At 33.5% G+C, this 67,513-nt stretch overlaps 2 protein-coding genes across 2 annotated transcripts; one reads left to right on the top strand and one right to left on the bottom strand.

The window, feature by feature from the left end:
- Nucleotides 1-20,363: 20,363 nt before the first annotated feature.
- Nucleotides 20,364-21,329, bottom strand: LOC102663910 (protein MAIN-LIKE 2-like). The gene is made up of 2 exons (XM_006579167.1): nucleotides 21,009-21,329; nucleotides 20,364-20,930 (listed from the first exon to the last, which is right to left on the bottom strand). The coding sequence occupies exons 1-2, from the start codon at nucleotides 21,327-21,329 to the stop codon at nucleotides 20,364-20,366; spliced, it is 888 nt and encodes a 295-aa protein (XP_006579230.1).
- Nucleotides 21,330-30,590: 9,261 nt separating this feature from the next.
- Nucleotides 30,591-58,150, top strand: LOC100804342 (probable ADP-ribosylation factor GTPase-activating protein AGD11). The gene is made up of 11 exons (XM_041014617.1): nucleotides 30,591-30,734; nucleotides 30,873-30,930; nucleotides 31,087-31,211; nucleotides 32,326-32,412; nucleotides 52,053-52,137; nucleotides 52,598-52,673; nucleotides 55,591-55,754; nucleotides 55,855-56,092; nucleotides 56,499-56,615; nucleotides 56,715-56,810; nucleotides 57,644-58,150. The coding sequence occupies exons 3-11, from the start codon at nucleotides 31,160-31,162 to the stop codon at nucleotides 57,926-57,928; spliced, it is 1,200 nt and encodes a 399-aa protein (XP_040870551.1). The 5' UTR covers nucleotides 30,591-30,734; nucleotides 30,873-30,930; nucleotides 31,087-31,159; the 3' UTR covers nucleotides 57,929-58,150.
- The last annotated feature ends 9,363 nt before the right edge of the window (nucleotides 58,151-67,513 follow it).

A 67,513-nucleotide genomic window follows, 5' to 3' on the forward strand; every position in this document is an offset into this window, starting at 1 on the left:
GTTAAAAGAATCTCATATTGATTGCTATAAGTTTTGGCCTCAAAGTTTGTTTTTAAATTGTTTTCACTAAAGATTGATCAGTTCAAAATAAGTTTATTTGAACTGGTAATCTATTACCAAATTATGTAATCGATTAGCAGAGACAGAATGCACATGGCTTTTTGAAATTTTGAAATTTGAATTTTTGAATCCTGTAATCGATTACCAAATTTTCAGTAATCGATTACCAACAACGAGACTTCAGAAAATCCTTTGAAAAGTCACGACTCTTCAAAATATAACTGTGTAACCGATTACTAGAATGCTGTAATCGATTACAGTAGAAAAATTTCAAAAAATATTTTGAAAAGACACATCTCTTTAAATTGTTTTTGAACAGCCACCAAAGAGCCTATATATATGTGTATCTTTACTTCAAAAACATTAAGAGATTTTTCAAAAACAGAACCAAATTGTCAAATTCTCTCAAAACTACAATTTGGCCAGGCACTTGCAAATCAATTGAGAGTTCTTCTAAGATCTTCAATTTGTATTATCTACTCTAAAGGAAAGAAATCTTTTTGTACATCTCATAAACACAATTGTTATCAAGAGATTGTTCGTCTCTTGGCTTGTGAGGATTTTCAACACAAGGGTAAGGGATCCCAAGGTGTGTTCAAAGATTGTAATGAATTTACAAGGATAGTGAAAAATCTCAAGTGGGTTGCTTGAGGATTGGACGTAGGCATAGGAAGTGGTCAAACCAGTATAAACCGAGTTTGCAATTCTTTCTTCCCTTATCTCATTTATTTATTGCAATTGATTTTGTCTTGCACCTTTAAAGAACATTGATTAATTTAATTGTTGCTTTTTCTTCTACATTTAGAATCTATCACAAATCTTTTAAAAAAAAGGATTAAAACTTGTTAATCAAAAAATTCTTTAAAACTTAATTCACCCCCCCCCCCCTCTTAAGTTATTGAGGCCACTTGTTCAACAAGTGGTATTAGAGCAGGATTCTTGTCTAAAGTTTAAAAACTTCAAGAATAGTTATGGCCTCATCAAACTTTCTATTTCCCGAGGAAAACTCCATTAATTGGCCTTCTATTTTTAATGGTGAGGGTTATCACTATTGGAAAACCCATATACAGATTTTCATAGAAGTCATAGATTTAAATATATGGGAAGCCATTGAAATTTTTCCTTTTATTCCTACGATGATAGTAGGAAATGCAACTATTGAAAAACCTAGAGAACAATGACAATGGGATGAAGATGAAAGAATAAGGGTTTAATATAATTTAAAGGCCAAGAATATAATTACTTTTGCATTAGGCATGAATGAGTATTTTAGAGTCTCAAATTGTAGAAATGCAAAAGAAATATGGGATACATTACAAGTAACACATGAAGGCACAACTGATGTGAAAAGATCTAGAATAAACACCCTTACACATGAATATGAACTTTTTAGAATGAATCAAAATGAGACCATAAAATATATGAAAAAGAGATTTACACATATAGTTAATAATCTTGCACCACTTGGAAAAATATTTCCTAATGAAGATCTCATTAACAAAGTGTTGAGGTGTTTAAGCAGGCAATGACAACCAAAAGTAACTACAATTGCATAATCAAAAGATCTCACCAACATGTCTCTTGTTACTATCTTTGGGAAACTTCAAGAACATGAAATAGAACTTATGAGACTCAACCAACATGAAGAAAATGAAAAAAAAAGAAAGGAATTGAACTCAAAGCCTCATCTTATATTCATGAAGAAAGTGACAAAGAGGAATTGAATGAACATAACAATATAGAAGAAGATGATGATTTCAGCCTCTTTGTAAAAATATTCAATAAAGTTCTAAGGAACAAAGGAAATTGAAGAATATCAAACTTTAATCCAAAGAGAAAAGAAGAAGATTCCTCATCAGTTCCAAAATGCTATGAATGGAATCAACCAGGGCACCTAAGAGTTGATTGTCCAATCTTCAAAAGAAGAATGGAAAAATATGACAAGAAAACCTTCAAAGATAAGAAAGGAAAGAAAGCATATATCACTTGGGAAGATAATGACATGGATTCATCAAGTGATTCAGAAAAGGAAGTCGTAAATCTAAGTCTCATGGCCAAAAGTTATTTTGATGATGCCAAAGACTCAAGTCAAGAATCAAGATTCAAGCAAGTTTCAAGAATCAAAGAGTCATTCAAACAAGAATCAAGATTCAAGTGAAGATTCAAGAGAAGACTCAAGATATGCAAGAACCTCAAGAAAAACATCAAGATAAGTATAAAAAGAATTTTCCAAAGAAAAGATTGAATAGCACAATTTATCCAAAAGAATTTTTCAAAGAAAAATCTTTTACTAGAGTTTTTACTCTCTGGTAGTCGATTACCATAAGGCAGTAATCGATTATCAGAAGCCCAAAATAGTTTTATAACTGTTTTACAAAGTAGTAATCGATTACCATGGGCATGAAATCGATTACCAATGTTTTTGAACATTGAATTTCAAAATTTCAAGAGTCACAACTTGTGATAAAACATTTTCAAACTTGTGTAATCGATTACACAACATTTGAAATCGATTACCAGTATTTCTAAAAGTTGGTTTTCAAATCTAAACATGAAGAGTCACAACTGTTGATGTGTAATCGATTACACTATAATGGTAATCGATTACAGTAACTGGTTTTGAAAAATAAATTGCCAAGAGTCAAAATTTTTAAAGTGACTGATTTTTGAAGAATTTGCCAAGAGTCACAACTTTTAAAGTGACTAGATTTGAAGAGAGTCACAACTTTTAAAGTGACTAGTTTTGAAGAAATTGCCAAGAGTCACAACTTTTAACATGGTTCTTCAAGAGCCATCAAATGGCTATAAATATGTGACCATGACACGAATTTCAAATAGATTTCTCATCTTCTTTCTAAGAGTTTTTGTTCAACACTTGCTTTGTCAAAAAAAGTTCATTGGGCAACAACTTGTGCTATTCTATTTTCTTCCTCTCCTCCATTCTTACAAAAATCTTTTCAAGAGACCTACTCTTGGTGACTGTTTTCAAGAGAAGGTCTTCTTGGTTACAAACACTGAACACAAGGGACCAACATTCCTTGGGTTCATTGCAAGAAGCAGGATTTGCTTCTTGGTTGATCACTGGACACAAAAGACCAATGTCTTTTGGTTTCATTGCAGGAAGTGGGTATAACTTCTTGGTTGTTATCATTGGAGACAAGGGACCAACGTTCCTTGGGGTTCATTGCTAGAAGTGGGAATAACTTCTTGGTTGTAATCACTGAACACAAAGGAGGGAAGTCCTTTGTGGTTCATTTCTTGTAAAGGATTTTACAAGGATAGCGGAAATCTCAAGCGGGTTGCTTGGGGATTGGACATAGGCACGGGTTGTGGCTGAACCAGTATAAATTCGGTTTTGCACTCTCTCTTTCCTTAATCTCTTTTACTTTCTATTGTGTTTATATTTCTTTAAGTTTACTTCTCCTTATTTGTTATTCGAGTAACTTACAATTAAAGAAATAGTTGAATCTAGGGAATATCTAAGAAAGAGAAATTTTCAATTAGGAATAGTCAACGAAATCTTAATTCAACCCCCTTCTTCTTAAAATATCTGAGGCCACTTGTCCAACAGAAAACCTTCAAAGATAAGAAAGGAAAGAAAACATATATCACTTGAGAAGATAATGACATGGATTCATCAAGTGATTCAGAAAACGAAGTCGTAAATATAAGTCTCATGGCCAAAAATTATGAAAGCAAAGAAGAGGTAACATCTTCTAACTATGACTTATCTATCTCTTTTGATGAACTTCAAGATGCATTCAATGACTTGCATAAAGAATCTGTCAAAGTTGCCAAATTACTTTCATTTTCTAAGAAAACTATTTCAAATTTAGAAAAGGAAGTTTTTAAATTTAATGTAGAATTAGAAAAGCTTAAATCTGAAGTTAAAACATTAAAATCAATAGATACAAACCAATCCTCCACTAAATGTTTAATACAAGAAAGCAATGAAGCATCTCATTCATGTAAATGTTGTAACAAATTTAAAGAAGAAATTATAGATTTAAAAAATGCTCTTGCCAAATTTACTCTTGGTAAAAATAATTTAGATATTATACTAGGAAAACAAAATGTGTTTTTGATACAGTTGGATTGAGGTATAAACCTGAAAAACAACAAAAGATGTATAAAAATTTCTTTGCATCTACTCAAATGACTAGTTCTCCTTTCTTGACATGCTTTTACTATGGTAAGAAAGGTCATAGTGCATCAACATGTTATTTTAGAAAAAAATAGTAGTAGCATTGGAAGAATGATATGGGTTCCAAAAGAGTCTTTAGTAAAAACTAACATTCAAGGACCCAAGAAAATTTGGGTACCTAAATAAAAAAATATGATTATATGAATGAAGGATTCGTTGAAGAAAAGTTGGTACATTGATAGCGGTTGCTCTAAACACATGACGGGAGATGCATCAAAGTTTACTCATATTTCTCCCAAGAATAGTGGACATGTGACTTATGGAGACAACAACAAAGGTAAAATTCTTGGAGTTGGAAAAATAGGTACGAATCCCTCTACCTCCATAGTTTTTGGTGTCATTTGATTCTCATAATTGCTTTATTGAAAGTAAACATGACAATAAAATAAAGCATGTAGGACATAGAATTAATAATGTATACATGATAAATCTAGATAAAACCCCAAATCATGCTCAATGCTTTCTAAGCAAGGAGGATGAATCATGGTTGTGGCATAGGAGAATTGCTCATATAAATATGGAACATTTAAATAAATTAATTTCAAAATATTTAGTAATTGGATTGCCAAAACTAAAATTTGAAAAGGATAGATTATGTGATGCATGTTAAAAGGGAAAACAAGTAAGACTCTCTTTCAAATCAAAGAATATTGTTTCTACCACTCAACTCTTATAGCTTTTGCACATGGATCTCTTTGGTCATTCTAGAACTATGAGTTTTGGTGGAAATTATTATGCTCTTGTGATAGTAGTGTTGGACCTTGTGGCCTCAATAATCTTAAGAGGGATAGGCTTAGAATGCAGAAGAAGCAACAACAATCAATTTAATAATGTTCTATAAACATGCAAGGCAAAATTGATTGCAATAACATAAATGAGATAAGGGAAGAGAGAATGCAAACACATTTTTATACTGGTTCGGCCACTTCCCGTGCCTACATCCAGTACTCAAGCAACCCACTTGAGATTTCCACTATCTTTGTAAAATCCATTACAAAGTCTGAACCACACAGGGACAACCCATCCCTTGTGTTCAGGAATCCTTTACAACAAGAGACTCACAGTCTCTTAACCAATCTCATTGAATAAGAAGAATGGAAGAAGAATTCTCTCTTCAAGAGAAGAATATTACAATGAAGATCATGTAAGAATCCTTATAGATTTTGCAAGTGTTTGGTCAAGGATTTCTTTTGAGAGAGCATTTGACAATGAAGTTCTTTTGGAATCTCTCTCATTGTCTTTTGAGAAGATAAGACATTTTTGCCAAGCAAAACTCTCTCTTCAATTTCGTCCCAAGTCACACACATATATAGGCCTTTGATGGCCATTCAAAATCCAAATGATAAGATGTGATTGTTGGCGATATTCCTTGAAAATCCTCTCTGGTAATCGATTACAGAATTAGTGTAATCAATTATACATTTGTTTTTCTTGAACAGCTGTGACCCTTCATTTAAAATTTGAATTCCCAACGTTCAGAGTCTTTGGTAATCGATTACATATGATGTGTAATCGATTACACACTTTCAAACCATTGGTAATCGATTACATGTATTGGTAATCGATTACATGTGCCTTGAATGACTTGAAACCTTTCATTGTGAGGCAAGGCTTGATCTTGAAGAAATCTTGAATCAAGGCTTTGTTTGTTGAAACAATCTTGTATTAATCTTGAAGCAAAATGAGCCTTGTTTGATTCTTCTTTTGACATCATCAAAATCATGTATACATACATTCACATTCTCCCCCTTTTTGATGATGACAAACATGTGATTTCTTCTCAAAACAATCAAAGCTTGCATGATTTACATTCTCCCCCTTTCTCAAGCAAATTCTTAATTCTTCTTGACATCATCAAAATCTTCATGATTTACATTCTCCCCCTTTTTGATGATGACAAACACCTGTAGGTTAGGAGCAACAACAAAGAAAAAATATCTATTTGCATATAGTTTACTCCCCCTTGGTTTTGCAATGATTGCTTATATGAGACAGTTGAAGATTTCGTATTTTTCATATGTAAACAAATTGTCTCATAAAGAATAGATAATTTTTCTTACTATTTTATCTTTTATCTTTCTCTCCCCCTTTTTCAACATCAAAAACAAATCATGAATAGAGAGGAGAAAGATGTTACCACTTGTTGATTACATACATATATTTTATCTTTTATCTTGTTGATTGCAATGTATGAGAATCAAGTGATACCAAAAGGCATTAAAACAATCATTCAATATTAATCAAGCAAAAACAAGTACAATAGCACATCAATCAAACACAATCAAATACAATCAATCATCAAACATTTCAAATCAAATTAATTAAATTTACAATCAACTAACTATGCACAATAATTTCTATTAAAAAAATATTCAAATTTTAAATTACAAATTTCAATTTTCAAATTTCAAATTTCAAATTTCAAATTTTTAAATTTTAAATTTTCAAATTTTTAAAAAATTCCAACTTCCAACTTCCAACTTCAACTTCCAGAAACTTTCATTTCCAACTTCCAACTTTCAATAACTTCAACTTCCAACTTCCATTTTTAACTTTCAACTTCCAATAACTTCTACTTCCAACTTCCAAATTTTAATTTCAAATTTCAATTTTCAATTTTCAATTTTCATATTTAACTTTTCAAATTTCAATTTTCAAATTCAAATTTCAAATTTCAATTTCAAAATTTCCTTTTCTAAATTTGAAATAGTTTTCTTAAAATATCAAATTAATTTGAAAAGTTTAATAGATTCTTTAAAAACAATCAAAAAACTCAATCAAGAACAAACATCAAAGACAATCATCAAATATACAATCAAAAGCAATCAACAAAACACAATAAAAAACAATTATCAAAGACAATCAAAACTCAATCAAAAACAGTCAACAACCACAATTAATCAATTATAAAATACAATCAATCAATTAAACTAACAAACATTGAATATCAATCAAGCAAAAACAAACACATCAATCAAAGAACACAATCAATCAATCATCAAGGACAATCTAAACTCAAGTAGAAAACAAGCATCAAAAGTAATCAATCAAAGACAAGTGACCTGTTGGTATCATTTGATATCACTTGTTGGACTTGTTGATCAAGTGACCTTTGTTGTCTCCATAAATCACATATTCACTTTTCTTGGGGAGAGATGTGGTCTTTGTTTGTTGTCTTCATAAATCACATATCCACTTATCTTGGGGAGAAATATGAATAAACTGTGATGCATGCCATGTGTTTGGAGAAATTGCTATCAATGTATCAACTTTGCTCTTCTCCGTTTTCATAGTCTTTCATCATGATACACAGACTTGTGATTTTATTCTCTAAATCACTTGAAGAATTTATGACATTATCTTCCTAAGTGATGTATCCTTTCTTTTCTTTCATCTCTTCGAAATTCCTCTTGTCAGATTTTTCATTCTTCTTTTGAAGACAGGACAATTGAATCTCATGTGCCCAGATTGATCGCATTCAGCATTTTGGGGCTAAGGAGAAATCTTCTTCTTTCTTCTTTCATCATCATTTCATTCTTCTCTAGTTTTTTTTATATATAGTTGCATTTCTCTCTACCATTGTAGGAGTAAAGGAATCAAATTCAATGGCTTCCCATATCTTTAAATCTATGGCTTCCATAAAGATCTGCATTTGGGTTTTCCAATAATGATAACCCTCACCATTGAACATAAGAGCCTATTGATAGAATTTCCCTCAGGAAATGGAAATTTGGATGAGGCCATATCTATTCTTGAAGTTTTTAAACTTTATACAAGAATCCTGCTCTGATACCACTTGTTGTTCTAAAAAAACTCTAAGCAAATTCGTGTTCTAAGTCACATATATATAGACCATTGGTGGCCATGTAAAAGCCTTTTGAGAAGTTGTGACTCTTAGAAATATTTTTCTGAAAATCTTGTCTGGTAATCGATTACAGGATTTGTGTAATCGATTACAGCTTTCAAAATTTGAATTAAAACGTTCATTAACTGCTGGTAATCGATTACACAGTCTAAAATTTGAATTCAAATATTTAGTAGCTGTTGTAAAGCATTTTTGGTCACTGGTAATCGATTACATCCTCTGGTAATCGATTACCAGAGAGTAAATCTCTTGAAAAACACTTTTTAACTTAAATTATTTGGCCAAACCTTTTGCTAAATCAATTAGGAATTCCCTTCCTAAAATACTAGTGATCATCTTGATGTTGTGGCTTGTATTCTTGAATCTTTGTCTTGAATTTAAACTTGAAAAGCCCATTTGCATCATTTGCATCAAATCATCATGATCATCATCAAAAAACCAAAGGCATTTGCTTCTACAATCTTCCCCTTTTTGATGATGACAATATAAGTCCTGAAATCAAGATTCAAGCAAGCAATGTATATATATAAAATTTGCGTTTACTCCCCCTATGTTTTGGAATTGATGATCACTTGATTTCTAAGCTTTTTCTAAGCCTTTCTACACCCCATTTTTCTCCCCCTTTGGCAACATCAAAAAGCCAAAGAAAGTGGGAATCAAACCAGATATAAAATGAAGTGGAAACATATTAATATGAAAGTATAAGGCATAACCAATCAAACTCACAAATAAGACATAACCAAACCAAAATCCAGACAATTTAAAATCCAAAACCACATAGTATCAAAGCACAAAAGTCTGAACTACAAGATAAATAAAGTACTGAACATAATAATCTAAGTAGCATAGCCAGAATACACGGCTTATAAGAGACATAAAATTAGAAACTAAATTCTAAGAAGGTGGAGGTGGTGGTGGAAGATCGAAACTCTGACGAATGTAACCCACATCCTCTTCAAGCTGTGTGAGGCGAATATCCATGCCGGCAAAACGTGTATCCAATGAGTCGAAACGTTTACCAACATAAGAATGAAGACCTCGTAATTTGGTAAGGACTTCATTCATGAGTGTTGAATCATCTCTCTGAGGAGGAGGTGAAGGAGTACGCTCATCTTGAGGAGGGAGTGCGTCTTTCTTCAACCATTGACCATTCCGATCCTTACGATAACCAAAGGAAGTCACTGCACTAGCACCAATTGCAAAGGAACGCTTGACTTGAACAAATGGTTCATCATCAAGCGGAATTTGAAAATGACGCAGAAACAAAGTTATCAACTGTGGGTAAGGTAGAGGTGCATTGGCTTGTAATGCCTTAAGCATTCGGTACCGAACCAAATGGGCCCAGTCGATCTGACGACCAGTGAGAAAAGCCCACATCAGAATCAATTCCTCCTCGGAGGCTTGTGCTAAATTTGAAGATCGGGGAAGCAAAATTCTAACAATTATATAGTGCATGATGCGATTATCAAATGTGAATGACCCGGCCAGCAATCTACCGGTCATTTCAGCCTGGTCATTGCAGACCATACTGCGAGCATCATGACTAGAATAATCAAATTTCCAGTCATCAATAATGGTGCCCTCAAAAGGTGCACCTTGACTGGGTAAATGAGTTAAAGAAAAGAACAATGACTGATCAATAACCATAGGAATACCATGCACCTCAGAGGTAATGTCATCCTGAATTTTTGAATTGTAGTAGAAGACCTTTACAAGTTTAGGATAATGTGGCAATTTTAATGACGCGAAATCAACAAGGCCAGAATTTTGAAACACTTGATAGCAATCAAACGTTTCATCATTACAGAACTCTACGTCTAGGTACTTAGGGTCTAAGATGATCCTAGAAGAAAATTGAGAAAGGTACCGTAGACGCTGATCATCGGAAGAAAACAATGTGGATGATCTTGGAGATGACAAAGATGGATGAATAGGTGTTGTGGGTGCTCCGGATGGTCCGTGGCGGCGATGGGCAGCAACAGCGGCGGTGGAGGATGATCCCTTTCTCTTCTTCGATGGTTCTGCCATTTGATGAGGTTTCAGTGGATTTCAATCGGTGGAAGTGAAAGAGGAGTGAAAAAGAGGAAGATTGGGCTTTACGGGACGTGATTTGGTGAAGATTTGAGTGAGATACGAAGGTTGGAAGATTTAGGTATGGAAGACGCGTGAGGGAAAGCCTTGGCTGTGCAGCAACTCTGATTTCATGAGTATTTATAGACGAGGACGAGTTGTAATCGATTACAAGACTTGGTAATCGATTACAGGAGTAATAAGTCTTTTGGTAATCGATTACAGGCTGCCTGTTCTTGTGTAATCGATTACACTGGATGGTAATCGATTACCAGAGCATAAACTAGGCTAGTTTCTTAAAAAAAATACCTATGTCTATGCTAAACACATCTAATATGTTTAATCATCACTACTAATGCACTTAATTCAATCATTCAACTATAAAACACACAGGAATACATAAATTCTATCATAATAACAAGAATTTAAACAAAAACAATCAAAGTAACATATAAACAATCAATCATAAGAGTAAATTTATCAATCAATCCTTATTTTTCTAAATCACTAACATCTAAGAGGCCTAATTCTCTTCTAATAGAGAAAAATGTTTCTTTGGGAAGAGGTTTTGTGAAAATATCAGCAAGTTGATTCTTAGTATCAACAAACTCTAATACACAATCTCCCTTTAGAACATGATCTCTAAGAAAATGGTGCCTAATTTCTATATGTTTGGTTCTAGAGTGTTGAACTGGATTCTTGGAGAGATTAATTGCACTTGTATTATCACATCTAATAGGTATATGGTCAAGAAGAATTCCATAATCAGAAAGTTGTTGCTTCATCCATAAGATTTGTGCACAACAACTGCCGGTAGAAATATATTCCGCTTCTGCAGTGGATAAAGCAACACTATTTGTTTCTTACTGTGCCAAGAAACTAGAGCAGATCCAATGAATTGACAAGTTCCACTAGTGCTCTTTCTATCTGTTTTAGAACCGGCAAAGTCTGAATCAGAATATCCAATTAATGTGCATGTGGAATTTCTAGGATACCATAAACCTATGTTTGTAGTGCCTACCAAATATCTAATGATCCTTTTAACAGCACTAAGATGTGATTGTTTAGGATTTGATTGAAATCTAGCACACATACACACACTAAACATTATATCAGGCCTGCTAGCAGATAAATAAAGAAGTGATCCGATCATACCTCGATATTCCTTAACATCTATTGACTGACCGGTTTCATCTTTATCTAGATAGCAAGCAGTGCTCATTGGTGTAGCCATGTGCTTAGCATTTTCCATGTCGAATTTGTGGATTAACTCTTTGCAATACTTGGATTGATTGACAAAGATACCATCCTTAGTTTGTTTAATTTGCAATCCAAGAAAGAAGTTAAGTTCTCCCATCATTGACATTTCAAACTCACTTTGCATGTCATGGAGAATTCCTAGCACAAAAATTCGTTAGTGGATCCAAAAATAATGTCATCAACATAAATTTGAACTAATAAAATATCATGTGATTTTCTCTTTATAAAAAGAGTAGTATCCACTTTTCCTCTAGAAAAGTCTTTTCTAAAAGGAACTTACTTAAACGCTCGTACCAAGCCCTAGGGGCTTGTTTCAAGCCATATAAATCCTTTTTCAATTTATAAACATGATTTGGCTTATCTAATATTTCAAAACCTGGTGGTTGTTCAACATATACTTCTTCTTGAATTAAGCCATTCAGAAAAGCACTTTTAACATCCATTTGATAAAGCTTAAAGTTCATTATGGATGCATATGCTAAGAGCATTCTAATGGCTTCTAATCTAGCAACTGGAGCATATGTTTCCTCATAATCTATACCTTCTTCTTGATTATATCCTTTTGCAACTAATCTAGCCTTATTTCTAATGATTATTCCATGTTCATCTAACTTATTTCTAAACACCCATTTTGTTCCTATGATGGGATAATTTTTAGGTTTCTCTACAAGTTCCCACACATTGTTTCTTTCAAATTGATTCAATTCTTCTTACATGGCAATGATCCAGTTATCATCTACTATGGCTTCTTTTATATTTTTAGGTTCAATCATAGATACAAAAGCCATATTATTGCATAAATCTTTAAGAGATTATCTAGTTGTTACCCCTTTTGAGATATCACCAATAATGTTGTCAAGGGGATGATCTTTTGGAAGTTCATCATTGGATTTGACTTCTTCTGGAGGATCTTCATTGTTTCCTTTACCATTTCCTTTAGAATCTTGTCCATGATTATGCATTTGTTCTAAAGAATCTGCAATATCATCTAGCATATTCTTTCTTGACAAGATAGCATTAGATTTATCAAAGGTAACATGAATGGATTCCTCAATATCCATAGTTCTTTTATTATATATCCTATATGCTTTGCTTTGTAATGAATATCCAAGAAAGATGCCTTCATCAGATTTTGATGAATATCCAAGAAAGATGCCTTCATCAGATTTTATTATATATCCTATATGCTTTGCTTTGTAATGAATATCTTAAGAAGGGGGGGGGGGGGTTGAATTAAGATATTACAAACTATTTCCCCAATTGAATCTGAGTTTGCACTTTCTCTTCCCTTAAACTCCTTTATTTATTATTGTTTCATATTTATATTCAAATTGTTCTATTTGAATCAATATTTAAGAAGTTCATTATTAAGGGAATTTGTAACTTGAATAGAAAGTGAAATAGAATTTTAATTGGGGAAATAGTTTGTAATATCTTAATTCAACCCCCCCCTTCTTAAGATATCTGAGGCCACTTGTCTAACAAGTAGATGATTATTCAAGATTCACATGGACTCTATTTCTTGCTCACAAAAGAGATGCATTTCATGCTTTTAAGAAACTTGCCAAAATCATTCAAAATAAGAAAAATCTCAACATTGCATCCATTAGAAGTGATCATGGAGGGGGGTTTGAGAATAAAGATTTTGAATTATTTTGTGATGAAAATGGTATATAATTTTTCTGCGCCTAGAACCCCTCAACAAAATGGAGTAGTTGAGAGGAAAAATAGATCATTAGAAGAATTAGCCAGAACCATGTTTAATGATACAAATTTCCTAAATATTTTTGGGCTGAGGCTGTTAATATTGCATGCTATGTAATGAATAGAGCATTAATTAGACCTATTTTAAAGAAAACACCATATGAACTATACAAAGGAAGAAAGCCAAATATTTCCCATCTTCATATTTTTGGATGTAAATGCTTTTTGTTAAATAATGGGAAAGACAACTTGGGCAAGTTTGATGCAAAATCAGATGAAGGTATATTTCTTGGCTATTCTTTGAATAGTAAAGCTTTTAGAATATATAATAAAAGAACTACGATTATTGAAGAATCAATTCATGTTTCTTTTGATGAGACTAACTCTAAGAGGCCAAGAAAGGAAATAATTGATGATATTACAGATACTTTAGAAGATATGCATATTCATGAAAAAGTTCACAAAGGCAAAGAAGATGGAAATAACAGAGACTCTCAATCCAAAGAAAATCAAATAAATGTGGATCTTCCAAAGGAGTGGAGAACTTCAAGGTATCATCCTCTTGATAATATCATAGGAGACACTCAAAAGGGGTAACAACTCGACACTCTCTTAAAGATGCATGCAATAAGATGGCTTTGATCTCTTTAATTGAACCTAAAAACATAAATGAAGCCATAATTGATGAACATTGGATTATTGTTATGCAAGAGGAATTAAATCAATTTAAAATAAATCAAGTTTAGGAATTAGTTGATAGACCTAATGATCATCCAATTATTGGAACTAAATGGGCATTTAGAAATAAATTGGATGAACATGGAATAGTTATTAGGAATAAGGCTAGATTAGTGGCTAAAGGATACAACCAAGAAGAAGAAATAAATTATGAAGAAACTTATGCTCCAGTAGCTAGACTAGAAGCCATTAGAATGTTACTAGCTTTTGAATCAATAATGGATTTCTAACTTTATCAAATGGATGTTAAAAGTGCATTTTTAAATGGATTTATTCAAGAAGAAGTGTATGTTGACCAACCTCCTGGATTTGAAAATTCACATTTGCCCAATCATGTTTTTAAATTGAAAAAGGCTCTATATGGCTTAAAGCAAGCCCCTACGGCTTGGTATGAACGATTGAGCAAATTTCTTTTAGAAAAGGGCTTTACAAGAGGAAAGGTTGATATCACACTTTTCATTAAAAGGAAAAATGCATGATATTCTCTTAGTTCAAATTTGTGTAGATGATATAATCTTTGGTTCTACTAATGATTCCTTGTGCAAAGAATTCTCTAAAGATATGCAAAGTGAATTTGAAATGTCCATGACGGGTGAGTTGAATTTCTTTCTTGGATTGCAAATAAAACAAACCAAAAATGGAATCTTTATTAGTCAAACAAAATATTGCAAAGAATTAGTTAACAAGTTTGGGATGGAAAATGTTAAACAAATGGTCACCTATATGAGCACTGCTTGCTATTTGGATAAAGATGAAGCTGGTAAATCAATAGATATAAAGAAATATAAAGATATGATCATATCTCTTATTTATTTATCAGCAAGTAGACCAGATATTATGTTTAGTGTTTGCATGTGTGCTAGATATCAAGCCAGTCCCAAAGAATCTCACCTAAGTGTCGTTAAAAGAAGAATGAGATATTTGTTTGGCACTATAAATTTAGGATTATGGTATCCTAATAATTCTTCTTATAACTTAGTAGGATACTCTGATTCTGATTTTGCTGGATGCAAAACCGATAGAAAAAGCACTAGTGGGACTTGTCACTTTATTGGTTCTACATTAGTACCATGGCATAGAAATAAGCAAAATAGTGTTGCCTTATCAACTGCAAAAGCGGAATATATTTCTTCTGGAAGTTGTTGTGCATAGATCCTTTGGATGAAACAACAATTCTCTAATTATGGCTTAATACTTGATCATATTCCTATCCGTTGTGACAATACGAGTGCAATCAACCTATCTAAAAATCCTATTCTGCACTCTAGAACAAAACATATTAAAATAAGGCATCACTTCCTTAGATATCATGTTCAAAAGGGGGATTGTGTATTTGAGTTTATGGACACAAAGAATCAATTGGCTGATATCCTTACAAAACCTCTGCCCAATAAAAGTTTCTTTAGTATTAGAAGAGAATTAGGACTTATTGACCAATATGACTTAGATTCCTAATCCATTTAATTGCCTATGATCTGTGTTCTTTTGAGTATTTAATATTTTTTAGGGCCTATAATCGATTACCAACACCTGTAATCAATTACCATAGAACAAAGGTGGTGTAATCGATTACCAAAGGCTGTAATCGATTACCAGAAGCAGTTAGGCTATTACTTAGCACGATTGTAATCAATTACAAAGGGCCATAATTGATTACCAGTCATCCCTGACTGTAAATACAACTTCTCTCTCTCTCTCTCTCTCTAAGTGCAGAACCTTAAATCTCTCTCTCTCTTTAACAACACCACACCTCCTCAAATCTTCCAAACCTCATAACTTTCTCATTTCTTCACCAAACCGCATCTAACAAAGTGCAAAATTCATCTTTTTCAATTCTCTACAAAACCCACCGATCAAAATCTTCAAAAAATTTACAAAATGACAAAATCATCAAAGAAACGCAAGGGTTCATCTTCTTCCACCATCACTACAGGCCAACCTCATCGTGGTGCTTCCGGTGACTCTCCAACACCAACCAATACTTCCATTTCCTCACCACGCTCACTCACTCTGTTTTCTTTCGATGACCAATGTCAAAGGTATTACTCCTTCTTTTTCAATCGTTTCATTCTTGATCCCAAATTCCTTGATTTTAATTTCTTTGGGGAGAAACCTTTGACTGTTATCAAGTTTTTTAAAACTCTGAATTAGTAGATTTTATGACTCTGAATTGCCTTATTATCCGAAATTAGTTCGAGTCTTTTATAACAATTTGGAAATTTGTTATGGATTCATATTCTCTAAGGTACACAAAATACCCATTGTTGTTGATCAATCCTTGTTCTATTCTCTCACCAAATTGAGTAGTCAAGGTGTACCTTTTGAGGGCATCTTAGTTGATGATTGGAAATCCATTTATTCTAGTCATGATGCTCAAAAAATGGTCTATGTTGAACATCTGATATGATTGGTCATTTACTTGTTGGTTCTTTTACCTTTGAATATCGTATCTTGCATTATATTATGTGTCAAGTATTGCTTCCTCGTTCCACAAATCTTGCCAAGCCTCTGAGGACGATATGATTCTGTTATAGGCCCTACAAACTGGTCGTCAAATTGACTGGGCCCATCTTGTTCGCTACCATATGCATAAGGCATTACGGGAAAATGCACCTCTCCCTTATCCCCACCTTGTTACTTGGATTCTGCAGCACTTCAACATTCCTCTTGCTAATGAACCTTTTGTTAAGGTTAAACGTTCCTTTACCATTTCGGCCACTGCAGTTGTGTCCTTTGGGTATAGGAAGGATCTAAATAGGGTTCATAAATAGGATCTCCCGCCTAATGCTCCCGACGAACGCACTCCATCTCCACCACCAAGGGATCCCTCCTCTTTATTGTTGCATGATGTTCTTAGCAAGCTTCGATATCTTCGTGCCTTTGTCGGCAACCGGTTTGATTCCATGGATTCGCGCATCACGTGATTTGAGGATGATATGAGCTTTATTCGTTGTTGCTTTGATCCTTCGACCGATCCTTAGATTTCTTTCATTATCATAATGTTTAGGACTTTATGACTTGTTATTAAGTTCCTTAGCACTTTAGACTTACTGCCTTTGGTTATTTGTTTAGAACTTGGTACTTTTCAATTTATGTTATGTTGTCTTTAGATTACTATTGTTCTGTTTGAATGATTCTCTGCACAGTATGGTCCTGCTATATCAATTGTTGCCTTTAAATGTGAATGATTTTTATGCTCCTACCTTGTTTTTGATATTGACAAAGAGAGAGAGATAGGTAAAGGGATTTTTCTTGGAATTATTTGGAAATTTATTCTGCACATAATTGGAAATATATATCCAATCTTTAATTTTTTTCAACTATGCAATTACTAAAAAATTAAGGGGGAGTGAACGACACAAATGGATACTTTCTTTACTCTTTCACTATAGATGGTTGTCATCATCAAAAAGAGGGAGAATGTAAATGTATGTATACAGGTTTTGATGATGCCAAAGTATTTCACTTGATAAGCTCCAATTGATTCAAGGTCAAGCAAACAAGATCAAGAAAAGATAAGGCCTTAGTCAATTTGTTAAAAGAATCTCATTTTGATTGCTATAAGTTTTGGTCTCAAAGTTTGTTTTTAAACTGTTTTCACTAATGATTTCAGAAAATATTTTGAAAAGACACATTTCTTCAAATTGTTTTTGAATAGCCACCAAAGGGCCTATATATATGTGTATCTTTACTTTGAAAACATTAAGAGATTTTTCAAAAACAGAACCTAACTGTCAAATTCTCTCAAAACTACAATTTGGACAAACACATACAAATCAATTGAGAATTATTCTAAGATCTTCAATTTGTATTATCTACTCTAAAGGGGAGAAATCTTTTTGTACATCTCATAAACACAACTGTTATCAAGAAACTGTTTGTCTTTTGGCTTATAAGGATTTTGAACACAAGGGTGAGGGATCCCAAGGTGTGTTCAAAGGTTGTAATGAATTTACAAGGATAGTGAAAAATCTCAAGTGGGTTGGTTGAGGACTAGACGAAGGCACAGGAAGTGGTCGAACCAGTATAAACCCAATTTGCAATTCTCTCTTCCCTTATCTCATTTATTTATTGCAATTGATTTTGTCTTGCACGTTTAAAGAACATTGATTAATTTAATTGTTGCTTCTTCTTCTACATTATAAATCTATCACAAATCTTTTAAAAAAAGGGATTAAAACTTGTTAATCGAAAAATTCTTTAAAACTTAATTCACCCCCTCTTAAGTTATTAAGGCCACTTGTTCAATAATTAAGACCACCGCTACAACCTCTACGGTGGTTTGTGGGCAAGTAGAGGTTGTAGCGGTGGTTGGATTGGCCATTAACAGCGGAGGTAAGGTGCATTAAACTTATGAATTGATAATCCATAAGTTATATACAATTTACTGATTGATAATCCGCAAGTTGTATATAACTTATGGATTGGTAATCCGTAAGAACCTTACAGATTGCCAATCCGTATGGTACTTACGGATTGCCAATCTGTAAGTTCCTTTTAATTTGTTTACAATTTTTATAAATTTGTTTTATTGTTTAATTAAATAAAATTAGAATTGTTAATTAAAAAACTTTGAAATAGATATAGTTTGAATATTCATTTGAAAGTTGTAGTTTGTATAGTTTGAAAGTGATATGAATGGTAAAATAATTTATACTTTTAATTTAATTTAGTCATTTAAACATAAATTTGTTTTTTTTGTCCTTTCAAATTTAATGTATTAATTTATTAAATGCAATAAAAAAATGCAAAAATTGTGTGATAGTATAATTATGTTGTGGTAAGGGGTTTTTTGTTTGTCATTGAAATTTTTGAATGTTTTGTTTAGATAGACGAAGATCAGTGGATGTATGACATTATAATGTCTGAAGAAGTTGATATGAATGAACAAAATGAAGACGAAGCGGGTGTGAATGAAGAACATGTTGATTATTGTGATGCGTTCAATACTTTTCAAGTATTAATATGATTTTTGTTATTAATGTAAGTAAATGAATGTCCCTTAAAGACTAAACTTGTATGGACTGCATTGTAGGTGTTTGCTACCCTTGATGATGTTCTACATTGGGCTCGATCTATTGCGTATTAAATTGGTTTTGTGGTAGTGATTTTGAGGTGAGACACAAATAATGGTATTAGATGAAGGACCTCATTTGTTTTAATTGGTTGTGAAAGGAGTGGTCAATATATGGCCAAGAAGAAATATTTGGTAAGAACAATTATTGACAATAAAAAATGTGGGTGTCCATTTAAGCTGCGTGCGAAACTAGTGGTGAGAGGTGAAGATGGATGGTGAAGTTAATGTGTAGGAGTGAGAATCATGAATTGGCCATTAGTTGGACATCCATAAGCTGGTCGACTGACTAAGGATGAGAAGATCAGTGTTGCTGATATGACAAAGTCAATGATGAAACTAAGAAATATTCTTCTAACATTGAAGGAACACAATGCCAATAGTTATACAACAATCAAGCAAATTTACAATGCAAGAAATGCTTGTTGTTCTTCCATAAGAGACAGTAATACTGAAATGCAACAACTAATGAAACTTCATGAACAGGATCAGTATATTCATTGGCATAGATTGAAGGATGAAGATGTTGTACATGACATATTTTAGAGTCATCCTGATCAGTCAAATTAACCAATGCCTATAATTTGGTATTTTTAATAGATAGTATATACAAAACAAACAAGTACAGGCTGTTGTTACTTGATATTATTGGTGTAACATCAATAGGGATGATATTCTCTGTTGCTTTTTCCTATTTGGATGGAGAATATCTAAATAATTTTGTTTGGGCTTTACAACGGTTTTGAGGTCTTTTCCTCAGACGTGATGCACCCCCTGAAGTTATTGTTGTTGATAGAAATCTAACATTGATGAATGCAGTGAAAACTATATTTCCTGAGGCTACCAATTCGTTGTGTCAGTTTCACATTGATAAGAATGTCAAGGCAAAGTGTAAAACCCTGGTTAGTAAAAAAAATGCAAGGGATCATGCCATGAAGGCTTGGGGGAGTTTGGTGGATTGTCCTTCTAAGCAAGAGTTTTCTGAGTGCCTTAAGAAGTTTGAAATTATTTGCTGACCATGGTCAATGTTTGTTGACTATGTCAACCAAACATGGTTGATACCCAAACTATCGCACAACCCTCTCTGTTTGGTGTATGATGATAGATGGACCCCAATAGATGTGTCCGGAAAATAAAGAGATCCGCTCAAACTCTCTGAATGCACAGTGGTCACCATAGGGAATCCAACACACAGTATCAAACATCATACACTGCACATATTTTAAAAACAATCAAAACAATACTCAATATAAACTAAAGAACTAAAAATAAATTAAAACAAAATTTTAAATTACCTATAAAAGTGTGATATATCCTGCAAGTTGCTTGATGCTGCTCTTTGACGCATCATTCAAATTGTCATACATATGGACCAATGCAGCAGCTCCTTATGCGTAGCTTCCACTTTGCATTAGGTCACGAAATGCATCCAAGAACACCACATGCACGTGTGTGGCACTCTTGTTAGCAAATAGTGTGCAACCTAGTAGATGCAACAAATATGTTGGAGCTGCCATAGTCCACTTTGCCACGTCACATTTGCTCCGATATATGTCTCGTAGCCAGGATAGACGAACATATGCCCCATGGCATTGTATCGTCTCTGCTCTTGCCTCTTCAGAACTCACTTCAAGCAATTCAACTAAGAGGAACACGACATCGTTCACATGAAGAACCTCAAAGCTATTGAAGGTGCCTGTAATAGTCAGATGTAGCAACGATGCCATATCATCCAGGGTGATACTCACCCCTCCTACCAGCAAATGGAAACTACTAGTTTCCTTATGCCACCTCTCTGCAAAAGTAGACACAAGTCCCCGATCACCATTGTCCAGCGAACATGCGATCAGAGGACTTAATCCTGTGACAACCACTAAGCTTTCAATCTTAGGAGCTGACCTGCCAAATTTTTCTACCTTCCTTCCATGGGAGAACAACTTCAACTCAAAACGTTCCTAAAAATAAAAAATAAATAATTTGAACAATAATAACAAATACTTATGAAAATATTATTAATATTAAAATATAACTACCTCTTCATTCCAAACTATCACAGTCACATGATGAACATAGTCCATCAAAACTGATGTGTTGTGAGGCCTGTCTGGAAAACCCTCCACATCACTAACTACATCAGCAGCAGGTGCCTCTTGAGGTTGTTCATGGACCTCCTTAGTAGCATGATCCACATGCTTAACATCCTCAGCAATAGGCGTAACTTCCCATTGCCTACGTGCAGATGTTGTGGGCCTTCGTCGCTGAGGGCCTTCATCAGCATCATGGCTTACTTCTCTACTTAAAGCTCTTCCTATAACCCTACCTAAAGCCCGACCCAAACCTCTAGCTCTAATCATAATCTTCACATTAAAAGGTTGATTAACAATTAATGACATCATTCAAATAATAATCTGCACATTAAAAGCATGATTAAATTTTTTTTAGACTGCACATCAGTGATTGATGTACACTTAAATATACGATAAAAATCCTACAACAATTTCTTAAATTTCCAATGAATAATTATTTTTTTACACTACCAAATATTATTTATATAAATATTTATTACTATTATTGTCAAAAAAATTATATAACTACATCAATAAAAAAAAAATTGTCATTTACATATATAGATTTTCTTGTTACACTAATTTGTACAATACATACTTATAAAAATTAACAATCAATCATATTTAAATATTTTACGAATAAATATTTAAAATTTCAAATATAATTTAATTTCTTAAAGAAAAAAGATTAATTACTTTTTTTGGAATTAATTAATTATTAAAAAAAACTTAAATAAAAAAATAAAAATAATTAAATAAATACATATTAAAAAATCTAATAATTTGTTTTTATAAAATAAATTTTATAACATCTGAATTGTTAAATTATTTTTAAAAAATAAGTTATTTTATTATTAATTAATTATTTTTAAAAAAAATATACGGATTGGAAATCCATGGCAATCTGTATAAGTCATACTGATTGTTAATCCGTATGGCTTATACGAATTTCCAACAACCAAAAACCACCAACAACGCCACAGATCGATAGAGAGGGAAAGGAGACTTACAACGAAGAGGCAAAAGACGATGATGATTGAGCTTGTGGTCAATGGCGGCACGAGCGACGGCGGCACAGAGACAAAAACAGACCAAGAACGAAGAAGAAGAAGCATGTACGAACGATGTGAAAATAAAACGAGGGGGAAGCGTTTTTAAAAATTAAGTGAAAGACATTTTTGCCACTTCACAATTTTTTTGGGTGTACTAGCATTTCTCCTGGTGCCCAAAGCAATTGTCATTAAAGAGATGCCAACCCATTATATGTCTCAGAAGGAAATGAACACACCCATGACCCAAGGGAATTGCTTTGTGCACCTAGCTTTTCTCTTGCACAGGCAGTAATTTTTTGAAATTCCATAAATATCCCTGATCGAGGTCGTACCCTAATCAAATAAACATTAAAAATGCAGTATCTAGGAAGTGATCCTAGGTCGTCTCCCAACGAGCAATTATCAACCAAACATTCATAACATATAGTAATAAAACAGTAATGAATTGGGGGGATTGATGTTTTTGTAATTTAAACAGCGAGCAAATTTTAATTAGAAAATAATAGAATTAAAACATGTTATTTCCCCTTGATTCACAAGTAAGTCTCTTATCCTAGGTTACGAGAATTTATCCTTGATCAGTTCAACCACTTAATCCAACCTTAAATTAAATTACTAAGCGAAAATTAACATAAGGCTGTCATTATGTGATTAAGCAACACATACACCAATTAATCATGAACGAAACTAATCATTAAGCATGAACGTAAATTAAGCACAGAGACAATTAATCAAACACTAAGCATGCATGGATTAATATCAACAAATACAGAGTAATTGGTGAAGAGGAAAAACTAAGCAAAATTCAATAGTAATAATAAAACCTCAAAGAGAGTTGTGCTTGATCCTCAAGAGAAAACAACGCTGGAGACTTAGCCTTCCATTAATCAGTAGAAAACGAAATTGCAGATTGAAGCAGAAAATAAAATTTTATTGCTACGTGAATAGTAAAAACTGGAATTGCAAAACTTAAAATTATTCTTTCTCCCAAACGAAAAAGGACTCCTAAAACTAAAATCTTGGTGTTGTTATATAGGTTCTCAGCCCCAAAGCTCACCAATCTGTTTTAAGTCCAAGCCCATAAATAAAATAAAATCTGGACAAGATAAGATAAGATTTGATAAAATAAAATCTAGATGAGATAAGATAAGATAAGATTGGATGAACTAATATCTAGATGAGATAAAATCTGGATAAGATAAGATTTGATAGAATAAAATTGTCTGCTCTCTTCAAGTCCAAGCCCAATTCTGGATTCAAGCCCAATTGCTTATAATTCTCCTGAAATTAAATTAAAAACACAAAATTAGTCCATTAGGCCCAAATGATAAAACTGCATAATTAATTTGACAATTAAGACTAATTAGTAATTAAAATGGTGACAAAAGGGTTAAGAAATAGGAGAAAATAATGATACATCAACCCCCTACTAACTTCTTCTTCCTTTTGACTTCTTCACGCACCATTCATTCTATTGCTTTCTTCTTTGCATTCATTCATTATCGCGAGAGGTGTTCCTTTGTTGTTGTGTCCATTTTGGTCGAGGAGCATTGGTTACGGTGGTTTGTTAGCAAGTGGTGGTTGTTGTAACGACCCACCTCGTCGCTACGATATCACCACTCTAAATCGCGATTATTTCAAATTTTAAATGAAAACTCCGTTAATTTTCTTATAAAAAAATGAAAGTAATTTTTGTCTCAACATACAGACACCAAACAACACACATTACTTAAGTGGATACATATATATTAGTATAGTAACTCAATACACATCATTCACATAATGGAAATTAAACTTGTTCATACATATAATTCAAATCTGTGATTTACATCTTTAATTCAACAAAAGAATCATGGAACCAACTATGGAGGAGTTGATTAACAAAACACAACTCTCTCCCAAAATAATCCCAACGTCATCACGTCGGCTCGGTGGTTCCTCAACAAAATCTCACTTCCTGCACCCTAGTGCTGTCATTTTGCTCCCACGAACAAGGTTCGCGATCATCACATGTATCAACCACACGATATAAAATTGCAAGGGTGAGTTCATTATAAAAAGAACCAATGCTAAATCCAAATAATCACAATTAGCAAGAAAACATAGGCAAACATCATTAGCTTACACAACATTCATTATTCAACACCCACATTCAACAATTATTCATCATCCATCCATGGATCCAATCAATATTGCTCAAAATGATGCATGCACCTGACCTCAACTCTCAGATGCAATGTGGTACGTACCATCAACCAAGGAAATAGCCTAAGCGTGTCCACACGACACCTCACTTAGGGAAACTATGCAGTAATTGTCAAGGCTACCCAGTCGTGCATCGTAACTCCCCCCCCCCCCCCGGTGATCAGCTTGGGCCACAAGGGAGTTCCCTACCAGGTGACGCACCCCCTAGTACAAAGTACATACTTCCATAGTTTATACTATTTCCTGTGGCGTATGAGGCATGAAACATGGGCACCATCAAGTACAATGACCATGGATGAGTTAAAGATCCTAAGCCATCCCCTCAGAGATGTTTAAACTCTTTAACCACTCTATTTTCCCCCACTAGGGACATCCGACAAGGTCAATGCACCCCCCATGAACATACACAACATACAACGCATGAACGTGAACACCATCAAGTACAAAGACCATGGATGAATTAAAGATCCTAAACATCCCCTCGAAGATGTTTAAACTCTTTAACCACTCTATTTTCCCACACAAGGGACATCCAACAAGGTCAATGCACCCCCCTCCCCCACGAACATACACAACATCCAACGTATGAAACATGGCGTCATCAAGTGCAAAGACCATGGACAGATTAAAGCTCCTAACCATCCCCTTTCGGAGATGTTTAGATTCTTTAATCACTCTATTTCCCTCACAAGGGATGTCCGACAAGGTAATTGCACCCCCCATGTACATACACAACATGCACATCTCAATGCATTTCCAACATCATCAACATTCCATTTCAATATCATTCTCAACATAAACATCATCTCATCTCAATGACGTTATCAACAACAACAACAACCTCGTTTCATATTCACATAATCATCAACAATAACATCAATTCATGTTGACATGATCTTCATTAGCAACGTCATCTCAAATCAATATCATCATAAATATCAATTAAAGTCATCAATAGCAACATCAATAGTAAGTCGCATTCCGCATATACATATATTTTCATGCCTGAGATTCACACTTCCCAGGTCTTCAAACAACACAAGTCAAATAAGGACAATAATTTTATTCATCAACAATATATTTATCGCATTCCATTCGTCAAAAGCATTGTTTTCTAAAGAAAAACTCAGCATGCAACATGGACAGGCATGTATTCCCTTAGTTAGGTTCCCTAACCCTAACTTTGGTATCAAAAATGGTAAATTTTATAATAAACTCCCCTCACCTATCGTGAGCTCTCCGTCAGTTCCTGTTTGCGTTACTCAAAGGTCTCTCTCATTCACGCTCGTCCGTCCAAAACGCAAGTCTCTATATGTCAAATTGAAGGAAATTCAATATAGATTTGAAAAGCAAGGTCAATGACAATATTCGGGGTCAAATACCCTTATCAAAACATAAAGGGCTGAGGGGTATTTCGGGTTCTTCAAAAAGGAAACATCATTTTGAAATTTCGATCACGCCAATGTGACCGGGGTTCAGCGAATGTCACAAAAATAACCTCAATGTTATAAAAAGATAACTTTTACAATGTCTCATTCTCTAGGATTTTTCAAAGGAAGTGTAAAAACACCCTATTATAGTACTCAACACATAAGAGACACTAAGAGGAACTCAAACTAGCTAGGAGAAGGTTTAGAAGTCAAGATTACCTTAGAGAAACTTTGAAATGAAGGATTAAGGGATTTTCTCCACTGAATCTTCGAGGAGGATTCTGAGGATTCCGCTATGATTAAAGTGTTCCTCTTGGTGTGCGGGTCCAACGACAAGCAACGACGGCTTACGACAGCCACCAATGGTCTTGGGTGGTGAAAAATGAGATTTTAGGGTTTTGGGTGACATTTTTGGAGAAGAGGAGAGTAAAAAATCGTGTTTTTCACCCTGAGGATGTATTTATAACCTGCAAATTTCGCTTAGCGAGACTGTCGCGCTAAGCTGAAGTCAACTTCTTGCGCCTAGCACAAGAATTGAGGCTTAGCGCAGCCCCCTCTACACTAGGGCGAGCTTAGCGCACCCTCTGGGCACTCAACGTAACTTCCTCTCGGTTGGAATTGGGGGAGGGGGAGTTGAAGAGGGAGAGTGTTTTTAAATTTTTAAGTGAAGGACATTTTTGTCACTTCACTTAAAAAGTTGGGTGCACCAGCAATTTTGTTGGTTGCACAAAGACAATCCCATGACCCAATAGGTGGAGTATGCATAATATGTAATCCTATATTATGTGAATGAACCAAAGAAGCAAGAAGCAAGATATCCACAACTTCATTTGCTTCCACGAGACGGGAGTTGGATACAATGAATGGGATTAACATCTCATAACGTAATAAATTAAGGTTTTAATTTTTATTGACAAGATCAATCCAACAATAAATGAGGTCTAAATCAAATTTTGAAAGAAATGTTTTATTTTATTATATATTGGGTTTTTTTTTATTAACATGTGTGACATTTTTTCTAATAAACGTGGTCTTTTTTGCTTTATAAAGCTAAAATGAAATATATTTTTGTTTGTGTTTCAATTGTTTTACCTTGGAATGACTCTATGTCCACATTTGATCATGTCTTAAATAAAATTGTTTCTGAAAAAAAACTTATGAGAAACTCCAAAAAAAAAAACTTCATTTGCTTCCCTGTACACATGGACATTCCCAACTTTGTTTTCAAATGTCATAGAATGGAGTTATAAATTTGGTCGGGTAGTAAAAGTAGAAGAATAATGGAGAATGGAGTTATAAATTTGGTCGGTAGTAAAAGTAGAAGAATGGGAGGAAAAAGTTGTTGATTTGATTTTTCCACAAACAAAAAATAAATAAATTAACAATCAACATTGCTAGTAAAAAAATTGAATATAGAATTTTTGACATAGACTTTAAAAAATATTAAAAAATAGTAATCATATTTATTTATTAGTTAAAAAGTAATGTTATACAGTTACATACTGATAAATTTCTAATTTAATTTATTGAAAAAACAGTTCTTATGTCCCGAGCAAAATATTGATAAACAAATTGTCAACCATAATAATACCGTGTGTTACAGCTTGCAAGAGGATATGATATCCGTTGACCCAAACACCAAATTATCAAAACATGCAGGCCTCAACCTGAACCATATCCGTTAATCTGAAAATGTTGACTTATGTAGAGGCCATTGTTTGAGACAAACATGGCCTCCGAAGAATAAAAAGCAGAAAAGCAGCGAGAGTTAGAGGAAGAAGAAGCAAATGAAATAGCAAGGGAAGAAGTAGAATATTAATTTAGTTAAGGTAAGTTCTCAAGCTTGTTATTCTTCTTTTCACTTGTCATGCATATTTTATATGGTGTATGTAATTAATAAATAAAATGTTAAGAAATTATGATTTTTGGAAATCAATTTTAATTCATTTTCTCACAAAAACATTTTCAAGGAAAGAATAGGAATTCAATTTTTTTTGAGTGGAAGAAAAGTTTTAGTGACGTATTTTATATAAATCTTTCATTATCAGAAAACATATTAAGATAAACTAAACATATTTTACACATTATTAGGAATCATGATTTCTTGTAGTTGACTTTCTCAGGAATTATGATTCTTGGATATAAAATATTTCTCCCCTATCAAACACTTCCTAAAAAAAATTATACATCTTTTGACTTGGTTAATTTTGAAGAGAGGACTATATAAAAAAGTTGATTTTGGAGAGAGTGATTTAGGAAGCATTTGATAAGGGCGTTTGATATCAATTTTGAAAAAATAACATTCCCATGTCAAGAATGTTTTTTGGAAATCTTTTTTTAGCTAAATTTTTTACAATAACTTCTTTTAAGGAATAAGGCTGACAATCTAACCTTTTTTTATACTAATTTTTATCTTTTTTCTTATTTATATTTTTTCTTTTTATTTCAATTATTTCAAACAAATAATATTTTTTTAAAAAGCAAAGATGAAACTTTTATTAAAGAAACACGAACTATGACCCTCAAAACAGAAATTACAAGCTATGCTGAATTACAAGCTATCCACCGAGGCTTGCTCTTGGCATGGAACTTGGGACAGAAAACTATTGTTTGTGAGTCTGACTCTATGGTGGCCCTTCAATTGTTGAAGGAGAAGTACAACAATTGCCATCCATATGCTATTCTTATCAGCAAAATTTATCAACTCCGATCCAGAATAAACATTGGAATTTAAGTTTGCAACATGTGCTTAGAGAGACTAATCATTGTGCGGATTGGTCGGCCAAGCTAGGATCATCTTCTGATGTTGATTTTATTTCTTGAGACTTAGCTCCAGGAGGGATGAGGCATAACCTCCTTGCGGATGCTTTGTCTAGCAAAAAATTCTTTTATTATATTGTGATATATATTGGCTTAGCTATAATCACTAGAATTATTATATACTAAGTACAAATATATTGAAATTCTAGTGATTACAAACTATCTTTATATAGTAATATAAATAAGAATAAAAAAATAAAAATAATAATACATATAAATGTAAAAATAATAATATATATAAAGTACAAATAATAAATTGAGATATCCATTTTATGATAAACTTTTCTTTCATTTTTGTTCCTCTAGTAGGCCTGGCATTCCTTTATTGCTAGTTTTATCTTTACTACTTTCTTAATGATAAAAAAAATATTACAAGACCCAAATAGTCTAAAAGAATCACTAGCATGCTATATATATCTGTATGGTTAAATAAAGAAACAAAAACCACAATGCAGTAACATCACTATTCAAATAAACAAAATTATATAATTCACCCATTTTCTCATTATTTTCTTTCGTCATCCAAAGTCATGACTCTGCATCGATTGAATTTAACTTTATTAACTATTTAATTATCTAAATAAATTCTTTTTTTGAAAAAAACATTGACATCAGACACCTTATTTATTAAAAATGTATAAATCTTACCCTAACATTTGATAAATTGCAAATATCAGTTATATTAATTATATTTTAAAACTAATTTGTTTTGATATTTATCCTTGAATACTAATCATATTTATCTTTGAAAAATGCATAAAAGGCATCTATTTAAATTTTACTCATATTTATTACTTAAAAATTACAGAAATTATGTGTTCTTAGTCTTTGATATGCGACGAAAAACACATTATTCTTGTATAAAAACTATAACAAAAGTGTCATATTTTTAAAATTGAAAGAAGCTAAATAGCTGATACAAGCTAAATTATTGTTTTTTTAAGATACATATGATATTTTTTATATTTTAAAAATTAATGTATTCATTCTTAAATATCTTGCTCACAAATTTAAACTTCAAATTATTCGTACGTATACAATGATGTTACTGAGATTAACCTATAACCTCATATATATACTATCTAAATAAAGAAATGAAAATGGTATAAAGCTTTAATTTTTATAAGCGAAGAATGATACTGATACAGTAAAATAAATTAACCATGCAATTAATATATATTCTATCATTTTCGAGTTGAATTACATTCATACACTTTATTTGGTTAAAGACCGTAAAAAAAATGAAACATTCAACAAAATATACAAATCACACTAATGTTTCCGGTTAGGCCGGAGAGAGAGAGACAGAGCTTTTTAAATCCAGCAACTCTTTCTCTTTATTTTTTTAACTTTTTTCATAACTCACCTTAATAACGAATCCTTAAAAAAAAACATGATAAAATTCAAACTATAATATTTTATAATAAAATAATTGAACATAAATAATTAATGTATTAAAATTAAAATTGAATCCTTTGTATGTTTGATTCTTGACCAAAATAATTTTAAGTTAGACTTTATTTATCTCTCATCTAAATTTTAAATTAATCAAAATTACTTTCTTCTGATAAATTAAATGATTAAGACAAAGAATATAATAAATTATTATAACTCTCTGTCACCTAGGATAAAAAAAGTGAAATATATCATGTTGAAATAAATTATTATTCAAACTTTAATTAAAATGTAACATAATATATTAAGTTGAAAATTCTATTTTTATTTCCAAAACTAAGACACTAGTTATAAAATATTTAAATGTCATTAATTTCACAAGCAATAAAATGAAAATTTTATAACTTTAGAGGTAAAATTAATTATAATTAATTACAAAAATAAAAGAGACTAGAGTCTTTATACTTTTTTTTCTTCTTTTTTACACTTTTTTTTATGCATGTATACAATGCATCACAGATAAAAGGAAAACAAACCGGAAACTTCTATTTATGGGTAGTAGTTCTCACATTGACTTTTGATCCCCCCCCACATTGACTTTTGATCCCCCCCCCCCCAATGTTCTCGATCCATTTCTTTAAAATTATAATAAGAAACTATGAAATTTGCCAGAACATAGATTCCAAGAATAATTAGTGTCCCATTTTCAAAACTCCTATTTATTTTCATTTCAAATTCTTTTTAGTTTTTTCCATGCAATTTTCTCAAATTTTCACAATTTCATCTTCAAGGTTTGTCAAGCCCGATTTCCTCACAGATTTATTTGAAACATTTCCTAATTCATTGAATGTTGCTTCAATGGATCTCAAAACCCAATTAACAGATTATCGTTTCTTTGATTTCTGACAAATTTTCTATTTTTTTTATAGAGAATAAGCTGCCCTTGCTCATGCCCAATTTAAAATGAGAAAGGAAATCATTTGACATGTAAGATTTTCTATTAGAAAACCTTTTTCTTTTCTTACCTTTGATACCTTTCTTATTTCATTGTTATTGGCCATTGTTTATGTTTCTCCATGGTGTGATGCATGTGTTATTTGCTAGATGATCAAATATGTTGAGTGCTCTTATATCTTCATGCAGAGAGGTAGTTGACAAACAGATGGCTATTCTCAAACTGTACCCTCAATTTTTTTGACTTGGTTTCAAATATTGGATGATGGAGATGTCTGTTCAACATGAAAATTCAGATACCATTGGTGTATCAGGTAAAATCTTTTTATTCTTTTTTCTCTTCTTCTCTCCCAAAGGCATGTAATATAGATGCTTTATACAAAAAGATAGAATCCATATGTATATGATAGGACCATTTCATTCATATTTTCTTTTCTCCTCTTTTTTGGGTTAAACAATATATGAAAGACTAATCAATGAGTCTTATTAAATGTAATTTCCTTTCTCTAGGAACTGAAAAACCATGAGTCTTATTAAATGTTCAAATGACTATGCTAATACCAGAAAACTATTGAGTTCCTCATAAATAAAGATTATTTGGAGAATTATTTTGTTTCTTGGGAATTTTGGTATACTCTTATTCTTATTGTGATTTACGAGAGAATAACAAATTTATATATTGCATCTCGAACCATGTAGCAATAAACCTCATTAGCTTCATTTAAGTACACCACAAGAGAGTTTACTTCTTAATTATTAAAATATACCTATCCATCTTTTTAGTGGTAATTGTGTTAAACTATTTTTTATCATGGTTGAGATCACACATGTTCTTCAACTCATTGAGTCAAAAACTAATGATGTTCGTGGTTGTTGCTGGCCCATGAAAATTTTGAACATAGTGAAAATTGAACACGTTACACAATTGTGGGAATCGAACACGGATTCTCTCGCTAAATAGATTGTTCTCTCACGCAAATGCGACAAAATCTTACACTACTGCTTCAACCATTTGAGTTACTATGATAAAACGTTAATTAAAGTAGAAAAATAATGCAATTATATCTTCTTTAAATTTACCTTTTAAGTTTGGGATATGTAAGTTGATTTTTTTAGAGAAGAAAAAGCTTGGCTTCCAAAAAGGTGAATCTTCATTAATATGAAGCAATAAATATTTAGTTAAATAAAAAGGAAAAGTTAATTGTTAGTTTGCATCAACTAGCGAGACAAAAAAGCTGGTTAAAGACTTAAACACAATAGATGAGTTTAAAAGTTAGTAGGATACAAGCTATTTTTATATTTTATAAGATTAATTAGTGCCTTTATTTATTAGTGGAAGTTACTAATAGTGATCTCTCTAGTAATATCTTCGCAATTTATGATGATACCTTAACAGACTAACTATAAAATAAAATATATCAACTGTAGGATCAGGATCTTGCCTTTATGATCTCTTATGTTCTGAAACACCAAGTTTGAGTACTCAAGCTCTAAGAGAACGATGGATGTCTTCCGGTATTTCACCCTTTATATTTTTCTTTTTATTACACTGAATGCACTTTGTTAGTCTGTGATAATAAAATGCATGCTTAACTTATTTTGGTAAATAAATGTATGAACACTTGATCCTTTTAATGAATTTTCAGTTTTACCTTTTTATTAATTAATGTCTACATAGAAAATAGTTATTAATAGTTATTAATCTTTGTTATGAAATAAGCTATATGATATCCTTATTATTGATATAGTTATCAAATAACAATAAAAATTCAAGGCTTAAATATATTTGTAGTTCCTATAAAATTAATAGGTTTTAATTTTAGTCCTTATAAAAAAATTTCTTTAGCTTTCATTCCTCAAAAAGTTAAAAATTTAATTTGTTTTTGATCCTTACTATTATGGGGCTTGTTAACAACTTATGTGTTTAGCAGAAGGTCAAATGACCATCCTAGGCAACACCCACTAGTATTGGCGGTACTATGTCTGTAATGTCCCTAATTATCAATATCTTGACAACTCACACTCTACAACACTTCACTCAACTTTATCATTGACTAGAACCCTCCGTAAATAACATTTTTCTCAAACATCAACAACAAACTCTGATATCACTTGTAATGTTTGACTTCTTTCATAATCATTGGTTGTCCCAATAAACCAACACAAGACTTTTTAGTGTGTTTTGGTCTCACTCACATGCTTCCTAGAAAACTTCCTAGGAAGTCACTCATCTCATAATTGCTTCAAGTCAAACACACTTGGCTGTGAAGTTCTTAAGTGATAGACCATTAAAAAGTAGATGCATCTTATTGGTATAAGTAATAATAATTAATTCCTTTAAGTCATCTTCAATTGTATAGTCCCATACTTACACAACCTCTAGATCTCTTTCATTTTGGTGTGTATTTGCTGAAGGTGTTACATGTTCACAAGCTTCTACTAGGTACATCCACAAACCACACCGAACTGCGAGAGAGACTTTCTCTAATACCATTTGTAGCACCTCTAATTGTTGATGCCTCGATGACTCACTGATGCAAGCTCCATTGGAGCTTGTAGGCCTAGGATCTTCTTCATCAATGGATTCCTTTGCTTCTTGGAAGATGAATGGCAGCGGAATGGAGAAAGGAAGAGAGAGAGGAGACGTCACTTCAAGGAGAAGATGAGTCTAGAAGAAGCTCACCACCATATGAGCCCTTGGATAAGAGCTTGGAGGAAGAAGGAGATGAATGAAGGGAGAGGGAGAAAAGAGCACGAAATTTTGTGCTCTAAATGAGCTTTGAAATCTGAAGTTTAATATTCAAATGATCAAAGTTGAAAAAAATGCACACACATGACCTCTATTTATAGCCTAAGTGTCACAAAATTGGAGGGAAATTCAAATTTCACTTGAATTTGAAATTGAATTTGTGGAGCCAAACTTTGGAGCCAAAATTTCACTAATTATGATTAGTGAATTTTAGTTATGGTTCAGCCCACTAATCCAAGATCAATTCCAAGATTCTCCACTAAGTGTGCTTAGGTGTCATGAGGCATGAAAAGCATGAAGGACATGCACAAAGTGTGACTATATGATGTGGCAATGGGGTGTAGTAAGCAAATGCTCACCTCCCCCTCTAAAATTTAATTGGATTGGGCTTCTACCAATTCAATTAAATTTATTTCCAACCACACACATCAAATATCCACTTAGTGCATGTGAAATTACAAAATTACCCCTAATACAAAAATTAGTCTAGGTGCCCTAAAATACAAGGGCTGAAAAATCCTATATTTCTAGGGTACCCTACCTACATTATGGAGCCCTAAATACAAGGCCCAAAAATAATGAAACCTTAATCTAATATTTACAAAGATAAGTGGGCTTGTACTTAGCCCATGGGCCCGAAATCTACCCTAAGGCTCATAAGAACCCTAGGGCCTTCTCTTGCATCTCTGGCCCAATCTACTTGGAGTTTTCTATCCAATGCCCTTGCGGGGTAGGATTGCATCATTCCCTCCCCCTTGAAAAGGATTTGACCTCAAATCCCGAGGTTCTTGAAACTCTGAGCTTTTTTCCTCAACACCTGTAAAAAGAACAAAAACATATGTATTAGTGGTGTTTAGTATGTTGAAGTAAGGTAAGGTCTGAAAACTCATTTCCTGGGCATCTTCCCATGAAGGAACATGGTTCCTCACCAACTCAATGAGTGGTGCTACAAGTATAGAAAAATATGGGGCAAACCTTTTGTAAAAGTTTGTTAAGTCTTGGAAGCCCCAAAGTTTTCTTACACTTGGTGGAGCGGGCCACTCAGGAATGACCTTTATTCTCTTAGGGTTCATGGGAACCCCTTGATCACAATTTAAAAAATTAAGAAAAGTAAAGCAATAAAACATACCTTTTTTTCTGTATTTTCATGTTGATTATTCCTACCAAAAAGTATGACAAAGCTAAGGTGTCCCATATGAGTGCCTAAGTTTGTATTGAAACTAAAAATAAGAACAAACCTACCTAATGAGTCCCTATGTACACAAATCATGAAGATGTTGGGTGCACGAGTGATTTTACAAAAGAGTGTTGCACCACCCAAAACATTCATCACACCACCTATTTTAGGGATTTGGTGCCTAATAATACCTATTTTGGGCACCAACAAAGCACAAGGATTTAATCTCTTGCGAACCAAACCCTCATCCAACAACTCCTTTACTTGAGGAATAAACTCAAGCCTAAGAGATGTGGCAATGCTAACAAGTGTCTTTTTACAAAGGAGAAAATGTGGAGGTTGTCTAAGAAGGGAAATTTCTTTAATATTTGTCTTTATTTCAAAATGTCTTTCCTTCTTAGCTAACCTCTTGGAGGAGACACTTACCTCCTTACACTCCTCCTTAACCATTAAAGGTTGTCCTTCTTCTTGGGGGTAGATCTCTTCACTAGATTCTTCCCCTTTTGCTTCTTCACTTTTACTAGAGGAAGGTGAAGTAGTAGCCTCATCTTGGCTACTATAAATGTCTTGGCCCCTCATAATCATGGTTTTCTTGGTGGGGCATTGAGAAGTAATGTGTCCTCTTCCAAGACATTTAAAGCACTTCATGGAGCTAGTCTTCTCTTGCATACTAGCCTTAAGGGGTTGCTTTTCTATTGTCTTCCCCTTATCATCTTTGGGCTTAGAAGGTCTCACCCCTAAGATTCCTTGACCTTGGTCTTTCTTTGGATAAGAGTGAGAGCCATAAGATTTTGAAGTAAACTTCCTTTTAAGTTGTTGCTCTACCCTTATTTCCCAATCTAAATTAGCCTCTACATTGTCCTTCCCATGGAAGTATGGGAGTTTAATGTTAACCTCTTGAGGCTTTCTTTCATTTTCTCTCCTATGGGAGTGAGGTCTAAGTTGTGACCTATGCCTTCCTTCATAATAGTCACGAAGTTCTTCACTTAGGCTCTTGCAAGAGTTATGACTACTATAGGAGACATGTTTTTCTCTTTTCATTTCTTTCATTATTTTTCTTCTTTCTTCCTCTCTTATTTTCTCTCTTTCATCTTGACTTATTTCTTCCACTCTTTTTTTACCTTTTTCTTTTCTCTCTTGTTTTTCTTTCCACAACTTAAGGGATCTCAACTCATCTAATATCTTATACAAGGGGTCCTTAGGAGTAGAAACCTCACCATTAACACTAGATTAAGAATGAAGACTCATGTTGGTTCCTAAGGTTCTTTCTTGTTGGGGGTTTGAAAACAAAAGGTAAAATAAACTATGGTTGAAACTAGCCAAAATAAACACTAAAAGAGGTGTGAAAGATAAGGTAAAAACTAATTGGTAAAAGGCAAGCTATCTAGGCGGTTTGACAATGGAGGGTAAAGGAAATAAGCTATGAAAATAAGCAAGAAATTAAAGTGCAAGAAATGCAAACTAGGCGGATCCTAAGAGTGTTTGGATGACCTCATTTAAGGTTCCCAACAAAACACTCACTATCCTAAGGGGAAATTGCCTAAAATTATTACACACAAATGGAAGTAGGGTGACCTAGCGGAGGCTCCCAACTTACTTCCAATGAAAGGCCTTTTTGTTACAAAATTTGAAAGCAAAGCAAATTGCCAATTACAAAATTACAAAGAAAAAAGTCCTCAATTGTGGTGGCTATTCTCTCTTTAGTGTTTCACTCAATTTGGAGTGCTTCTTAGTCCAATAGCTCTTAAGGTGGTTGGCCCCTTGCTTCTTGACTCAAATTCTTCAAGATATGGCACCAATCCTCCTTTCCAATTCCCTATATGGCAACTCACAAGCAAGGAAACAAAGAGACAAGCAATAACCAAAGACCAAAAAAAATGAAATGAAAGCTAAACCAATAGAGTTTTAACAAGACAAATTTCCAAGGATTATTCAACAATTAAAGCAATGAAAAGTACAAAAAGCAAGCTAGGACTCAAAGAGAAACCTAGAATGGCTCTAGAGTAGAGTAGAAAAACTCTATAAAAAAAGACTCAAGAAACCTCTAGTTTTGGCACTTGTTTTCACAATAATTTCCAATTGAAATTTTAGAACTAGGATTGGTATAAAATAGGCACCAATTATAGAACAAATTTTGAGCCAAAACAACAAGCACACTTTCCTTTCACTTTTCTTTTTTTCCTGGACACTGATTTTTCTTCCAACTTGTGAGATTTTTCTTATTTTTTCCTTTAATCCAAATCGCTTAGTTATCTTTTTATAATTTTGGTCCAGATGTCTAGAAAATTCAGTAAAAGTTTCAGCTCAAAAAACGTAGTGACCAATTCCCAGTAATTTATACAAGTTCGTATGTTCAAGCTGCCAGCACCAGCGATTTCAGCCTAGAAATCAAGAGTAGTGTTTATGTTGCTTAAGGCTTGGATAGTTACAATTTGTGTTTGCTTATGCTCAATTATCTTCAATAAAACAATTAAAGAGAGCTTAAGACTTATTTTGATTCACAAATCCAGCCACAACTCAGCACCACAACTCAACTTCATCATAGGCATCATGTAGGAAACTTAGTAAAAAAAAAAAAAAGTTCAACAACAAGACTACTTCTAGGAATTGATTTAGAACATGTTATGAACTAAATAACATGCATGAATTAGACTCAAAATTCAAAAGATAGGCTAAGAATGACAAGAATACATGAACAAATGTATCTAGAATTCAATCAACAAAATAAAAATTCAACACAAACTTAGAACATAATGTGACAATTACTATGACTAAACATGACTCTAAGACAACATGGATTAAGTGATTTACACTTAGATTTTTGTTTTTTTTTTCTAATCAATATTTTGGAAGAAAATTTAGATCTAAGGTTCAGCACAAGAATATTATGAATGAAAAATGATAGAACCTAAAATCAACACAAAAACATGATTCAAGAGTAGATCTACAAAATTTGAACCATAAAAATGCAAGAACAAGTGTAGATCTAAGATTTAATCGGTTTATTTTTTTTTTAATCTACTCTAAACAGCACCAAATCACAAGACAATGGAGGATATACATGGAGAATAAGATGAAAAACAAGGAATTAAAGAGAATTCACCGAACAAAAAGATAGAGGAAGCAAAAGAACATCACCTAGATGAAGATGCTCTTGATACCACATGATGCAAGCTCCATTGGAGCTTGTAGGCCTAGGATCTTCTTCATCAATGGATTCCTTTGCTTCTTGGAAGATAAATGGCAGCGGAATGGAGAAAGGAAGAGAGAGAGGAGACGCCACTTCAAAGAGAAGATGAGTCTAGAAGAAGCTCACCACCATAGGAGGCCATGGATAAGAGCTTGGAGGAAGAAGGAGATGAATGAAGGGAGAGGGAGAGAAGAGCACGAAATTTTGTGCTCTAAATGAGCTTTGAAATCTGAAGTTTAATATTCAAATGATCAAAGTTGAAAAAAATGCACACACATGACCTCTATTTATAGCCTAAGTGTCACACAAAATTGGAGGGAAATTCAAATTTCACTTGAATTTGAAATTGAATTTGTGGAGCCAAACTTTGGAGCCAAAATTTCACTAATTATGATTAGTGAATTTTAGTTATGGTTCAGCCCACTAATCCAAGATCAATTCCAAGATTCTCCACTAAGTGTGCTTAGGTGTCATGAGGCATGAAAAGCATGAAGGACATGCACAAAGTGTGACTATATGATGTGGCAATGGGGTGTAGTAAGCAAATGCTCACCTCCCCCTCTAAAATTTAATTGGATTGGGCTTCTACCAATTCAATTAAATTTATTTCCAACCACACACATCAAATATCCACTTAGTGCATGTGAAATTACAAAACTACCCCTAATACAAAAATTAGTCTAGGTGCCCTAAAATACAAGGGCTGAAAAATCCTATATTTCTAGGGTACCCTACCTACATTATGGAGCCCTAAATACAAGGCCCAAAAATAATGAAACCTTAATCTAATATTTACAAAGATAAGTGGGCTCGTACTTAGCCCATGGGCCCGAAATCTACCCTAAGGCTCATAAGAACCCTAGGGCCTTCTCTTGCATCTCTGGCCCAATCTACTTGGTTCATTAACATAGGTTGAGTTGTAAGTATAATTGTTTTTTGTTTTACTATTGTAATCATTTTTTGTTAGAGAATTAGCTATTGTTTCCTTTATAAAGAGCTTTGTATTTTGGGTTATGTGAGTTTGAGAGCGCTTTGAACCCCTTGTTCGCTTTTGGCAAGTGTACCGGATCGCACAAGTAGTATAAAATGGTAAGAACCGAGTATCGAACTCTTGAGGAACTTGTGTTATTTGGTAAGCTATTTCAGCAAATAGGTGTTTGGTGTGTAAAGATAAGTGTGAAAATGAACAATTGTGTAAACTATCTGTGCAAAAGGGAAAATCACGCGAGAGAAATGATGTGTAAAAACAAGTAGAAAACACATTGGCCTTCCTAATAGGTGGCTGATGCTAAAAAGATATTCTCTATCTAACAATGCTCATGTGTTCCTATGGTGTCTCCTGATATACTAAACCCCAATTCCTCATGATAGTTTAGCCTAATCCTGATCAAGCATCGTCTGCAGATTCCTCTTGTTAGACTAAACTCAACCAGGACTGCATTAAGACACACATACACAACTAAATTATCGCACCCTAATTCCTTGTGATAGTACGACAACTTAGCCCTGTACTATCAAGGACTTTAGAATCAGACCAGTTTCCACTGTTGAATGACCCTAACAAAGCATGCATCTACGTGATCAAGGTAAAGGCATACTGGAGTGAAAAGCAGATAGCACAGAGAACACACAAAACACCATTAAATAGATAAAAATATATTTACATCAGGTACCTACAGGGAAGATCCAATAGAGGATTTAGCTTTCCATAACCAGGAAGCCTTCTTTACAACAAAGAGAAGAACAAGATGAAAGATTGCAAAAATACAAGTGGCAAGGATGCCTCCTTCACCTCTAGGATCTCACAATGACTCACAAACTCATCTCAAGCTCTCAGAACAGCTCTTGCTTCAAGCTTTAGTCTCTGTAGATCTTCACACAACAAAATCTCTCAAAACTCTCTGAAACTTGGACCTTTCTCTCTCTAGAATCTCTAGACATGCAAAGCTCTGAATCCTAGCCCAAACTCCCTTCACAAAATTTGATTTCAAGCTTAAATAGGTGGCCTTGTTCGTGCTCGTGCGCTTAGCGCAATTCTGGACCGCTTAGCGCACATTAGTGAATTTCGGCATAGCGCGTGCCTTTCTCGCTTAGCGGATGGACTGAAGCGGTGCGCTTAGTGAGATGAAACAGTGTGCTTAGCGAACCTGTACAACTCATCTTCTTCTAGATTCTTCCTTGCGCTTAGCCAATGAGTGTTGCACTTAGCAGACGCTCGCTAAGCCAGCAGATTGGCTTAGCGAGAAGGTGAAAAACAACACTTTTCAAAGCTTGCCTAATTAACCTGAAATTGAGAGAAAATGATTATTAAACACACAAAATGGAAGTACTACGTATTTATTACCTATACTTGACAGAAAGTACTTATAACACTACAAAATAACCATAAACTGGGGAAGTTTGATACAATTTACACAGGTTTTATACACAAAAGTTAGTCGTATTCATCGACTAACACCCCTCCATTGTAAATTTTGTTATTTGCAATAAACTTAACAATTTGTGTGATATCTCTTCTCCTTCTACCATATGAACTTCCTTATTTGAATAGATTTTCTCGAATCTTTCACAACAAATTGGTATCTAGAGCTCCAATTCAAATCAGTTCCTCATTTGTTTCATGGTTGGTCTAAGTCATCAGAGATCAACCATTATGTTCTGTTTGTGTTGTGTCTTCAATTTTTGATCAAGAAAATGGTCAACATAATCAAGATTGAGAAATTCATAAGGAAAAATAGCTTCAACATCTAGTGCATCAAGATGTGTGCCTTGTTGAAAGAACATGGAATATGTGTTGGATCAAGTGGCCTCGGAATAATTAAGAAGGGGGGGTTGAATTAATTATTAATGTGTCTTGACTAATTAAAAATTATCCTTCTTAATATTACTAGATTCAATTAGGCTTTTACAACTAAGTTAAGAAAGTAAATAACAGAAACAATAATTTAACCAAAAGTAAAAGCGGCAATTAAAAGTACACAGCGGAAATTAAAGAGTGTAGAAGACAAACACAAGATTTATACTAGTTCGGCCACAACCCGTGCCTACATCCAGTCCCCAAACAACCAACGGTTCTTGAGATTTCTTTCAACCTTGTAAAATCCTTTACAAGCCAAAGATCCACAAGGGATGTACCCTCCCTTGTTCTCTTTGAACAACCAAGTGGATGTACCCTCCACTTGAACTGATCTACAAGAAATGTACCCTCTCTTGTTCTCAGTATAACATCCCAAGTAGATGTACCCTCTACTTGTGCCACAAAGGATGTACCCTCCAATGTGTTAGGACAAAGAATTCTTAGGCGGTTAGTCTTTTGAATCTTTGTAAGGGGAAACAAAAGATATCTCAGGCGGTTAGTCCTTTGAAATCTTTTGTTTAAGGGGAAGGGAAGAATCAAAAGAATTCTCAGGCGATTAGTCCTTTGAATTCTCTTGGAAGAGGGAGAAGGGAGACACAAAAGAACTCAGGCGGTTAGTCCTTCGATTCTTTTGGCAAGAGGGAGAAGGAATGAAGAAAAATAATAGCACAAGTTTTTGGTCAATGAACTTTTCTTGAAAGAGAAAGTATTGAACAAAAACTTTTAGAAAGATGAAGAGAAATGAATCAGCAAGTTCTGCAAAAAAAAATGTTATTGAAATTCATGTCATGGTCACATATTTATAATCATTTGATGACTCAAATTAAAGTTTGTGACTCTTTGCCAATTTCTTTAAAACTAGTCACCTTTTAAAAATTGTGACTCTTTTGAAAACTAGTCACTTAAAAAGTTGTGACTTTTGAAAAAATCTTCAGAAACAAGTCACTTTAAGAATTGTGACTTTTGGAAATTTATTTTTCGAAATCAGTCACTGGTAATCGATTACCATTATAGTGTAATCGATTACACATAAAAAGATGTGACTCTTCATGTTTAAATTTGAAAATCAAAATGTTTAGAAACACTGGTAATCGATTACAAGTATTGTGTAATCGATTACACAAGTTTAAAATGATTTGAATTTTTTTTATCACTAGTTGTGACTCTTGAAATTTGAAATCTAACGTTTTAAAACATTGGTAATCGATTACATGATTATGGTAATCGATTACAGCTTTGTAAATCAGTTTTGAAAACAATGTTGGCTACTGGTAATCGATTACTATCTTCTGGTAATGGATTACCAGAGAGTAAAACTCTTTGGTAAAAGATTTTGTGAAAAATTCTTGTGCTACTCAATGTTTTGAAAAACGTTTTTAGTACTTATCTTGATAGAGTCTTCTCTTGATTCTTGAATCTTGAGTCTTGAATCTTGATCTTGATTATTCTAGAATCTTGATTCTCGAAACTTGATTGAATCTTGAAAATTGATTATTCTTGAATCTTGATTCTTTGAAACTTGATTCTTGAAGCTTTTTGACTCCTGATTCTTTGGAGCTTGCTTAACTCTTGATTCTTTGGCATCATCAAAACAATCTTGGAAGACATTCCTTCCACAATATGGGCACCTCTCTCTGGTCAATTGTTAAAGGTTGATAAATCAGTCCTTGAGTTACAAGATGAAAAAGCTCAGTCGTTGATTCTCTTGTCATTGTTTGATGAAGTTCTTTATGAGCTTTCTAAAGAGAAAATTGCTTTTGTGTTATGGCTCAAGCTAGAGAAACTCTTCTTGAGGAAATCAATCTACAACAAGTTGGTTCTGAAACCATATTTGTTTGGTCTTCGAATGAGAAAAAGGAAGTCCACTAAAAGAACATCCTTATGAGTTAAACTTTATTCTGATGAAGCTCCATGACATTGATGTCAAGATAGAAGATGAAGATCTGGCAATAATTCAGTTAGCCTTTCTCCCTCTTTCCTATGATAATTTTTGGAGTTCTCTTAGTATTGGTAAGGACTCCATTATACTTGAAGAAGTCAAGTCCAGAGTTTCTTCTAGAGAGTTTCAACTGAAAGCGTTTGGGAATGGTGATGAAGCCCCTACATCCAGATTATCAATGATTGATTCTGCTAGAGGGCAAAAGAAGAAGAAAGGCAAAGGTAGCAAGAAGAGCAAGATTGAACCAAAAGACATTTATAATTACTGCAAAGAACTTGATCATTGGAAGAAAAATTGTCCAAAGAAAGCAAAGAAAGATTTTGTTGTTGTCGTGGTTCAGAATGATTCCTTATTAGAAAAAGATTTGGTTCTGGCTATTGGTGAACAACCACAACAACATTCTAAACAATGGGAAATGACGAAGGAAGTGATCTACTGTCACAACTCTACAGCGCCTCGACTCCACTTTTCCTTTTCTTCTTCTTCTTCTTGGCTCTCTCTCATTTTTCTCTACTGAAGACTCTGCTTGATGGATTTTGAACTTCCTAAACATGGCTATTTATAGAAAAGAGTCAAGAGGTGTTGAGAAATTTGCCCAGGCGAGCTATAGCTCGCCTCGACAAATTTTTGACTTAGTGTTGAAGGCACCAATTCTCCCAGGCGAGCTGTAGCTTGCCCAAGCGAGTTGGTTGCTTATGGCTGAAGAAATCTTATTAGCCCAGGCGAGCTGGATGCTAGCCTGGGCGAGTGGATGTCTGAAATCTTAGAAAAATGACCATTTTGCCCTTCCTTTTGACTTTGTTTCTGGATCTAACAAACAACCATCAAAACCTACAAAATCATGGATGAATCTTTCATATTTAAACAAAAACATTAGTAAATGTACAATATATATAAATCAACAAGATTTAATGGTAGTTTATAAGAAAACTATTACAATCGAAAGATAAGTGCTAACATTTTAATCCAAAAAATAACTGAAATATGACACTTATCAGCAATCAACACAACATGTTATCTCACGAATCATTCACCATCCACTACCATAGATTTCAGGACCCCTATTAAGGCATGGTCTAAAAATCTACTGATTACTCAATGTTGAAGGTGTTTGGATATCTAACATACTATCACGTAAATGAAGGTAAGCTAGAAATCAGAGCCAAGAAGGGTCTCTTTATGGGCAATGGAGATAGAGTCAAAGGATTTAGAATCTAGTCTCCATAAAAAAGAAAGGTCATTCTAAGTAGAAATGTCAATTTTGACGAACTCTCCATGGTGCATTCTAAATATGAAGAAGATTCGGGCAAGGCGAAGGATGTCAATGAGCAGGTGGAGTTTGAGAGCCCCATAATAAAAAAAACTAGTGATTAAAAGCAATTTAAAGAACCCGATGAGAGTAATTAGGAACCTCAAATGAAACCTCAACATAAGAATTCAGCACCAATTGAGGAGTCTAACTGGACAAGTCAGAACCATCCAAAGAAGTCGAAAACCACAACACCCAAAATGTCTCAAAGGCAAATCAAAGCACCTAAAAGATATGGCTTTGATAATATAGTGATTTATGCACTACAGGTAGTAGAAGAAATTGATTCATTCAAATCAACCACTTATTAGGAAGCAATTTCCCATTCTGAAGTTGAAGATTGGATAATGGCTATGAATGAAGATATGGAATCCCTTCATAAAAACCAGACTTAGGATTTAGTTGAACTACCTAAAGATAGATGAGTAGTGGGGTGCAAGTAAATCATTAAGAATAATAAGGTATAAAACATGTCTGGTAGCGAAATGCTACAAAAAAGAAGAAAGAGTAAACTACAATGACATTTTCTCTCTAGTAGTTCGACATGCTTTAATACGTGTTTCACTGGCTCTTGTAGTAACTCTGGACATGGAGTTAGAGCAACTTGATGTAAAAACAACCTTTTTCCATGGAAGATTGGAGAAAGACATTATGATGCAACAACCTGAAGGTTTTGAGGTGCAAGGGAAGAAAAATTTAGTTAGTAGGTTGAAAAGATCATACTATGGGCTGAAGCAATCTCCAAGGTAGTGGTACAAGAGATTCAATGAGTTCATTGTTTCTTATGGGTACAACATAAGTTCCTATGGTTCATGTGTCTATCATAGTAAGGTAGAGGGTGGTTCCTACATCTATTTTCTACTCTATGTGGACAACATGCTCATAGCTTCTCAAGACAAGTTTGAAATTCAAAATTTGAAGTCATTCCTCAATAGTGAATTTAAGATGAAAAATATGAGAGATGCATAAAAGATTTTGGGCATGGAGATCAAGAGGGGTCAAGTCCAGAAAAAAAAAAATTTATGTCAAAAGGAATACATTCAGAAAGTGTTGAATCATTTTGGGATGGCATCCACAAAACTAGTTTGTACTCCTTTGACTACATCCATTCATCTCACTGGACTCAATGCCACTCAATTAGAATCATAAAGAGAATACATGCCTCGTGTTCCTTATGAGACTGTTGTAGGTAGTCTCATGTATGCAATGGTGTGCACAAGACAAGACCTAACACAAGAAATCATCGTGGTGAGTAGGTATATGAAGTGATTGAAACACACTAGAAGAGGGGTTGAATAGTGTGATGGATAGAACTTGGTCTTTCCAAAACTTTTAAAAGCTTTTCTCAAACAGATATCAATGGATGATAGGTTTTGTCTAAGGGGTTAGAAATCACATTGTGCTTAGAAAACCAGTTCACAAAACTTGGATATAGTTGTGTAGAAGAAACTTATAGAAAAAAACTAGTTTATATAAAAGTAGTAAAGAAAACATAAAAGGTTTTATACTAGTTCACCCCAACTCTAGGGCTACGTCCAGTTCTCCTTCAAACCTTGAAGGGTCCCACTAATCAATTCTTTGGTTACAACTAAGTATTCTCTATGCCACTTCTGGCTACAATGAGTACTCTCTAGGCTACTCCTAGCACTACCCTTAATCTTCCCCTGAGATTAAGACCCAAGTATTCTTTGTCACTGAGCCACTCCTGGCTTTCACAAACAATATATGTTTCATAGAAAAAGTATTCTAATCACTCAAAGAGTGTTTACACAATAATCTTGAATACAATGAAACTCGTAAACTTAGAAAAGCTAAGATTCACTTAATTCGCTCAAGTTTTCATTGTCCAGTAAACTGCCAGTGTTACACTACTTTGCTCATTTTGTCTCAGATTATTCCCTTTTGATTCGACAACCTTAACACAAACATCTTTAGAGCTTCGATCCGTTGAGAGATCTCAGCTAGCCGATGTCTAATAGATTTGGCACTTGATACAAGGCCACTATTATGCAGAGAGAGTGGGGACAAGAAACACTTTCTGTAACATATCTTTGGAGAAGTATAATCTGCCAGTGTTGCCTAGTGCTCAGAGCTGACTTTGAGTGTACAAATCGAAAGAAACATTAACAACATAAGACAAAAGGATATAATAAGAATGTCAAGAAGAGATAATTTAAATCTTCCCTTTTGTGCTCTATGACACGAGTTTCTTACTAAACCTATAGACGCTACTTTCTGATGACTATTTTTGGTACTTGAGGATTGAATAATTGTTCCATTTTTTATACTGTAAGTAAAGTGCTAAAGCACCTGTCTTATAAGGACTAGATGCTAAAGCAATATCATCCAATGACCGATACTTTGCCTATCATCAAAAGTCTTTCTGTTCATGCTTTTCTGCTTGTATCTCATAGAGATATATGAGCATGTAGCTTAAGAATGAAAGGTTAATATATAAAATTTATACTTTGTTAAAATTAAAACCTTTGGGATTTATTGTTTGGAACAATCCAATGTGTAACGACCCGCCTCGTCGCTACGGTATCCACACTCTAATATTCGATAATTTCAATTTTTATAAAAAGAACTCCCTTAATTTTTTATTATGAAAATAGAAGTGATTTTGTCACAACATAAATTCATCCAACAACACACCATTACTTAAGTGATTATGCATAATTACATAGAAACAATAATTCGGTACATGTCATACACATAACGAAAATTAAATATGTTTATATATATATATATATATATATAATTAAAATTCCAGAGTTTTACATCTTTAACTCAACAAAATAAAACTTAAAAACCAACTACGGAGGAGTTGATTACAAAACACAACTCTCTCCCAAAATAACGCCAACGTCATCACGTCGGCTCGGCGGCTCCTCACCAGAATCTTACTCCCTACACCCTGCCATTGTCATTCTGCTCCCACGAACAAGGTTCGTGATCATCACAGGTATCAACCACACGATACAAAATTGCAAGGGTGAGTTTATTATAAACGAACCAATACCAATTCCAAATAACCACAATTAGCAAGGAACATAGGCAAACATGATAAGCATACACAACAATCATTATTCAACACTCATATCCAACAAATATTCGTCATTCACATCCAACGATTACTCATCATCCATCCATGGACCCAATCAAGACTGCACAGAATGATGCATGCACCTAACTCAACACTCAGATGCAATGTGGTGCGTACCAACAACAACCAAATATCAGGAAATAGCCTAAGCGTGTCCACACGACACTCTCACTTAGGGAACTGTGCTGAGTTTGTCGAGACCACCCGGTTGTGCACGTAACAGCCCCCCTCCAATAGGTGATCAGCCTGGGAGCCCAAAGGTGTTCCCTACCAGGTGACAGCCCCCTAGTACAAAGTACACTTGGCCATAGTTACTCTATTTCCTATGTCGTATGAGCTATGATCACGGCCAAAAGTAAATGCCAAAGACCATGGACCAATTAAAGGACCTAAGCATCCCCTCAGGAATGCTTAGATTCTCTAACCACGCTAGTTACCCACGTTTGGGCCATCCGACAAGGTCAGTGCACTCTACCCCCCATGACATACACTTCATACGATGTATGATCGTGGCCAAAAGCTAGTGCCAAAGACCTTGGAAGGTCAGTGCACAGTACCCCCCACGATCATACACAACATCCAATGTATGAACGTGGCCAAAAGCTAGTGCCAAAGACCCTGAAAGGTCAGTGCACAGTGCCCCCCACGAACATACACAACATGCACATGCCAATGCATTTCCAACATCAATGAACAAATCGTATTTTCATGTCATTCACAACATAAATATCATCTCATCTCAATGACGTTATCAACAACAACAACAACCTCATTTCATATTCACATATTCATCAATAATAACAATTCATGTTGACATGGTCTTTATTAACAATGTCATCTCAAATCAATATCATCATAATCATCATTATCATCACATATCAATTTAAAATCCTCAATAGCAACATCAACAACAATTCAAACAAACACAACAATATCATTTCCACACGCACAGTCTTCAAACAGCCAAAACAATATCATTCATCACAATACATATATATATCGCATTCCATTAGTTAAAACGTAATTTTCTTTGAAGAAAAATCAGCATGCAACAGGGACAGGCAGATATCCTTATAGCTAGGTTCCCTGACCCTAACTATGGTGTTAAAATGGTAAATTTTATAATAAACTCCCCTTACCTATAGTGAGCTACCCCACGGATTCCTCGTCGCGTCACTTGAAGATTCCTTTTTGTCCTTGCTTGTCGATTCCACACAAACCTCTACCATGCCAAAATGAAGGAGACTTAGTATGGATTTAAGAAAAAAAAGCTAGTAACAGTGCTCTGGGTCAAACACCCACATCACTACATGAAAGAGCTGAGAGTATTTCGGGTTTTACAAAGGAACGTAATTTGGAAATTCCGACCACGCCAATGTGACCGGGGTTCAGTGTAGGTTACGAAAATAACATGCATTTCATGAAAGGATAATGTTTACAAAGTCTCTTTCTCTAAGGTTTTTCAAATGAAGCATAAGACATGCAATGGCGGTTGCAAAGTTAGAAAAGATGCAAAGACAAGATGAAACTAACAAGAAACAATCATAGAACCATGGTTACCTCGAAAGAAAACGAAAGATCATATTAGGGTTTTCGTTCTCTACCGAAACCGCAAGCCAAGTTGGAAATTCTACTTCGGTTGAAGGGTTCCTCTCGGTGTGGGTTTTCAATGGAGAACAATGATGGTTTATGGTGGCTAATGGTGGATGTGGGTGATGGAGAAAGTACTTGGAACTTTAGAAATGGATTTGGAAGAAAGAAAGAAGAAGAAATGGCATTTTTCCTAAGCTACAAGAAAGCAAAGGCTGAAATGCTTAAATAAGAGATGCTCTCGGGAATGGAAGCTTCTAGCACACTCCAGATATTTTATCAAAGATCCCAATAGTTAAATCATGGTAAAGTGTCTTGTGAAGTTGCAAACCAAATTTCGAGAAGATCCAACGGTTAACGAAGGCTGGGCAGCGTTTCTACCGAGGCAGCTTCATGTAGTTTTCTATAGAAGCTTCATTAAGAGGCTTCCTCCAGAAGCTTCATTAAGAGGCTTCTAGCACACTCCAGACATCTTCTCAAAGATCCCAACGGTCAGATCCTGGAAAAGTGTTTTGTGAAGTTGCAGACCAAATTTCGAGAAGATCCAATGGTCAATGAAGGCTGGGCAGCGTTTTTACCGAGATAGCTTCATGTAGCTTTCTCTAGAAGCTTCCTCGTGGCTTCTTTGAGAAGCTTTCTCAAGAGGCTTCTTTGAGAAGCTAGATCCTTATCTATCCACCCCTCTATTAACTAAATTAACTTCCTTAAAAATAATTACGGATGAAAATAACGCAACAAATAATTAAACATCAAACATAATTACTAATAATATATATATATATATATATATATATATATATATATATATATATATATATATATATATATATATATATATATATATATATAAAAGGGTGTTACACAATGTGGCTTGGACGCAACCAAACTTAATAGTATATGGGTAAACCTAGGAAGGAACATGGTAAGCTGTGAAACGTATATCCAGGTACCTTAAGGGTACAACTAATATTGGACTTGTCTCATGGAGACTCGTCCTGTGCTCTTGTTGGTTACTCAGATTCTAACTATGCTGCAGATTTGGATGCCAATAGATCTATGACTAGGTACACGTTCACAATTGGCAACTCTTTTGTCAGTTGGAAGGCAACACTTGAGCCCACAATGGCTTTATCCACTACAAAGGCAAAGTACATGGCTATAGCAAAGGCAACAAAAAAAGGGATCTAGTTGAAGGGTTTGATTAACAATCTTGGGTTTCCATAGGAAAAGGCTATCATTTCCTGTGACAATCTGAGTGCAATCTATTTAGCCATGGATCAAGTCCATCATGATAGGACTAAGCACATTAACATCAAATACCACTTCATTTGTACTGAGAAGAAGGTTGAAGTCCAGAAAGTTGATAGGAGGGAAAAGCTAGTTGATATGTTCATGAAGCTTGTTCCAAGAAGCAAGTTCATGCAATGTCTGGATCTACTTAACGTAGATTGTTGGAAACAAACTGAGTTACTTGTAATTCATAAATGTTATTGAACCAAGGTGGAGTTTGTTAATTGTTTGACGATGAGCAATAGAGATAGGTTGGATGACGACATTGGTCGTCTGGTCCAATACTCGTCTTTTGTATTGGTCATCCAATCTTTTGTAATTTGGTGGAGCATCCCAGTCACATAGAATAGAGCATCTAATTTAATTGTTCATTAACATAAGTTGTGTTGTAACTATAATTGTTTTTTGTTGTAATAGTTTTAAGTTTAAAAATTAGTTGTTGTCTCCTTTATAAAGAGCTTTGTATTCTGGATTCAGTGAGCTTTAGGGCGCTTTTAACCCCTTCATTATAAACTTTGTTATTCACGATAAACTTAACAATTTGTGTGATATCTCTTCTCATTCTATTACCTGAACTTCCTTATCTGAATAAAATTTCTTGAATCTTTCCCAACTATTATCTAAAAGTAAATGCATCTTGATGATATGATTAATACTAATTAATTTCTTTAAGTCATCATTAATTATATTGTCCTATACTCTTATACCTGCACAATCTTTAAATCTCTTTAATTCTAGAGTGTAATTGCCAAGGTGTTACAATGTCAACATGTGATACCTTCAAAATAAATTTTAGAATTCTAAAATAAATGTTATTTATCCATCTTAAAGTAAATTTTAGAGACCAAAAGGAGTTATTTTAAATTTTGGAAGGAATATTAAAACCCAACAACAATATAGCAAGACTTAAATCAAAATTAATTTACTCATTTTATAAGAACTAAAATGAATAATTTTAAGTTATAAAGGAATGAAAATTAAATAATTTTTTTTATAGGGACCAAAATCAAAACATGTTCATTTTATAAGGACTAAAAATATTTTTAAGTTAAAATTTAAACTAAATGTTATTGTATTATTGAAATTTCATAAACTACACGGGAAAAATAAATTGTGGCCTAATGTATTTTTTATGAACTATAAGTAGAATGTTGGAAAATGATATTTTAGTAATAAGAGTTAAACGCCTAAATTTGGTAAGTGTAACCAAAGAAGTACATATGTCTAGTCATTTAATGACGTACCACACTTAAGAAATATGCATAACAAACATCTTATGCCCAAGGACCCAATAATATCATGTTTGGATATTTAGAAGCTTGTGAAAGATCTCTAACATTCATATAGAGAATACTTAGTTTACTATATTCTAAGTGAATGGAAGTTTAACAATTGAAACTTTGAAAGTATCAAAATCAATATCACCGACATCACATGAAGTATTACTTGGACCTCATTATATCGCTTATCATCTATGTAAGGATATTTGATTAACTAATGAACCTTCCTAATCCATAAATGAATTAAGGTTTGCGGTATAATTAACTTCTGATATTAAGGTTTTTACTTTGAAATCTCAAAATTCTTAAATTCACACAAGAATGCTTCTTGTTTTGACTTTTGTTAATATAATGAAAAATCAAATATTGAAAACAATTTCCGCTGTTGTCTAATGTATATTAAGGAAATTTGTTATCAACCAAAACGTTATGGATTGAATAAATTTCTATTCCTTAATGGATGATATAAAGACAACACCAGATGTATTTTACAACCGGATTAAATAATCAGATGAAAGAATTTTAAATAATTAGAGATCAAAGTACCTTTTGTACTATCTTTAGTGTAGTTCTTAATTTTAATTATAATTTTGTAAAGAAATTTTATTGCAAAAGCTTATTTAACTGACTAGTTTAACCTTGTTCCGTTTCCTCGGGTGGATTACTAGGTCCACAAAAAAGACTAGATAATTTGATGCTTCAAGCTGGGAACAAGTATTGTGCCGACTGTGGATCATTGGAGCCAAAATGGGTGTAAGTATTAGCTTGAATTTTAAAGAAATTTAGTTTACATGTGTTGCTCACTGCTCATGTTTTGTAACATGATCATGAATCATGAACTAGAGATGTTATTTTTCTGGATAAATCTTTTCATTGATTGTCTAAGTTAACTGAGAAGATACATATGCCTTACATCATCATACACTTGAAAAGAAACATCAATTTCAATCTGTTTTTAATTTGCTTCCGATCATGGCAAGCATCCTATTAACATACATTTCATGTATCTTAGTAGATTATTGATAAGTTTTTATCAACCTTTATTCTCCTTATTAAAATTTTTCTATCTTTTTTTTTATATTTTTATATTACTTGAATAATAAAGGATGAATATTTGGGGCACATGAAATATGATAAAAATTTATTGGCAAATTAGTTTCGTAAAAAAAATCATATTATTTGTATTTGATTTTATTCACACCATGAATATCAGGTCTTCAAGTCATGGAGTATTTATTTGCATCAAATGCTCTGGTATACATAGAAGCCTAGGTGTCCATATATCAAAGGTATGTTTTGCTAACATGTAAAGTATTGAGATAAGATATTGTGAATATTGTTCAAAACCTCACTTATCTATGTAACACGATCATCATCTTTTCAATGTCTATATTTGTTGGCCAAAAATGGGAGGGTTGTAAATATTAAAAGTATTTTGAGGCTATTGTTTGTTATAAATATCGCTAGCTATATAGAAAATATTTATTTTAGTGTGGACTATGTTGAGATTCTTATAATACACTATACAAGCGTTTGATATTAAAAAAAAGGCTTAAATATGTTTTTAGTTACTGATAAACATCTATTTTTTGCGTTTGTTCCCTAATAAATTTTTCCTTTGAATCGAGTCTCTAATATTTGAAAATTTTTATCTCAGGTCCCTGCCATTAGTTCGAAATCGTTATCTGCCTATGTTGCCACTAACTGACCATGTAAGCATGTCATGTGTAATCTTTGTCTGAGTGGGATTACACATGAAAAAAAATTATTTATTTATAATTAAAAATGATGTCATTTATGAAGCTCCTTTTTCCTCTTTTCTGCAACTTCTCCATGCACCACCGCTACCATCGAACTACGACCCACACCCAGAACATCCCTTCTTCTCCGATCGCAAATACAAACCTAGAACATCTAACCTCCTCAAAACTCCATCTAGATTTCCTCAAAAAGAGCATCGAAAAGGGCATTGAAAATTGCAGAAAAAATAGAGGAACTTACAAAGTTCTCGACCTCTCCGAATCCGCCACACCAACCCTCTTGGAACAACACAACCCCAACACCTTAGCAAAAACAAAAGAAACCCCCAACCCAACCTCCCTCACCACAGGCACCTCCAGAACCCAAATGGAAAAAACCCCCTTAGTAGATGATGTCGTATCGATAAGTGTCAAGCTTCTCAGAAACAAAATCAACACCCAACGGAGACTTCGATGGAGTTGTCGGAGAAGCCGTGTCCGGGGAGGTCGACGAAGGTGACGTGGAGGCCCTTGGTGACGAGGGATTTGGCGAGGTGCTGATAGGAGTAAGAGCTAAAGACCTTGGCGGTGAGGGACTTGGAGGGGGGGGTTTTGTTGGGGTGTGTTTGGACCTTGATGGTGCGGTCATTGGAGTAGTGGTGGCGAAGGGGGGGGGGGAGGGTGAGGAACCAGTTTTTGGAGTCTTAGGGGCAAAGGGTGGAGGAGGTGAAGATGAAGAAGAGAGTGAGAAGGGAGACAAAGAGGGTGAAGTAGAACTAGAAGGAGAAGGGATTGTTGTTGGGTTTGGTGGGTGAGATCTGTGAGCATGAGTGTGTGGGTTGCTCTGGTTCAAGTTCTTTTGTGATGATAGCCATGCTCACTGCTCTCTGCTCTGAGCTTCCCTGTGGCTACAAGACTAAAGGGTGTGAGTGTTGGTTACGGGGACAACATCATTGCATGAGTAATGGGGCTGTAGTGTTAGTCTCAAACTCCAAGGTCCACCGTACAATGAATATTTGTGTAAGACTATCGTTTTCTTAATAGAGAAAAGAATAAAAAAAACATGCAAAAGGACGTTGTTCTTTACTTTTTTTTAAAAAAAAAAACCTTTTTTCCACGTGTAATCCCAATCAGACAAAGATTACATGTGGCATGCCTGCGTGGCCGGTTAACGGCCACATAGGTAGTTAACAGATCTCGAATAACGGTAGGGACCTTTGATTGAATTTTTTAAATATTAGGAACTCAATCCAAACGAAAAATTTATTAGGGACCAAACACAAAAAATGAGTATTTATTAGGGATCAAAAACATATTTAAGCCTTAAACAAATTTATAGCAAATGTTCTATTAATATTTTGGATTCTTGACTATTTTTGGAGATACATATAACCAAATGTGATTTTGTATTGGTTCCTTATTTTCTTTGTTGTTCATCCTTCTCTTGTTGTCAACTTAGTTTCATGTTCAATTTGTATAAAAGTGATCTCATCATCAATTTCTAGCAAATGTGAGAAAAATTATTTGATAATGCTTTTACATAAGTGGTTACAAATTGTTGAAGTACAAATTTGAGGTGAAGTTCTACATCGTGTAGGAATAGGAAGGTTGAACACCATATAAGTGAAGGAAAGACCCATAAACTTGAATATTAAGATATTGTGTTAAGGTGTGGTGTTAGGTTCACTTATATGATTACTTATTAATCATTGATATGAATCTCTCTAGTATTTACTCCCTCGATTTCTCAACAATTGGTATCAGAGTCGATGGTTCGACTTGGTGACTGCCTTGGAAGAGTAAGATGTCGGTGGTGGATCCTTGGACTAAGGATCCCTTGTATCAAAAGTCTTCCTGATGGTGGGTCCAGGTGGTGTGTCCTGTGAGTGGTGTGACAGTACAAGTATCTAGAGCACGTGGACTCTAATGACCACTATGAAAATACTCATGGACAAAAATGACTTCCACTCGAGGGGGAGACTATCATGTAGATGAGACTCACACTTGAGGGGGAGATTATTGAAGTACAAGTTTGAGGTGAAATCTCACATCGTATAGGAATGAGAAGGTTGAACACTATATAAGTGAAGAAAAGACCCATAAACTTAAGCATTAAGATTTTGGGTTAAGGTGTGGTTTCTGGTTCACTTATATGGTTGCTCATGACTCATTGATATAAATCTCCCCAGTATTTACCCCATGAATTTTCCAACATAAATTAAACACGATTTGTAATTATTATGTGAAGGTGATGCGAGAGATAGTTAATGTCAATAAAAAAAAATCTTAACAATTTTGTAATCCAATTGGTATCTAGTCTCCACTAATTAAGCAATCCACAATTTTGGGTGGGAAGGGAGTATATGAAGGCCCTTCCCCTTAACCCAGTGTATCCCTATATGTTCTTACATGCATTTACTTGAATGTTTAGGAATAAAAATTCTAACATGATTTGACATTACCATAGGTTCTATCACTAAAGCTAGATGAATGGACAGATGAACAAGTTGATGCATTGGTGAAGTTCGGTGGAAATACAGTAATTAATATGAAGTATGAAGCTTGCCTTCCAAGTAACATAAAAAAGCCAAAACCAAATTCATCCATTGAGGAGCGCTCTGATTTTATTAGGTAACTGGAAAAGCACGTGCACACACACATGCACACATAATCCATATATTCAATTACAAAGTACATCATTATGATTCTCAAATATAATTTTATTATTCAGGAGAAAATATGAGTTTCTACAGTTTTTGGATATTGAAGAAAATTTGTCTTGTCCCTTTGTACCATCTCATGCAAGATGTTCATCATATTCCGAGCGTAGTTCCTCGAGCAACAACTTCCCACAAGACAAAAAACATTATGATAAACAAGAAACTAAAAGTCTTATTGGGAGCACATTTCGAAATAGTTGGGGAAGAAAAGATTCTGAGCATAAGAGTTCAAAGAAGAGCAACTCATTGGTAATGTTTCATTTGGATATTGCTAGTTGTATCAATTGTTTGCCAAATAAATTGTATATATAGTTCCTTTTGAAATCATCTAATGTATGAAACTGTACTATATAGTAGATATGCATTCTACTAAGAATTTTGTTTATGCTTGCATATGTGATATGACAAAAGAAAATGGCTTAATAAACAAGATTTAGTTTTTAGGATTTGTTACACTGAGAATTTAGTGATCTATTTTTCCATGTGAATTTGATTTCAAAGTGTAACTAAGAGCAACTTGAGAAATGGAGCATTCATATATTATTTTGTACCTTATTAATTCTTAAGTAGAAAACAAGAGAAAATTATAAGCATTAAACTATTAATTTTTTTTTCTTGAATACTAAATCTTGTTTCTCCCTATTTACTATTATAGGCAGGTATGATTGAATTTATTGGGTTGATCAAGGTGAATGTGGTTAAAGGCACTAACCTTGTTATCCGGGATGTAATGACTAGTGACCCTTATGTCATCATATCTCTTGGTCACCAAGTGAGTTTCTCCATCTCTTAACTAGTTGACACCATTCATACATGTAAATAAGCTCAAAATGTAACACCTTTAATATCTATTACTATTATTGCTTTGCAGTCAGTGAAGACACGTGTCATAAAAAGTAGTTTAAACCCAGTTTGGAACGAAAGCCTAATGTTGTCAATTCCGGATAACATTCCTCTTCTTAAAGTGGTAAGTTGAATACCATTTCATGTGAGTGAGCAATGTAAGAAAAATTATCAAATTAATGTGTTTTGGTAATTAATACCCATAATCTTGCATTAGAATTTACTTTATTTTTTCTTCAATAACAATTTAATAATTATTTTTTCTAATGAATACCTAGTTATCAGTATTCTCTGATAATCGCAAGAAAAATTATCAAATTAATGTGTTTGGCTCAAGTTATCAAATTAAGATGTAAGTAAGAGCTTGATCTACATATTTTAGCATGAATTTCAAGTTATCAATGTTTTTAGGAAAAATACAATACTTAGTCTATTTAAGAGTTCAAAACTAGTAATCAAATGCACATCTACATATTTAATAGTTGACAAAATTATATTTTTGACAACCTTTTACATAAATAAAACTTTATATTGTTGATCCAACTATTAAATCATGTTATATTATATGTTAAGGATCATATTAATAACTCAGAATTTTCTAGATATGAAATCTAATAATAGAAATTTATTTATATTTTAAATATCATGTTATTTGTTTAAATGCAATATTGTGACGAAATATCAATTAATTTTTTAAATTATATGAAAAATTTGTAGGATTAATCTATTCCATAAAAATTTTCAATATTGATATGAGATAAAATTGATAAAATTCAACGTTTATATAAAAAAAAGTTATTAAAGGTGGCATTTTCTCACATTTGACACCCACTGTTGTTTGATCTTGCCTTGATTTTGCAAAATAAGAAAGGTGTCATTTTGCTAAATTTGGCATATAATGTTGCTTGATCTTGTCCTAAATTTGTCAAATTAACTTATTGTGATGCATACATGCAGCTTGTGTACGACAAGGATATTTTCTCAACGGATGATTTTATGGGAAAGGCTGAAATTGACATTCAACCTCTAGTTTCAGCTGCAAAGGCATATGAAAAATCTTCAATCAATGATTCCTTGCAGCTTGGAAAATGGGTAGCAAATGGTGACAACAATACTCTTGTTAAAGATGGTACCATCTCCCTTGAAGATGGGAAGGTCAAACATGATATCTCAGTGAGACTACAACATGTTGAAAGAGGAGTGCTAGAGATTGAACTCGAATGTGTTCTTCTAACTCAATAGTTGAGATAGATGTTAAGGGTCAGAACTTAACATAACACATTCTGGAACATTATCATTGTAGATTGTCCTTTCTCAGCTCCCATTTGTATATTATTTTGTGTCCGTGACCATCCTTAGAAGGATGAACAAAATATGAAATATCAAAAAGAGTTTTGGAGAAAAAGCTTATGGATTAATCAATTGTAAATTTTTGTGGTAAATTTATAAGGAAATTAGTTAAGATTAAAAGTTATTTCATATCATGTAAGTTTTTTAATAAATGATGATTTTTATGGTTTGAACATTCATGATTCATGGATGGTCATAAAGAAAGTATGAAGTATCTAGTGGGAAATTCATTTTTATACACAAATGAGGTGAGTAAATTTAGGCTATACACAATCATGCATATTAACAAAATTATAAGGTTTTTAAAGTCAGTACTCAAAAAGGTCATCTAACTTTTTAAAAACTCACACAACTTGTGTGTTTTAATCTTAATTCTTCGTGATGAGATCTAATGATCAATGTTTAGTTCTCCCACTCTCACATATATAATGATATAATGTAATGGAGATTAAATCCATGAAGGTTTATAATCTATGAACACACAACTATTTGAATTATTCTCAACCATAAAAAAGTTAAGAATTAGTTGTGGTGATCCACTCGAATCTATCTTCAGTCCAAAACTCTCTATAATGTCATTTTTATTTTGATTCAAATTATAGTGTGGACCTATATTAGGCTCAAATTCAAATTGAAAAAAAAAACTGTGTTTGGCTTAAGTATCTTGAACGATTATATTTTAAACTTTCTTGAACTTATATTGCTTCTTTTCGCTCTTAATTCATATTAATATTCAAGATTAAAATATAAAAATCATGTGATTTTTTCAAATTATAGTTTAAAAGTAATTATGTGATTTCGAGTAATCTTTAATTTTGATTATTTATATATGATTTTATTGTTAAAATTCGCTCTTCCTGTTCTTATATAAAATGTCACTCTTATTAGATATAATTTTATTGGATGATAATTTTGTTATTATGACATTCATAAGTTTTGCTCATATTAGTTAGTAGATTATTTTTAGTCAAATTTTTTAACTTAATTATCATTTTGATCCCCAAATTATTTTTAAAAATTTAATTTGATTTTTAAATTTTTAAAAGATTCAGTTTCATCTTTTATTTTTTTTAAATACCTAAAATAAGTTATTTTCATCAAATGGACGTTGACGTGTCAGGATACAAATTCTGGCCGTTTAATCTATAAATAGTGAGAGTTAAAAACTGTCCCTATATATTTTGTCAAATCCATTGTTTCTCACTTGGGTGGAACTTCGCATGCGTGAGTTGAAGAGAGAAGAGGTGCCACCCTCAATTTTTTGTCAAACCCCCTCATAATTTGCTGCCACCCGTACCTTCCCCTCCTTGTCAATCCCCACTTCCACCCACATGTGCGCGGTGCGCCCCATCCCTCGGTTCGTCGACCTAACCCTACTCCACCATCGTCGTCGTGTATCGCAACTGCTTCACCCAAAACGTGTAGACCCTCGTCGGTGCATGCCCTCGTGAGGACCCATTCACTCCCTCAGCGCCGTCATCAAACTCAACCGCGCCGACGCTAATTGGCTGACTTGGTACGTCACAAAGTTGACACTGTGGGTGCGTCAAACCTTCCATAGAGGAGCACTGGCCGATTATTGGTAGATCAGCCCAAGACGCACCAAATTTGGTGGTCTTACATCGAAAAGGTCGTTGGAGTTGCAACGACGACGATGAATGGAGTCTTTGCTTGATAGTTGTGGTTTGATGTACTTGTGATGGAGCATTGGGGTTGAGGTTGAAGTTTAGGATGGAAGGTTGAAGGTGAAAAATGGAGGGAAGGACACGAACATGAACGGTTTGCGAACAAAGCAAGTGCCAACACTACGTTTGTTGCGCGCACGGTTTATGTGAGGTGACAGTGGCAAAAATGGGACTGGAGTGAATGAGAAATAAACTGGTTTTTTTTAAAATAATAATAAATATAGTTGAGATTTAAAACCGTCACTATTCTAAACAAAAATCACTAAAATTTACCATCCTAATGGTGTCAACTTAATGGGACAAAAAGGAATATACTAGAACATTTTAAAAAATTTGAGTGATAGATATTAGTACGAAATTATCCTTCGCCAAAAAATTATACAAATATCTTGACAAGGATCCTAAGCACATTTAGGATAAGTATTTTTTTCTTTCAACACGATTAATTAATTAGGATTTAAATTTTAAATCACCTACTTAAAAGATATAAATCAATATCAGTTATGTCAATAATTATTGGTTAGGTAAAATCTGTAACTAAACCCAAAGAATTTAAGTCTAAATTCATTCGAACCAATATCTGATTAGATTAATAAAGTTTATTATTTATAGAAGTTATTAAAAGTGACTAAAACTTTTATGCAGCAACCATTCCTCGTTTAAGAAATATGATGAAGCATTGGAGTAAACTGAATATACAGACCTGCAGAGAATGACATGCTAACATCGTACAAAGTTTATGACAAGAAACTAGATATAAACCGTGAAAGTTGAGTTTTCAATAATTCCCAATAAACAACAAAGTTATAGGATATTGTCCACACGTAACACTCGAGTTTTGATGGGTTTGCCGTAATCTCAAGGCACCTTTAGCTACAAATCCAGTGTCACCAATGGCAACCGAAACAGACTTCACTGCCATCAATTACGGCTGAAAAAGACTTCGGAGCTCTCTCAAGTCTCCACTGTCGGCAACATAATAATCAAAGAAGAGAGAGTATTGCCATAGATTAGACTTGGAAATAGCTTAGAAAATCAGGTAGGGTTTCATATTTGCATAAAAACTACAGCAAATCACCAACCACGTCAATTAACATGAGATTATTCTCCCCAATAGAAAATTTCTGAGTTAATATGTAGTTGTGTTAAAATATTAATAAAAAAAGTTTTGTTATTTATAATAGTCTTATTTAACTTAAATAATATTGTTTGAAAAAAAATATGATTTTAATCTCTATATTTTTGTGAAATCTTATTTTTAGTCTTCAAAGTTTCATAAAATCTAATTTAGCTCTTGTATTTTACAAAAAAACTATTTTTAGTCCCACCTCACAAAATTCTCATAAACAACGTTAAATTCTGTTTGACGTGACAAAAAAATGCATTTTTTATTTTAATTTCTAAATTAATTAAAATGATGTAAAAAATATTTTATATTTAAAAAAAAAGAAGTTATTAATATGTCTCCCCAAACACATCTAACTGTAATTTTTAAGGATTTCATTTTTATCCTTTTTTCCATTGTCATTTTATCTTTTTCTGATTTTGTTTGTTTCTTAAATGTTGCTTCCACGAGTTTACATGATAAGTAAATAATGTAATTTATTTTTCATGTAGAAAATGACAATAACATCATTTATGAACATCATTTATGAGGAGGGACAAAATATATATATATATATATATATATATATATATATATATATATATATATATATATATATTAAGTACAAAGACTAAATTGGATGATATGAAATCATATTAACTAAAAATAAGATTTCATGAAAGTATAGACATTAAAAATATTTTTTCCACATTGTTTCTATAATAATAATAATTACAAAAATGCTTACAAAATGAAAATTACTTGGTCCTCTCGCAGTTATGAATCTCTTTGGTAGGCCTTCTCTTTCCTATCCATAATAAACAAGCTTAATTAAGTTTTTCATATCTGAAATATAGATCATTTTTAAATTATTATTACCTAACATTCATTTTTTTACAATCAAGTATCTGAAAAAAAATTTCAGTTTTATTTTACTACCTACTATTAATTATTTTTCATTAAGTAATGATGTAGTAGATAGAGTGTCACGTCATCACGCACTACTAGAAAAATGGCTTTTTACGACGGTTGTTAAGTGCTTTTAACGACGGTTGTAAAACCGTCGTTGTATGTAACGTCGTTGAAACGAAAGCGCTTTTTACGACGGTTATTATAATAACCGTCTTTGAAAGGTAGAAAAATTCAAAGACGGTTATTACTGAAAAACCGTCTTTGAATGGTATGTCTGCTTGGACATTCAAAGACGGTTATTACTGAAAAACCGTCTTTGAATGGTATGTCTGCTTGGACATTCAAAGACGGTTATTACTTAATAACCGTCTTTGAATGATGCGTTTGCTTGGACATTCAAAGACGGTCATTACTTAATAACCGTCTTTGAATGATGCGTCTGCTTGGACATTCAAAGACGGTTATTATGTAATAACCGTCTTTGAATGTTGTGTATACTTTGATATTCAAAGACGGTTATTATCTAATAATCGTCTTTGATGCTGCATCTGCTTGGACATTCAAAGACGGTCATTAGATAATAATCGTCTTTGAATGCTGCTTGTTCAAAGACGGTTATTAGATAATAACCGTCTTTGAATGTTGCGTCTGCATCGACATTCAAAGACGATCATTACATAATAACCGTCTTTGAATGTTGTGTGAGACAACATTCAAAGACGGTCGCTAGATAATAACCGTCTTTAAATTCTTTGTCTGCTTCAACATTCAAAGACGGTTGTTATGTAATAACTGACTTTGAATGCAGTGTCTTCAATGATATAATTGAGATTTTTAGATAGTATCTGAATTCCCCACGGAATCACTCCATGACTTAGCAAACAATAAAATAAATGACACCTAACTAACACTATTAAAGCCATGGCACGAAATTGAAGTCAATTTTGGGGGAAATTGATTTAATATGTTCTTGAATGATATAATTTAATTTTGATGTCAACTAAAGAATAAAAAATCATAAGTCATCCAAACTAAATAAATAATTTAGGTCATCAATGATTAATAAACTTAGGAAAGAATCCCAAACAAATACATGAAACAATGCTTACAATTATTCATAACGACCAAACAACAATGTTTCCAAATGAAAAACAAGGTGATAAATAGCACTCAAAACAGAGCCGTTGTTGGGAGCAATTAGTTTATCTTGCACTGCAGAACAATAATTAATTAAACACCAACTCAATCATTGGAAAGCAAGAATCATGAGTGTTAAACATGCAAACCAAAAACCAACACGATCAAATGGTGAACAAATCTCCATAAGCACTTATGCGAGAAATAAATAAGAAGAAAAACCGAGTTTATGCACAAGTTAAAAATCAGCTTCTGGAGAAACTAAAATGAGAAAAGTTTTACAAATTCACTTATGCATATTCTTCTTATGATAACACATGATCATATGATTCATACCCCAAAAGAGCAAGAAAGGAAACAAAAAAAAAGTATATATTAAGTCGTAAAATTATAATTTAGGAAAACGTACAATAATGACATTTAGAATTATGCAAGTTACTAATGAAATTCAAATCTTATAAAATGTAACCAAACATAACTGAAGAAAATACAAGATTGAAAATGTCTTCCGCCCTCAGAGACTGCTTTTAATTTTTTATCGAAAAGAAGTTTTTTTTAGGACAAAGTATCTTTTTTATACTGTCTTTAAATTATACTAGATTCAGATAAGAGAAACTTAATTGAATATTTCTAAGGAGATATGATTTGTCAAGTTATTGGTATTCAATATAATCATGTGCATTTATATTCCTAATAAATGTAGCAAAGACCAAGAAACATGCCAAAACTCTGCATCCTCACCACAACAGCCAATAGGACAGCATCAAAAGTAAAATACCTCCCACAGCTGACTCTCAGTCATGTTGAAGTGAAGATTCCCCACATACAATTTTTGGTCCACAGCTCCATAGGGGCCAGTTACACCGGCTGCTCCACCATAAGCATTAGATTGAACAAGGTTCTTTTCAGCTTCAGAAGGTTTCACCATTACAAGTTGTCCAAGAAGAAGTTGGCAACATAAGTCAATAAAGTTCCAATGGAGAAAAAATAGTTCAATAGGCAAGTCATCAAAGTTCCAATGGCAAAAGTATATCAAATTTAAAAGCAACTGACCTTGCCAGCTTTTGAAAAATAGTTCTGTTGCTTTTAGCGGCATCTGAGATCATCACCGAACAAATATCCAATCATCAGAACAAGACACCAAATATCCAAATATGTACAACTTATGAATTCATATAATTTAAAACAAACAAAAATAGGAACTTCCAATAAACTTGGTAGGCAAAAATAGTTCTCTAATCCCTTTCTGGGTCTGCCTCAGGTTCTGCAACCTCTTTTTTATCCCTAAATCTCCTGCAACTCAAATTAAAATAAAGTTATTAAAAAAATAATAAAAGAAGTTCATATTAATTAATTTTGATGATCAGAAGGTATAATTTATAGCATAATTCCAAATATACACCATTAACATTACAGTCCAAAATTCCACCTAATTTGAGAGGGAGTGATGTCTCATTCTATCTATATCATCCAAAGTATATTTTGTTAGCATATCATCCACCAAATCATCACTTAATAATCCTTACAATATTATGCATATACTTCAGGACCTATGGTCAGCATTTCCTTACTTTATTATTCTTTGAATTAATAAAGCCAAAATTGCACCAGGAACCTATCATAAACCAACCTAGCAGGATCCATTAAATAAATCAATGATATAAAATACTAATACCTGGAAATATATAATAACATAATACCTACATCATGAATCCGGTTAAATCTAAGAGTCAGAGTAGCCAAATGAATGCCTAAGGCCCCAAGGTAAGGTGTCTGAAGAGGTGTCACCGCCTATTGGGACCATAGGAGTATCTTTCTGGTTCAAAAGAGAAATAGAAATACCTTTACATCTTATTAATAAATCATAACATTAGAAAAAGCCTAGCCAACTAACTTTACACTCAGATACTAAAGGGTGTATAATAGTTATCATATTAAAAGAATAACTATTTTTTGGGACTCTTAGCAGCAAGGAACTTAGCATACAGTGAGTTGCACACATCATAATCTTTTATTTTTAGAATTAATGTAACATCACAAAGGGATTTCAATGCCTTGAGGCGATAGGCGCTTAAAACATAAAAGTATACACCTTAGTAAAGAAAACAGAGTTATGTTAATGCCTTGTGGCAACATAGCAATGATATGATTGATATACATTCTCAGGCCACCTCAAGGTCACTAATGGTATGCAAGTTGCAAAACAAAATCATATAAGAAATATATAACATGAAGAAGCTAAAATGCATAAAATCTACCCTCAAATAATACAAATCCAGTCACATTTTATTAAATCAAATAAAGCTATATTCCCAACTCAGTCCCCCCTTTCACCAGAAAAAAAGGACAAAACTCCAATTGTGATTAGTTAAAGTTCTTCAGGTGCTTTTGGGATTGTTCTCCAATCAAAATTGGTGTTTCACACTTTCACTGCATTAATCCGCATCGTAAAGGTTTCCATTAAAGGTTGACAAAGATTACCACCATAAAACTTCAATTCTGATTACAGAATCGAAAGTGCCTACGACACTGTATATAAGTTCAGTCCTTGCATAGAATTATAGCCACACCATTAGCCTTACCGCCATAGACAACTCTTTAAAAAGAATTCTGGATATGGAAACGGATTTCAAGTAAACTAGTAGCTGACTAGTGAGTACTGAAAAGTAACAACTACATAGCACATAATAAGAAAAACACCAACACAGCACAAATGAATAAATGTATATCTCATCGCCAATGCACACTTATTTCTGTTTTCTTTTTTGTTTTTATTTCACCATACTCATGACCATCCATTCAAACCATTTGCAAGGACAATTGATGAATTGAACCAACGCTAAACTAAAAAATTAACCCTAGTTCACAAACAAATTGCACAAAACACAAAGAAAAGATCAATTACCGGGCATCGCGCATATCAAAATCTCGCTCCCTGTCTCTGTCCCTCTCGGAGCGACTCCTGCTCCTTGTGAATCTCTCCCTCTCCGCTCGTTCCCTCTCTCGCTCCCTATCCTTCTCTCTTCTCTCGCGCTCCCTGTCCCTATCACGGTCTCTCCTATCCTTATCCTTATCCCTCCTCTTTCTATCCTTATCCATGTCTTTCCTCTCTCCATCTCTCTCTCTCTCGCTCCTGTGACGACCAGAGGAACGTTTGCGGTGACGGTCTCCCTCTCGCTCTTTCTGTCATCGGCGTCGAGATCGTCGTCGACATCACGGGGCTTTCGACAACTCCTCTCGCTCTTTAGAGTTGCTAATTCTAAAAATCCATTTTTTATTTTTTCTAGCCATGAGGGGATAAGGATGAAATGAAATTTTCTTTTTGACTTTTACCTACACTATGACAAACAATTGTAGGTATAAGTATTTTTTTGACTTTTACCTAGACTAATTTATGTATGTAGGCAAAAGTCTCCGTAGGTATATGTCATTTTTTTTATAGTGCTCTCCACGTAGAGAATCCAAACTCAACAAAATGAAAATAATTTTATATACTATTAAATATAATGTTAATTATTTACAGTTCAAAATAATGAAGCAGTTTAAGAAATCGAACAAGTAAACTTTGGCAACTAGCACATTTCCTATGGGATTCAAATGACATATTTTATCTATGATATTGATATTTAGACATTTAAACGTACAATATTACAAATTTAATTAATCTAATTGAGGTAAATGGGATTGTGGTAACATAATTACATTTTTAACTTAATCATTAATAAAGTTAAAAGTTAAAGCAACTCATGCCTCTCAGGTCAATATTCTTTTTTCACTTGCCAGCAAGGACTATTTGCAGAAGATTTTGAGATTAAGCTTAAAGTTAGACTAGGTAAATGCGTGATTTGGGGGCCAAACTCTACATTACCGATCCCAACTTGACATTCTCAGACATGTATGTATGGAATGGGAGAGTCAAATTTGTGACGTTGAAGCATCTAATTTAACAGGAAATTAGGCCTTGTAAAAGCCTCTCCTAAATATATGTGCTTAAGTTGACCATCAAGTCAACTCATTGAGACATTGACATTGATATCCTTTATGATTTTGTTATATTTTACTACTATTTTTTTTATAAAAAATAATCAAAGTTAGACTTAAAGCCAATCTTTAATAAACAATATTATTTTAATATCTTTAAAATAATTAACAATTATATATATTTAATAAGAAATACATTATTTCAACAAATTTAAAATAAATTTAATTTTGATGGCAACTAGGGACCTGCAGACAACCATCCTAATCCAGGATGGGACCGAACGACTAACCGCTAATCTTTAACGGAATGCAGGACACGTGCCAATTTCGTCCTAGTTTTGTTTTACTTTATGCCCTTTCATTTGGGCAGAAAAAGGAAAATAATAATAATTAAAATCAAAAGAAAACATTAATGCAATAATAAAGTATAGCCATACAAACCAAAGCTGCTTACGCCTCTCCGCTCCTAAAGTCGTAACTCCAAACCCACTATTCCTTTTCAATTTTTTGTTCCCTTCTTCCACGCTAACCATGTGGACGCCTTCTACTCAAACCATCATTTTCGTCCCCACTTTCTTTATTTATTTATCTTTGAATGCAACTTCAAACTATCCTTCCATTTATCTCAATTTAAAATAAAATTTTCAAAATAAATAT

Source organism: Glycine max, chromosome 4 (genome assembly GCF_000004515.6).
Source record: "Glycine max cultivar Williams 82 chromosome 4, Glycine_max_v4.0, whole genome shotgun sequence".
Taxonomy (NCBI): domain Eukaryota; kingdom Viridiplantae; phylum Streptophyta; class Magnoliopsida; order Fabales; family Fabaceae; genus Glycine; species Glycine max.

Bases quoted from the DNA above. Each gene is read 5' to 3' on its own strand.
- LOC100804342 (XM_041014617.1), top strand. From the start codon at position 31,160: ATGATGGAGATGTCTGTTCAACATGAAAATTCAGATACCATTGGTGTA. The intron at 55,755-55,854 runs GTAACTGGAAAA...TTTATTATTCAG, and splicing joins GAGCGCTCTGATTTTATTAG to GAGAAAATATGAGTTTCTAC. The intron at 56,093-56,498 runs GTAATGTTTCAT...TTACTATTATAG, and splicing joins CAAAGAAGAGCAACTCATTG to GCAGGTATGATTGAATTTAT.
- LOC102663910 (XM_006579167.1), bottom strand. From the start codon at position 21,329: ATGATTAGAGCTAGAGGTTTGGGTCGGGCTTTAGGTAGGGTTATAGGA. The intron at 20,931-21,008 runs GTAGTTATATTT...TTTTATTTTTAG, and splicing joins TGATAGTTTGGAATGAAGAG to GAACGTTTTGAGTTGAAGTT.